Below are 71,653 nucleotides of genomic sequence, written 5' to 3' on the forward strand. Positions count from 1 at the left end.
AGCACCCCATGTAATCCTCCTGAGCCCTGTCAGGAGTGATTCCTGCTCACAGCTCAGGAGTAAACCCTGAGCGTGGCCAACTGTGGCCCAAAAACAAAACTGAAAAAACAAAAACACAAACCAAGTGCAGCTTGAGGCTCTGCAGGTGGCACTGTTTCTTTGTTGGCAAGGGCTTCCCTCTGACTCCAGCCCATCTGGGACGTCTCCTGTCCTGCTTCTGCGGAGTTTCAAGGGCTTTCAGGGGCTCAGGTCTGGCATGGAGTTTGCCTCTTAACAACTTGTAGGAGGGTGAAAACAGAGCTGTTCCCTGTTGGGTCCCCTGACTTCTCCCCTGACTCTTTTTCCTTGGGGGCTGGGGGGTTCAGTCAACTCCTAGTGTGGCATTCTGAAATAGGACTTCTCTTTCTGTATGAGTCAAGTGGTTATATAAGCTGTAACTATTTTCTGTTTATAAATAAAACTGGTTATACTCAAAATACCTTCACATATTGAGTGTGTTGGGGGAATGCTAGGAATGATTGCATTTAGAATATATCTGACTAAAGGGATTTGTCCTGTGCAAGCATATGTAGGAGCTGTTGGGAGGTGAGGAATATGTTGGTCAAGATCAAAGCTCCTCCATGACAGGCAAAGCTTTTCTGCTTTCTCCAAAATGAGGGAAGTGTATGGGGAAGACACCATATGTGGCTGCCTCCAAGGATGGTGGTCTTTTGTTTTTGCTCTCCCCCACCCAACACACCCGTTTTTCAGGAACTGCTTCTGCCCAAGAGTGACCCCTGACCATGCTTGGGACCATAGGTAGTATCAGGCATTCAAACTGGGGTCTGTAGGATGCAAGGCAAGTACTTAACCCCTGTACTATTACTTTGGCCCAAAGATGCCCACCTTTAAATAGAGAAATCAGTTTCTATGACTTAGGAGAAAATAGCTTGTATCACTTGTCATCTTGTTGCTCATAGATTTGCTTGAATGGGCACCAGTAACGTCTCCATTTGTCTTTCTTGCGTACTAGTGTCACCTAATGCTGTCTGCTCACTCAAGGAAAACAAAGAGCATCAAACTGTTTGTTCTGGGTCATGACGAAGAAGTCTGACCATCTTGTAGGTGGGCGGCCAGGTGTTCTTTTGATGTCCGGTGGAATCCAGTCATCTCCAAATCGCATTATGTGTCCGGCCCATCTGATTTTTGATACCTTGGCAAATGAGGCAGCGTCCTTGATTCTCAATCCTCGATGAAGGTCAGAACTCTGGATTCGTTTCTCTCACTTGAGTGAAACGTGATACTCCAAGCATAGCTCTTTCGATTCCTCTTTGGTAGACCCGAATTGCATTCTCATCCTATTTTCGTAGGGCCCAGGTTTCTGCGGCGTATGTTAGTGCAGGAAGAACAGTGCAGTAGAAAAGATGTGCCTGGAGCTGGAGGTTCTTCTTCCTCTTAACAACTTCTTTGAGGCCCTTGAAGGCGTTCCACTCTTCCTCCTGCCCAGCTCTGGTGCCAAGTCATTCGTCAATGTTGAGTTCTCGACCCAGGTACACATAACTGCTGCATTCGGAGATGTTTGTTCCATTGAAAACAAATGGAACATCAGAAACTAGTCCCTTTCTCATGAACATTATGTTTGTGAGATTCAGCCACAGTCTGACCTTTCCACACTCACAGTCGAAGTCAGCCAGTATTCGTACCACTTGGCTAATGTTTGGTGTTATTAGAACGATGTCATCAGTGAAGCGGAGGTGATGTAGTTGCCGACCGTCTATCTTCACTCCCATTCCTTCCCATTCCAGTTGTCACATGACATTCTCAAGGGTGGCAATGAAGAGTTTCAGTGAAATGGTATTGTCCTGCTGAACCCCTATCTTTATGTCGATGATCACTTCTTTGTAAAATGGTAAGATCCTGGTGTTGAATCCGTAATACAGCTCATGGAGGATCCTGATGTACTGAGTTTGAATGCCCTGTTTTGCTAGGGCTCCAATGACCACTTCAGTCTCAATAGAATCAAAGGCCTTCTTTAAATCGATGAATGTTAGACAGAGTGGCATCTTGAACTCTTGCAAAACCTCAGTGAGCTTGGTTACCGTGTAGATATGGTTGATTGTGCTGAATCCTTTTCAGAACCTGGCTTGCTTGCATGGTTGTTCTTCGTCTAGTGTTCTACCAATCCTATTCAGGATAAGTCGAGTGAACAACTTGTAGACGACAGACAACAGGCAGATCAGGTGATAGTTGCCAATGTCATGGATGTTTCCCTTTTTGTACAACAGAACGGTCTGCTGGTTTTCCATTGGGATGGAACCTTGCATTCAGACAGGGAGCGTGTGAAGAGCTGAGCCAGTGCATTAATGAGTACTGGTGGCAGATTCTTCAGGTGTTCAGGTCTGACCTTGTCTGGACTGGGTGCTGTACATTTCTTTACCGATTAAATGGCATGTCGGATTTTAGAAGGGAGAATGCTGGGAATGACATATCCATTCTGCAGAATTTGGTATGTGGGCAGGTGGACATGGCTATTGAAGAGACCTGAGTAGAAGTTGTTGATAACCTTATCCATTGCCCCTCTGGAAGATGTAATAGACCCATCAGGATGTTGGAGGCCAGTCATCTTGGTCTTGTAGTTGGCAAAGGACAGGTGATTGTTGCGAATACTTTTCCCGGCTTCTGCCACATCAGCTAACACTGCTGCTGTTCTCTCTCTCTCTCCTTTTAAAAAAATTTATTTGTTGAATCACCGTGAGAGCAGTTACAAAGCTTTCGGGTTTAAGACTTGGTCATACAATGATGAAACACCCGTCCCTTCACCTGTGCACATTTCCCACCACCAAAAACCCAGTATACCCCCCATCCTACACCCTCCCCTTACCTGTGTGGCAGATGATGTCCACATTACTCTCTCTCTACTTTGATTACATTCAATATTTTTACACCGGCCCACCAATGTTATTTGAGATTTCCCCCCAACACTTAGATTTGAAAAAGGCAACATTAGACACTTTGTTTTCTTTTGCTGATTATGAATAGCATATGATGTTGCGTGGGTATGGTAGCGGCTGCACGATTTTTGAATTCTGGAATTTTAATAATTAAATCTGGAGAGATTTCTGCCAAAAGCCGCTTGGTTCTGAGATTTGTTTCTGAGTGTCTGGGATCATAGCCGTTCAGCAACTCAATCAGGAGCTAGAGAGGCCGTTTTTGGGTGGCAACTTAGGGTCTCACTTGGGCGGGAATTCCGGCTGCTCTTCTCTCCTCTCTTTGAGGTCTTCCTTTATTGCTTCTCAGCTTTGTGAGCTCCGATGTTAGCTTGTGATTGCCTGAGGCTCACACCAAATCACGTTGGCAAATGAGCTCGAGATTTTCCAAAGACAGGCATCTTTTTGTGGCTTTCTCACTCTTGGCATTCCTTGCATAATCATGGAGGTGCTGAACCAGTCAATCGTATTCCTCATTGATGTCAACTATGGCATCTTCCCATATTGCCACAATAGTGCCAAAGAGTTCCCAATTGGTGGTTATTCTGGGAGTTCTTTTTTTAAACTTTGCAGCCCTTTCTCTCCGCTCTGTGAAGTAGAATTTCGCACAAAGGAGACGGTGGTCTGATCCCGTTTGGAATTTTGGCACAACAGCGACATCGGTCAGGCAAAACCGTCGATCGAATATGATGTGATCAATATCATTGTGGAACTGTCTACCGGGAGACTCCCATGTCCAACATTTAGATTCGATCTTCTGGAACTGCTAGTTACCATCGATAGTCTTGGTTGATATGATTAACTCAGACAGTCTCTCACCCTGTTCATTCCATTCTAGGCCATGGGTCTCGATGTGGAGTTCTTCAGGCGACCTTCTCGATCCTGTCCTGACATTAAAATCACTGACAATCACCTTGTAGAAGGTGTGGTCTTCTTCATAGAACTTCTCCAGCTCCATGTAGAACTTCTCAATTTCTTCTTAGTTGTAGTTGGTTGTTGGTGTGTAGACGACAAAGAGAAACTGCTTGCAATGTGCCACATCTATTCAAAAGTAAACATCCGATTTGGATTGTTAGGCATTCGAACGAATCAATGCTCATGGCCAAGTTCATATTGACGAGGACACCAACACTACCAACGCCTCTACTGTTGCATGTTCCGAGGAACAGTTCTTCTCCAGTGTTGAAAACGATGTGATGTGATTGATGCCTTCTCGTCTCCGTCAGTCCAATGACATCGTACTTGATCTTCTGCGCTTGCGCCACCAAGTCCTCAATGGATGCTTCTGATGCCAGTATACATGCATTGAAAATACAGACAGTCATTTTAGTCCTTCGTTTTGGCAACCTAGTTTGGCCCTGAGATTTCATCAGACTCTCCTTGCTCATCCTTCCCAATGCTGCCATATTGGGGGCTCTTTCAGGGTCAGGGGAATGAGGCCCATTATTGTTACTGTTTTTGGCATATTGAATATGCCATGGATAGCTTTCCAGGCTCTGCCATGTGGGCAGGATACCCTTGGTAGCTTGCCAGGCTCTCAGAGAGGGACAGAGGCTTTTATGGCGGCCTCTAATAACTCTTACAGGTGCTCCCAGTCTACCAAATGCAAGCTTTTGGTCGACTGGCATGTTGTAACGCTCTGCATGCTGACAAACACGTTCCTGTCTGCATCTCTAGGCAGTATCTGTTGGTTCACTCTTTGCCGGTTGGCACCATTACCACCCCCTGCCATGATGAGGCAGTGATCCCCTCCATGGTTCACTGCCTCATCATGGTGGGGAGTGGCAATAGTGCCAACCAGCAAAGAGGAGAAAATAATAGAAAAAGAAAATAATGTGATGTGCCAGATAATTTGAAATCTTCCCCCCTCCCCACCTTCTTTGTATTGCCCTGCCATGGCATTTCTTCCATGAGGAGAAAAACAAAATGGTCGAGACACTCATTATCTGGGTTTCCCGGTGTGTGTGGTCTTTCCTAGAGAGTGAATTAAGTGATCCACTTACCAGGTGGATCTGAGGTTTGGGTTCACTTCCGAGGGCACTGGCCATAGTTACTGTCCTTTTACTATTTAAGGAGGTGCTCACAGACCTTCAGAGATTGTGGGCCAAGCAGAAAGGAAAGGAGTGGCTATATGCCGCCAGACCCACATTTTTTTATAAGCAGGTGTGCAAACATGCAGCCACCTCATGCCCACTGTGGGACAGCTGTCGGCCTGTGGCCTGGAGAGAGCTCTTCTGACCCACAGGGACTTGAGTGCTCGTGGACAGCTGCCAGGAAGCTCAGCAGCTGGAAGGATGGTTCCAGGCCCCTTGATAATTATCAGCAGTTCTGTTCAGTCCCTGTAGGTGAGCACGTAGGCCCTTTTTAGTTTCAGGCTTCACTGTGCACAGAAATAGCTGCCGGAGGAAATCATGAAAGTCAGACTCTTCCCTAATTCCCTTCTAGAAGCCCCCCGGGACACAGCTTTTCCTTTTGACCCTTTTCCCTTATGCCTTGAAAAGAATCATTTTCTCTCCAGGACTGGAGATGCAGGGAGAGCACAGGGATCCCTCCTGTCTCCTTGCAACTGTGAGCTCCCATGGCTGGAGACCTCCAAGGGCTCCAGGGGTCTGAGAGATAGTACACTGGGTAGGGTGCTTGCCTTGAGTGTGATGACATGGCTCATTCCCAGAATCCCATATGGTCCCTTGGGCACCGCCAGTAGTGATTCCTGAGTGCAGAGCCAGGAGTAACTCCTGAGCATTGCAAAGTATGATCCAAAATCAAACAAAGAAAATCTCCTGGTTGTTCCCTCCAAGCACCTGTTTACTTAGCGTCTTAGTAATTCTTATCCAATAGGAAGTCATCTTTCCCCCAGTCCAGCCTAAGTCACAATTGCCTGGGTATGCCAAGGTATAATGTGGCCAAATGTGAGTTCACTGATACTATTTGATTTCACAAAAATCCCATCCTTTGTATGTTTGTCGGCCTTGTTGGAATACTCATCTGCCTAGATCCTCAAGCAAAGTCCGTGTTTCCTTTGCAAGTTGACTTTAGATGACATCTTTTGCTTTTGGAAAACAATATTTCAGACATGAATAAGAAACTATGAGTCATATAATAAATATAATTCAAGGCTTGTGCCATGGCTGCTTTTAGTACATTGTATTTTAGGGCTCGCTTAATTATCTGTTTGCTATAAAAGTTGGCAGTCTTGACTTTTCCTCTCCAGTGTAAACAAAAATAAGATTATTTAATTCCCTCCCTACTATTGCTGTGATAGTAGAAGCTTGTTATTATTATTTTGCTACCTAGTTTTAACTTCTATGTAGTTTGAAAATAAGAACTTTGCTAGGACACTTATGGTTTGGAGGGGAAGATAGGGAGAAGGAACCACCAAGCCGTGGTTAGGGGGCACAGGGGTCACTCCCACCAGTGTGCTGGGGGTCAGGTAGTACTGGTTCTTTGAACTTGGATGGGTGCATGTTTTGTCTGTACCCCTGATTGCTGAGCTGTTTTCTTAGGCCCCATTATGGAAAACATCTTAATTTAACAAGCATTTTTTTCCTTGAAATACATCTAAGAAAGGTTAAATATGATTTTCATTAGTACATAAGCTCCTGTCAGCCAAGACACAAATGGGGTGGGAGGGGCACCAATGTTGGATCTAGACCTCAGTTTCCGCTCTCTAGGAATTTGCTGTTTTCAGCTCACGGATTGTTGAGCAGGTGCAGGGATATTGATTGCTGGTAAATGGTCAGTATGTTCTGTCTTCTTCATCAAAGACTACACAGGGAGCCAGTTGGCAGCCAAGTGTGTGCTTTGTAAGTGTGGAGTCAGTGCTGAAGGGGGCAGGAAGGTTGGAGTAGCTTAGGTCAGCCAACCCCGGGTCTGGCTGTGGGCCGGCAGTTTGGTGTGCAGAGCCCATTGTCCCGCATCCTGGCTGACAAGGCTGTCTTTCCTGCTTGCACAGAGCTTTGAAGGGAATGTCAATAGTCTCCTTGTGAAAAAGAGAACACGGAGCCCTGCAAGGTCAGAGTGGAAGAGCATTCTGGGAGCCTGTTGTCATTTCCAGGTTATTCTGTTTTCCTTCTCCGTCCATATCTCTCCCTTTGGTCCTGGGTATTTATCATAATCTTCCCTCTCCGGTCTTACTGAAGCCATTGTCAACTGGCTTCCTGTGTGTTTTACTCTCTAAAACACTGGCCCACGCTGAATATCAGAGCTATTTCTATTATCATTCCCATCACAGGTGAGATCACCTAGAACATTCAGTGGGCTTCTTAGTAAGAAAAAGCTAAAGGAGAACAAATATGTACTGAAACTATAAAAGTGTCAGGCCATCACGGGGCTAGGTTCTGTACCTGAGCATGTAAAATGTTGGGAAATCAAAACCAAGCAATTAATCACAACCAGGTTAAACAATGACTTCATCTTTTAAAGCCATGAACTGAGAACTGCCCCTTTCTGGGGCTGGGAGTTGGTGGCGGTGGAAGTCTCCAAGAGGTGTTTCGTGGGTCCAGGAGCTTAAAGTGCAAGGCTTCTGCATTCATGGGACCACCAGGCCCTGCTGGCTTTGTGCAGGGAGACCTTGTGGCTCCTGGGATCAACCAGGTTGGCCATGTGCAAGGTAAATGCCCTCACCCCTATCTCTGCCCTAGAATGGTATTTGTTTATTTTTGGATTTTGGGCCATACCCAGTGTTCATAAGGCAACTGAAAAGCTTATATATACTTGATGAGCCCTGATTTACTTTTTAAAATGACTGATCTCAAGAAATATATTCTTACGTGAGAAATATATATTCCATGGCTGTAGTACCAATCCTAGCACTGCCTTCTCTTTCTGGAGCATTTCACAAAGCCCAGAACGTACGGATTGAAAAATACATGTGTCAGATCAGAAGCATGACTTTTTGGGGGGTTCTTTTCAATCAAAGTTCTTCAGCTCTTTCACACCCATGGACTGACACTCTGTACATTGGTTCAGAGACAGGCAATGTGACTAAGGCAGTAAACCAGTGGCTTTCAACTGTTTTTCTTTGATCACGATTTTAGGATACCATTAAGGTTGCATTTTAAAGGGACAGAATGACAGTACAATGGCAGGATGCTTGCCTTGCCTGTGGCCAGCCTGTTTTCAACCCCCCCCCCCCGCACCCCCACCCCCACTACATATGGTCCTCTGAGCTCCCTTAGGCAGAGCCAGGAGTAAGCCCTGAGATCTGATGGGTGTGGCCCAAAGACCAAAAGAAAAAAGAATGCATTTAAGAAGAGAATAGTTTTCGATCAATTGCAGCCATTACAGATCTCCATATTGTTCCATCTTGCATCAGGAGTAGCTTATGTAAGTATTTCTCATGTCCTTTTGACATAACCTTTTTATCTTGGGGCACATCTGTCCTTTCTGAGTTTGTCAAGGTGTTTCAAGCTTGTATATTTTTCAGGGTGGGGTGGGGTGCAGATTTCGAATCACTCACGCCTTCAAGGAGGAGAGTGGGGAGTGGGTCTGAGAGACCACAACCTGTTTGCCAGGGTGCTCGTTGTTGCTAGATTGTGTGTGTGTGTGTGTGTATATATATATATATATATATATATCTTTAAAAGAAAAAAAGACGAATTTATACTAATTTCTCATTTAATCATGCTACTACAGGATTGGCAAAACCTAATTTCCTTGGTTTCACACTGGTGATTTCTGTTAAATACATCTTGGTTGCTTGACATTGACTAATTATTGGTTTTATCCTTAGTTGTCATTCAAAATTATAATGTATAAATTTTTAAAATAGTATCAATATAAGCAGCAATAATACTACTGAATGATATATGAGTTATTTTTAGTTTATTTTTACTTTTTGGTTTGGGGGGTCACACTTGGCAGTGCTCAGGGGTTATTCCTGACTCTACACCTCTGGCAGTACTCCGGGGACCATATGGGATGCCAGGGATTGATTGATCTCGAATGGGCTGCGTGGAAGGCAAACACCCTACTGCTGTACTATGACTCTGGCCTCTAGATGTTGTAGTTTAAAAATGATTTCTTAAAAAAATGGTGATGATAGTTTATTGTTCTGAGTGCTTGAAGTGTCTGGTTGGAGAGATGAGCCAGGTTATATTATAAATGTTTTATTCTAAAATAAAACTGCTGGGGTTGGAGCAATAGCAGAAAGGGTAGGGCGTTTGCCTTGCACATGGCTGACCCGGGTTCGATTCGCAGTATCCCATATGGTCCCCTGAGCACCGCCAGGGATAATTCCTGAGTGTAGAGCCAGGAGTAACCCCTGTGCAGAGCCAGGTGTGACCCAAAAAGAAAAACAACAACAACAAAAACAAACTGCTCTTAAGAGGCAGCACTTTTCTTTTGTCTTCAAGTCTGTTCTTCCAAGAGAAACAACCAGGATTCATGCTTCCCAAGCCTCTCCAAGCTGCCAGCAAAGTGTTCTCCCAGATAAGGCGGCGCGGGCGAGGGGCTCCAGCTGCCTGTCGCGGTGGGCTGCGGGTACCTTTCCACCCCAGCTGCTCACCTGGCACGGGAGACCTGCCCCCTTAGGTGCCCTCCTCCAGCATCCCCTGCACCCGCCCCCCGCCCCCCGCCCCCCAGATCCTAGATTTTAGAAGCGAGGAAAGCTTCTTGCTGCTAGGGACCGTGGTGGTGGTTCTCGCAGGGGCTGGGGAGCTCCTGGCCCCCCGGGGGCGCAGGTGCGTGGAGCCGGCGCGGGTGCCTTAGGGCCGCCCGCCCTCGCACGGTGATGCCGGGATTGGGGGCGGGAGCACAGCCGCTTCCCAGCTCGCTAGCTCCCGCCCTTCTCCCCTCCCCGCCGCTCCCCTCCCCAAGCCCTGAGCGGCTCCGCTGCGGCTCCGCACTGCAGATGCCCGCCGGCCTCTGTGCTCGCGGCTCCCCGGGCTCCGCGTCCTCTCCCTGGCGCCGGCTGCGCTCGCGGGCCCGAGGGACTCTCGCCAGGACCCGCTGGCCGAACGCCGCGCCCGAAGCCGCGACTCGGGCTGGGCTGCTGGGCTCCGGAGCGCGCCGCGATGAGGCAGGACAAGCTGACCGGCTCCCTGAGACGTGGGGGCAGATGCCTGAAGCGCCAGGGCGCCGGGGGAGGCGGCGGCAGCGGCGGTGGCGGCGGCGGCGTGGGCACGATCCTGAGCAATGTGCTCAAGAAGCGCAGCTGCATCTCCAGGACCGCGCCCCGGCTGCTCTGCACCCTGGAGCCGGGTGAGGATCTGGGGTTGCAGCGGGGGGACTGGAAAGGATGCTCGGCGTCTCGTCTCTGTCTGTCTGGGCCAGGGAGCGCCCACTGGTAATGGGGGGTGTGTGGGGGGAGTCGGGGGAAAACACCACGGGGCTCAGAGAAGCGGAGAGGGCAAAAAAAAAAAAATAGCCACAGGCAAAGACCTGGGTGGGGGCAGCGGCCTCCCAAGGTTGGGACCATCCACTGCCGCTCCTGCCTGCCCACCCTTCCAGCTGGCTCACACAGGGCGACCGGCCTGAACTGGCTGCAATTGTGCTCCAGGCTCGCAGAAAGCCAGACCTTAAAAGAGGTGTGTGAGGCAGAGAATGGCACACGCTTGATACTCAGGGTTGTCGGGGAGGCAGTGGCCGCAAAGCAAAACTCTAGTGCATTGCCGAGGGTCCCTGTGGTGTGAGTGGCCGGTCAGCCGGACCGGAGCGCAGCAGTGCATAGGTGCGCGTCGGCAGCAAGCAGGATGGCTCCTGGCGTGTAGAGATCTTCTCTTAGCTGCCGAGTGCAGGAACGTGCCCGGCCGTGCAAAGCTACCCGTCCCCCTCCCGTGTTTACACTTCTCTGCTTCTCTCGGAGCTGCGTAACTCCATGTCTGCTCCACCACAGGCCTCTCCCTGGCCTGTGCAAGGGGTGGCCACCGAGGGGACTGGCTGTACTCGCGCCTCGCGCTCACGGGTCCCTGGAGTGGCTCCGGCTAAGTGCCCTCTCCCGCATCTCCCTCCCTCCCCGTGTCCCAGTGCCTTGGGGGACCTGCAGGGTGGAGGGGGAGGACACTCTGCCCAGGCATTGAGTCCCAAAGGATAGAAGGCGTCACTGCTTTTCCAACCTCGTGGTTTCTTTGTTTTTCTCCCCAAGGAAGTGTCTAGTTGCAAATCGGTAGTATTTATTCACTGCCTTCCTTTACTCCTTAAAACACAAACACAAACAAAAACCTTCCCCCTTTGAGAGTGTTTTGTATTTCTGGATCCAGAGCCCTGGTGATTATCAGATGAAATGTAAACCTCCCTTCCCTTATTCAGGAAGAAGAGGTGAAAATGACCTGATTTCAGCTTTAGCATGCAGGCGGCGGCAAATGATCAATCCCAGTTAAATGCAACCCCAGTTAATCCGGTGACTCATTTTTTTGATCATGAGAAAAATAGTTTGTGGGTTTGAACTAACAGCAGCTAGGTTTCAGCGAGGAGAACAATATGACGCCCAGCAGGTGCTCTGCAAAAGTCAAGGGAGTATATTCGGTTTGATATGCAGGGAATCTGGGGGTTTTTAGGTGGGTTGAAATAAGTCAGCGCAGGGCTGAATTTCCTGGTCTTTGTTATAAAAGCAAGCCAACGTCATACCGCTACGCTCCTCCATTCAGCACCCTGGATGTGGACAGCAACCTCGCCAGGCGTCAGTCTCATTATGCTTTCAGCCCTGCACTCCAATGGGAAGCTCGCTCCTTGCCATTGTCCTGAGGCAGAACTTTCCCTGAAAGCTTCTCTGTGGTGAGAAGTTCCGGGGCTGTTTAACATACCCTTGGGAAAGAAAAGCATTTTTTTCTAGGCAGACTACCTTAAGCTGCTTTTTGTTTTGAATCCTAACCATTCCCTGCTCACCCCCCCACCCCCCCCACCCCCCATTCCTGCCAGTGCTGTAAGGGCCCCACCGCATCTTGACATTATCAACCTGTGTTCTGCCTGGAGATTTGGTATCATTAGGCCCTTGGCTAGGCCTGAGGGCTACCAAGGCACACCCTGAGTCTGGAGGTGGGAGGCGGAGGAGAAGGTGGCCTCCAGCTTTGAAAGGAAATATCAAGACCTTGATTGGATAGATGCCGGCCGAGGAGTCTATACCACAGCATTATTTGAAAATCAGCTCAGGTAGTCACAGTTATTTCCAGGGTTCCAAGAGGGACTTCTGAGTACTGTGCTGGCCTTAGGCAAGCCAGACACATCACATCTCTTTCCAGCTTCTTGACTCTAATTTTAAAAAGACAAATCTGCTTTGTTATTATAATCTTACCTATTCTGAAGGGTTTCCACTTATAGATCAGTTCTGATCAGTGGAAGTTGTAGAGGGGCTTTCATCATGCCTATCACATTTCACTGCATAATTAGCGCAGATTTTATGAGCAATTTCTTTTGCAAAAAGGTGGAGTGTGCCCATGATGTAATACTTTTAAACAAATTGTGCCTGTGTTACTTAAAAACAGGGCAGGATGATCGTGCAGTAAGATACAGTAGTCTGCAATCAACATCTTATAAGAAAGAGAGCATTAATGAGAAGGTAGAATTAGAAAACTGAATTTTATTGATAATATTTGGTATATCTTGGTCCATGAGCTTTTAAGTAGTAAAACCTTTAAAAGGGTTACTTCAAATTTTATTTCACTAATTTGAAATTATAGAAAGAAAATTTATCGCATCTTCAGATTTAATTATATTATTTTAAAAATAGACTAACTGGAAACAAACATTGCCTAATATTTTCACTTGAGAAACATCACATACTTCTAATATGAGATTCTAAATAAAGCTCAATATGACCAGTAAGCTTATAGCCTTGTATTTCTATTTATTTACTTTATAGGTTTGGGATTTGAGTTAAAAAAAGTTTATCTAAAGCAATATACTAGAATTAGAACTTTGTAACCTATAAATACACTTTTATCTTTAATGAATATTTATGCAAAAAGGAATTTAAAGGTATATGAAAATCTACAAGTAGAATTGCTTAAGTGGATTAATCTATGAGTGGGATATTATTTTCATAAGGTACTAGTGTATATTGGCCTAGAAAACAAATTTCTTACCTAGAGAGTAAGTTTTACAAATTAAAAAATTGGGGGGGCACACCTGGTGATGCTTAGGGATTTCTCCTGACTCTATGCTCAGAGTACACTCCTGGTGGGCTTGGTGGACCAAATAGGATGCCAGGGATTGAACCCAGGTTGACTACATGCAAGACGAGCATCTTATCTGCTGTTGTATCTCTCCAACCCAGTTTTACAAATATTTTAAAGACTATGCTAGGTGAGTTATAATTAATCACCATAATAATTGAAATGAAGATAATTTTTTAGTTTATTATTTTGGAAACCATATACCTACCTGGTAGTGCCCAGGGCTCCTATTCCTGACTCCATTCTCAGGGGTCATTTCTGGTCATGCCGTGGGAACCCTGTAGATTCTGGGGACCAAACTGTGGTTGCAGGCAAGGCACGAGTCTTAATCTCTGGCCCTTACTGTCATTGTTTAAAGATAAAGATGAGGGCTGGAGAGACAGCATAAGGGTGAAGGCACTTGACCTGCTCACAGCTGGCCCCAGTGTTAATATTCAGCACCACATGATCCCCCAGTACTACCAGGAGCGAACACTGAGCACAGAGCCAAGAGTAACCACAGAGCACTGCCAGGTGTGGGCGCCTAAATCAAAACAAAAGAACTGAAACCACCTCGCAGGAGCACTGAGACTGAGGTTACCTTACTTGACTCTGAGTCCAGGGTGAATAGAGCCTGTGTGACTTCACACCCCCGGTGTGGCTTCTCTGTTTTGCATTAACACAGGTGCATGCGGAAGGTATTCTGTGTGATCAGCTCCATTCTGTGGCCATCTGGGAGTTTTCTGTTTCAGCAATCGATATTTCTCACTTAACAAATCTGGCTGCAATTGAGTCACTGAAAGTTTTAAAACTTTATGACAGAAGTATTAGGTTCCTGTTGTTATTTTATTTTCCCCACAGCTTATGTTCTTCCTAAAGTAACATTTTAGTAACATTTATGTATTTTTCTTTTAGGAGTAGACACGAAGTTGAAGTTCACTCTTGAACCATCTTTAGGTCAAAATGGCTTTCAGCAGGTAATGTTTTTCTTTTTTTCTTTCTTATATTTTAAAATATTCTTATTTGGGGTTATCTACAGGGTGTCCTGAGATGATGTAGTCTCAATGTAGAAAAATTAACATCTACTTCTCTCTCTCTCTATATATATATATGAGAGAGAGAGAAGTAGATGTTAATTTTTAATATATATAAAGGTAATCTGAAATAATTTACAAAGCTGAAGTCTCCTGGGCTTATACTTGCACTGGACAGTTATCTTTTTCTTTGTTTTTTTTTTTGGTTTTGTTGTTTTTGGAGAGCCACGCTCTGCAGTGCATCGGGCTTACTCCTGAGTCTGTGCTCAGGGAACACTCCTGGCAGGGATTGGGGGACCATATATGGTTCCAGGGATCGATCCCATGCCAACTGTGTACAAGGCAGGCACGTTTCCCTCTGTTCCATCTCTCTAGCCCAGAAATTTGTCCTCTATAATAATGCTGATTTTATGTAAAAAATGTAAAACATCAAATGTTTATTATTCTGAATCTGTAATACTTGTTTCAGTTTCAGAACTGGGCTTGCTAACCATTTGTATGTGCTCAAACGAGTCATGGAGATGTTAGGGGTACTTAAGAAATGGGGCTGGGGCACTCAGTCATTCAAACTGGACACACCTGGCTGAAGGAAGCTTTGACCCTTTCCCCTGGTATGCTGTACACGCTTGTTCATACCCTGCAGTGTCACGATGGAAGAAAGGTCGGAGCGGGAGGGATAATACAGGAGGGAAGGTGCTTGCCTTGTGTGCCGCCAGCCCTGGTACCATTCCCGGTGCTTACTGTGGTCTTCCAAGCACAGAGCCAGGAAGAGCTCCAGAGCCTCCCCCGCCCCACCCCTTCTCCCGTGGTCCAGAAAAAGGCCGAAAAGGTCTTATCCACATTAATTTGATCACTTTGCCTCTATTTCTTTTGTTTCTAGTGGTACGACGCTCTCAAGGCAGTTGCCAGACTGTCAACAGGAATACCAAAAGAATGGAGGAGAAAGGTAGGAAGAGCCAGGGCTAAAATAGTGTCTGAAATGTCACAAAGGACAGTCTAGGTTGGGCCATTGGTTACCTTTTTCTTTCATAAGTATTTATGGAATGAAGTAACGGTGGAGGATTTATTGTCTATACGGTGTGCCACAAACTGTTCTAGATATTGGGGATATTAACACACAGTGAAACACATGGCCCCCAGCTTTTGTCTTTGTGGAGCTTATTTACAGTGGATACAATATAAAGTATGTCAGATGGTGGTATGTGCAGTGGCTAAAAATAAAGCAGAGAAAGGAATAAGGCGAGTGTGGGGAACAGGAGTGAGGAGGTGGAATTTTAAATGGAGAGGTGACATTTGAGTAGGGCTTAAGGCGGTGAGCCGTGGGACTTGCCGGGGCCTTGGGGAGGAGTCCTCTACCGGGTGGAGGCCCTCAGAGGGAGCCGCTCAGGCACCCTACACCAAGCGAGAGAGCCGTGTGGGAGGCAGCCACACAGTGAGCAAAGGGGAAGCAGTTGCAGAGAGGTCTCTTAGGTAATGTGATGCGGGTACGGGAGTGTCAGTCATGGAGGACCCAGTAAGCCAGAGTTGAACTTTGGCCCAGTGCGACACGGGAAGGATAGGGAATTTTTTTGGACCAGAAAAGTCACATGATACAATTTATATTTTAATTGAAATTATATTTCACTTAAGTTTTATTTATTTTATTTTGTTCTTTACATTAAAAATATTTAAAAAGATTGAATCACAGTGAAAAACACATTTACAAGTTTCTCATAATTGGATTTCACTCATATAATGTTCTGACACCCATCCCTTCATTCACTTAGGTTTTAAATGTGCCTACAAACTTGAAAAATGTGAGAGACAAGGATGACAGTAGACTTGTAGTAATTCAGGCAAGGCGCAGATCTGGATTGAGGTCATGGAGAGTAGTGGATGGGGTGTGTGTGTTAGCTTTATTTAAGATGCACTTGGAAAAACTGAGTTGGCACAAATGCTTATTGGATTGAATATAAGGTGGATGAAAGATGTCTTTAGTGGTGTTGAGATTTTGATCTGTGCTATTGGAAACATAGCATTACTGGTTTTTACTCAGATGGGGGAGTAGGTATGTGTATGCATACGTGAATGTGTGTATTGTGATGGTGATAGATTAGGTGATTGATTTTGGATCTGTTTGAGATGCCAATGCATATTTAAGTTGAGGTGTTTTGTGGATATTTGGACAGAATCCTAATGCCTAAGAGAGAGGTCTAGTTGGAGATTTAATTAATCAGTGTTATTTTTTTATTTTTTATTTTTTTGTTTTTTGGGTCACACCCAGCAATGCACAGGGGTTACTCCTGGCTCATGCACTCAGGAATTACTCCTGGTGGTGCTCAGGGGACCATATGGGATGCTAGGATTTGAACCTGGGTCGGCCGCATGCAAGGCAAACGCCCTACCCGCTGTGCTATCTCGCTCCAGCCCCTCAGTGTTATTTCTTGTTAATTAAATTAAAATACTCAAACTGGAAATGTTCTCAGTAATCTATAAGCATAGTTTTAGTACTCCTAAAGTGTGAAATTGGGAGTTCCTTAGAATATACATTAGAAATGACATGAAGGCTGGAGAGGTTAAGGGTCTTCCCTGATGCAGCTGACCGAGTTGAATCATCGGCACTGCATATGGTCCCCTGACCACTGCCACGAGTGGATCTGGGCACAGAGCCAAACTAAGTCCTGGGCACATCTAGAGGTGGCAAAAAGTAAAAAAAAAGATATTATGAAATAGTTTTCAGAAACAGCTTTTCAAAGTAAGGTACCCAGAGAAATAAAAAGAATTGGGACCAGAGAGTTAGTACAGCTGATGAGCGACTTGCCTTGCATTTGGTGATCTGGGTTCAATTCCTTGTAGCACATTTGTTCCCCACACAACCCCCACACCTACACTGCCCTGAGCACTGCCAGACATAATCCCTGAGAAAGGAGCTCTGAGCACTGCCATGTGTGGCCTGGAAACAAAGATTTATAAAGGGGAGTGAAAAGTATTTAGTAACTACTCTCCCCCCCTCTCTCCACACACACACATATGTACATATATACATATATATATGAGAGAGACACAGACATAGAGACAGAGTGAAAGAGATGACTCTTGTCAATAACAATTTAAATTTATTTTTAAAATTATTATTTAATTTTTTAAATTGAATCACAGTGAGATACACAGTTTCAAGGTTGTTCATGATTGGATTTCAGTTATATAATGTCCCAACACCCATCCCTTCACAAGTGTACATTTTCCACTACCAATGTTCCCAATCTCCTGAGCCCCCTCTGCCCTCTCACTTTTCTTCTCTCTCTCTCTCTCTGTCTATTTCTTTCTTTTCTCTCTCTCTCTCGAGCCATTTTTAACAAGCTCATCAGATAGTAGATCAATAAAATGTAAAATATAATTGGAATTTTTAATAGTGTTTCTAATGGCCAGATCACTGCATGACACTAATGTGGAAACTTAACAGATACTAATTTTAGAACAAGAGAAAGGCCCTAATTGGTACCAAACAGGGACAGTAAACATTTCAGTTAGGTTCTGGTAGATTTCTGCATGTGAGCTATATATGGTCTAGTTTCACTTCTTAAATGTAATAACTGTTTCCTTAAAAAGTTTATTATGTATTTTACTTTGCCTTTTTTTTTGTCTGTTGATATTTTAGGTTTGGTTGACCTTGGCTGATCATTATCTGCATAGTATAGCCATTGACTGGGACAAAACCATGCGCTTCACCTTCAATGAGAGGAGTAACCCTGACGATGACTCTATGGGAATTCAGATAGTCAAGGTAAAGGACCTACGCCTCGCCCTGCTCCCTTAGTGAGCACCTGTGTCTCCGGGACATGGGGTCTGTGGTCTAGTGTCCATATGTCTTCTCTTTCTTTGTTAATAACTTTTTAGTGTGGTCTTGTTTTCATATATTTGAATGTTGCCAGTTGAAAGGACTGTTCATTCAGGGGCTGGAGAGATAGCACAGCGGGTAGGGCGTTTGCCTTGCATGTGGCCGACCCGGGTTCAAATCCCAGCATCCCATATGGTCACCTGAGCATGGCCAGGGGTAATTCCTGAGTGCAAAACCAGGAGTAACCCCTGTGCATCGCCAGGTGTGACCCAAAAAGCAAAAAAAAAAAAAAGAACTGTTCATTCATATTTGTTTTCAATTTTTTTTCTCACATAGCAAGAGATTAACATTCTTTCCTTCTCCTTTAGCACAGGTCAGTGCTGCCAGCTGGAATTTGGGGGGCATGGGCTTTGCATGATGCTTAGGGGGCTCCAGCAATCTCAGCAGCTGGGCAGGTGATTCTGCCTGAGGATTCTGCCAAGGATGTGGGGCCGCAGTGCTGAGGGGTCACCTGGGTGCCTCAGTGGTGCTCAGGAGCTTCCAGGGCTGCTCCCATTAGTTTTTGGGGACCATCTAATGCCAGGGATCAAACTAGGGTCGACTACATGCAAAGAATGATCTTTTATTTTATTTCTTTTGATTTTTGGACCACCCCCAGTAATGCTCAGGAATGACTCCTGGCTCAGCACTCAGGGACTCTCCTGGCAGTGCTCAGAGGAAAATATGGAATGCTGGGAAGTAAACCTGGGTCAACTGTGTGCAAGGCAAGGGCCCTCCCCACTGTACTATCTCTCCAGCCCCAATATCTTCTTAATTTAATTTTGATTTTTGGGCTCTGCCTGGTGGTGCTAGGGCTTACTCCTGGCTTTGTGCTCAGGTTGTGCTTATTTTTGTTAGTTCTTGGGCGACCATACATGGTACTAGGGATCTAGCCAGTGTTGGCTGTGCACAAGGCAAATGCCATAACCCCTGCCTGTACTATCTTTCTGGTCTGAAATGGAAATTTTAAAAGGTAAGTGGTTTCTTCCAAATCTTGCGCACCAAGGACTAGAGAAAACAATAGGGTGTTAAGGCACTTGCCTTGCCTATGGCTGACCCTGGTTTGATTCTGATACCACATATAGTTCCCTGAGCACTGCCTGAGCATAGACCCTGGAAGAGCCTCTGAACACCTCCAGGTGTGGCCCAGCCACTCTTGAAAAAAAAAAAGTTTAGAGGCTGGAGTGATAGTAGAGCAGGTAGGGCATTTGCTTGCATGTGGCTGACCTGGGTTTCATCCCTGACATTCCATATGGTCCCCTGAGCCCACTGGGAGTGATCCCCACTGGGAGCACAGAGCCAGGAGCAAGCCCTGAGCACTGCCAGGTGTGGCCCCCAAACCAAAAAGTTGAAAACAACAGCAAAAAAATTAATTTTGAACACAAGAAAATGAGTTGAAGATCCTGTTTTCAGGGACCAGAATGAAATAAATTTAAATTAGTCTCTTGTAGTCAAATTCTGGAGAAAAAGAGGGGATTTTATATTTCAAGCATGAAAAGCCTTTGACTTATACACATTTCAGCCATTTAGAATTTCAGAATGTGTCTTTCAAAGATGAACTATTTTATGTTTGAAATGTTTTCCTTTTTCTTTAAATTGTGGATTATTAGGGCATTGCACATTTTATAATAATCACATTTCTAAGAAAATTTTTGTTATTGAAGTGAATGTTATGTCAGCAAAATGTGACTTCATCTCCTGAAAGCCATAGTCTCTGCTTGTAATTAAATTATAGATATTGTCCTCATTAAGTATTTAAGTGTAGCAAATGTTCTGTACTTTGTGTATAGATTTATAAGACAATTTGGATGGAATAATTTTTTTGGTTTTGCACAGAATAATTTTTCTGTTTCTGTATATGATATGTTTTGCTATTTAGATTTATCTCTTTAATATTTGGAGTTTTGTAATAGTGAAATATTATCATTTTTTGGTGGAAGAATAAAGTTAGTATCTAAAGTTTTTGTTAATGGTCTGAAAAAATACATTTCAGCAGTTAAAAAAAGCATATGAAAAAAGCATTAAGAAAATGAAAATGAAGAAAAAAGTATTTTGCTCATCTGTATAATGTTATTATAAATTTGTTTGTAATAACAAATTTAAACTAAAAACTAAAGTTTGGGGCTGGAGCGGTAGCACAGCAGGTAGGGCATTTGCCTTACACGTGGCCGACCCGGGTTTGATTCCCAGCATCCCATATGGTGCTCTGAGCACTGCCAGGAGTAATTCCTGAGTGCATGAGCCAGGAGTAACCCCTGTGCAACACTGGGTGTGGCCAAAAAAGCAAAAAAAAAAAAACAACTAGAATTCGTGTCAATAATCTAATGCCAGAGGCACAGGAATAAGGGTGTTTATTTTGGAGAGGCTCTCAGGAGTCATGTTGAAAGACCGTCCTTCCCATTTTAGGATCTTCACCGCACAGGCTGCAGTTCCTACTGTGGCCAGGAGGCTGAGCAGGACAGGGTGGTGCTGAAGCGCGTGCTGTTGGCCTATGCCCGATGGAACAAGAACGTTGGCTACTGCCAAGGCTTTAACATCCTCGCTGCGCTGATCCTGGAAGTGGTGGAAGGCAATGAAGGGGATGCCCTGAAAGTGAGTATTGGTTTCTGTAGAAGGCAAGTGAAGGATACAGTGATGCTTGGCCCTCTGCAATACAGTGATGCTTGAGTACTTCGTCCACGCCAGGTGTGCAGCAGGTGGGGGACAGACTCCAGATCTGCACTCATGTCCTAAGGGCACCATATGTGCCAGGGAATGAGTGGGGTTAGCCGAGTGCCAGGCTTGCCTCCTAACCTCTGTCCTGTCTCTCTGGCCCTGAAACTCTTCTGAGAGTGAAGTTTTGGAACTGTGATCTTTTTTTCTTGAGCCCCACGCTGCCCTACCATAGTGTTGCCTCTAGTTCAGTAATTTCCAGTAACACTGCTTGCCCAAGGTACTGCCTGGGGAGTGACAGACAGGCAGTCGCCAAATGTGAGAATTCCTATCACATTTTGAAAGCGAATTAAGTATAATAATAATTATATTAATTATCTGTTGCTTCTTAACAAATTGCTGTGGCACTTTGACAGCAGAACGGGAGTTGCCTCTTCCTTCTCTGACTCAGGGGCCCTGTCAGGGCTTAGCCACCTCACAGTCCTTTCTCAGTAGCAGTCCCACTTTCTTTTTCCCTTTTGGTTTTTGAGCATACCTGACAATGTTCAGGGCTTACTCTAGCTCTGTGCTCAGGGATCACTTTTGGAGGAGCTTGGCAGACCATATGGCGGTGCTGGGGCTGAACCTGGGCCAGCCACATGCAAGGCAAGCACCTACCCACTGTTCTATCTCTCCCGTATTTCCACTTACTGACAAGGGAAGCGAACTCCTTAAAGATGCACTGTGGAAGCTTTCACATTCATTTTTGTTTCTCATGGTTGTTGGTAAGATTTAATTCCTCATATGTTGTTGACCTGATGGCCTCAATTTCTTGGCAGCTGTTGGCCAGACGCTTCTTCCATTTGCTTGTCATGTAGGCACCTTGGTCTCAGAATGTGGGGGTTGGCATCCCTAAGGGTGAGCAGGAGAGTAAACGAGAAAGACAGAAAAAATTAAGCTACAGACATGTAGCCTAATATCAGAAGTGACAGTTCATCATCCTACCATATTTTATTCAAGAATTTATTCAAGAAATGGGCCTAGCTGAGACTTAAGGGCAAGGTCTTGTTAAAGTATAGTCACACTACCAGAAATCAGGGACCATTGACTGGGTGATGTTAGAAACCACTTACTCTTATTCTGTCAGTTTGGCATAATTTTGGTTGACTCTTACTGGACTGCTTGGTTTTTATATTTGGGGTAAGGTTTGTAGGAGGGAGTCTTAAGGAGAATGTCCTTGGTGGCAGGTGTTTGCATAGAAAAATGTCATGGAAGTGAATTATTTCATCAATATTATATTTTTTTAAATATTTGATGTCTAGGACATATGTTAGTAAAAAAGTTTTCTGGAAGTCCTTGAGATGGGACATTAGAAACATAGAATCTAGGTTTGAATGTTACCCAAGTTACCAGAAATGAGTGGTCAGGAAAAATCAAGCATTTTAAATGGGAGAGTGGGTTACTGCCTATTTGCACAGAGCAAGTGGAGTTGTTGGTTCATTTTGATTTTGATTTTTGGGCCACACTTAACTGTGCTCAGGACTTACTCCTGGCTCTGTGCTCAAGGACCACTCCTGTGGGCTTTGGGTGGTCATAAAGGAAGCTGGGGATTGAGACCGGATTGGTTGCAACTGAACTATCCCTCTAGCCTGCTGGCTCATTTCTGAGCCCTTGAACTGCAGCTGGTTTCAGTGCTTTGTGATAGGGGAATGAATCTCGCCTTTGTATACAAAAGTATCCCCCCAGCCCTGGTTGCTGGGATGAGCTTAGTGATATCCTCGACCAGTGATTAAAGCAATGTGGAAAAATAAACACATTCCTCCTTCCTTTATTCACATCATGATGGAAGTAATAATAAATCCCACTCCACAGGATCTAAATATGTACTTAGCCTCTCTCTTTTTTCCATTCACGGTTTTTTAGGGAAACAATTTTGAGCTGCCTGTTCCCTGGATAGGTGGGAGTGGGAAGAAGAGAGTGACAAGAAAACATGCAAATTTAGACCATTTGCTATGAAGAAGCACATTTAAAATAAAAACTGTCAACTTTTGGTCTTTTTAATATAAGCTATAACTTGGATGACTGTCAGAGGGAAAGTGTTCGGTTGAAAGGTTTGAATAATCAGTTCAGCATGGTGAGGGCGCTTGAGAAAGAGGATGCACTAGCAATCAAATTGTAAGATCGAAATAATAATACTTGGAACACTGAACCGTCACATTGAAAAGTGTTTTAGAGCAGCATTTCCTGACCTGTGGGCCCCAGGATCGTCTAAGGGGGCCAAAGGTGAAAATCACACAAATGGGGCAGAGCGTTTAAGGTTGGGGAAGAGGAGACACAGCATGACACGAGCGGGCAGCCAATAGGATGGGGGTCAAGGGGAGTCCAGGCAGAAGCCTGGTTGGAGGGTGGGGCCACAGTAGGAAAAGGTTGGGGCAGAAACACAGCTTAGTGACAGAGCACTTGTCTTGCATTTGGGAGGCCCTGGGTTTCAGCCCCCACACTGCAAAAACAAAAGAGAAAAAAGGATTGGAGGGTGTTGAGCAATTGAGTGTTTCTATTTCTGTCTCTAAGGAAATGAAAACTGGCATGAAATGACATTATCATCAGTTGTGACTCTTCCAGTTACACATTCAGCATGCAGGGGAAGTAGGGCTCATCAAGAAACAGTTCTGATGCAAAAGAAAATATTGACTCTGGGTGATTTCACAGCAGCTGTTTTGGCCTCTGCATTTATACTTACTAGAGAAATAATTTATTAGAAATAGGTAAACCACTTTCATGGCTTTTCAGTACTTTCTTGTTTTAATTGTTTTTCTTAGTTAGTTTTTAACTATTTGTGGAAAATTTAAAGCTCCCCCAAGATTTTATGAAAGATATGGGACTGGAAAGATAGTACAGTGGGTAGCGCTCTCAGCGGACCTGGGTTCGATCTGTGGTCCCCCATATGGTTCTCCGAGCCTGCCAAGAGCAATTGATCCCTTAGTGTTGAGCCAAGAGTAAGCCCTGAGAATAGCTGAGTCTGGACCAAAAGCACAAACAAACAAACAGACAGACAAAAAAGGGAAAGGAGGAAAGAAAGAAAACTTAATTTGCAGTGGGGAGGACAATTGGCCAAACCTGGTGGTGCTCTGGTCACTTATGTCTCTGTGCTCAAGGATCTCCGTGTGGTCTGGCGGTTCAAACTGGGGCCAGCCACATGCAAGGCAAATACCTTACCCTCTGTGCAATCTCTCTGGCTCTGGTGCACACATTTTTTTTTTTTTTTGCTTTTTGGGTCACACCCAGCAATGCACAGGGGTCACTCCTGGCTCATGCACTCAGGAATCACCCCTGGCGGTGCTCAGGGGACCATATGGGATGCTGGGATTTGAACCCGGGTCGGCCGTGTGCAAGGCAAACGCCCTACCCGCTGTGCTATCACTCCAGCCCCAGGTGCACACATTTTGATAAGTGTTGTGGCATCTCATTGTGCCCCTGGCTTGAGTTTTCCTGATGGTTGGGATGTGGACCATTTTTCCATGAGCGTCCTTGCCTGTGGTACCTCCTCTTAGTTCAGATGTCTGCTCCAGTGACTGCTAAGGTGAGAACTGAATGTCTCCTCTTCCGTTCCCTGTTGCAGTTGGAATGACCAAAAGTCACACACTTGAGTGAGGAATAAATTCCCTGGGGGTCGCACATGTGCAAACTGTGGGACTCACACAGTTGATGGTGATGCTCTTTCTTGGGATGTGGTGTGCCAGAGATGGCATGCTGCCCCCTGCAGTACCGCTAGGCTTGGGCGTGGCATCCAGGGTGATGTCCAGGAATGGGCTGTAGGTACTTGACCACTGAGTTGCTCCTGGGCTCCTTTGCTCTGTTTTTAAGTAATAGTTTCTTCTTGTTGGGTTTGCTAAGTTCTCGTTATATTCTAGATGACAGTTTCTTTTCAGGTGGGTTTTGGATTCTCATCTCCAGGTCTGTATTTTACCTTCTGTTTCATTCTTGGACCACACCTGGCTGTGCTTAGGACTTAACTCCTGGTTCTGTGCTCAGGAATAACTTATGGGTAGATCTTATGGGGGACCATATGGGGTGCTGGGAATCAAGCCCAGGTCAACCACATGCAAGGCAAGTGCCTTTCCTGCTGTACTCTCTCTCTGGCCCCCGTCTCTTGTTGTTGTTTTGTGGACACACCTTGCATTGCTCAGGATTACTTCTGGGTCTGCACTCAGGGATCATTCCTGGTGGGGCTCAGGGAACCAAATGGGATACTAGAGAATAGACCCTGGTTGGTCACAGTCAAGGCAAGTGCCCTACCCACTGTACTTTCTTTCCAGCCCTGGCTCCTGTTTCCTGTCTTAATTCTCTTGACATTGTCTACAAAGGGAAGAATTAGAAGAAATTTTTAATGGACCAGCTTCTTAAATATTCCTTTTTTGGTTAGATTTTTTTATGCTACTCCTGGGGGCTGTTCTGGCTCTGTGCTGGGATCACTCCTGCTAGTGCGTGGAGGGGACCACGTGCAGTGCCAGGAATTGAACCCCAGTTGACTGCTTGCAAAGCAAGTTCCTTAACCCTGGCACTATCTCTCTGGACTCTTGGCTCTTAGGTTTTATGTCAGACTTAGAGATGTTTTTAAATTAAAAATAATTTTTTGTGTGTATGTATGTGTATGTGTGTGGATACATCTATGTGCCTAGTTAGATGTGTGAGATCACTGAGCCACATCCCTGGCCTTGAGATGCCTTTGGAGAGTGCTTGCGTCACAAAAATTGCTCGAATTGGAATTTCCCCCCATGTTTCTGCATAATTTTGAGGGAATATAATTTCTCAAATGTTTTTGGGTTGTTTTGGGGCCACACCTGGTGGTACTCAGGGCTTACTCCTGGCTCTGGATGTGGGGTAAGTCCTGGCAGTGCTTGACCCTCTGCAGTAGCAGAGGGATTGAACCAGAAGTGGCCATGTGCAAGGCCTTATAATATCTGTACTTATATCTGTACTCTCCAGCTCAAGGTTCCTTTTGATTGAAGGTTCACTGCAAGGCAGATGGTCACTTTATATTTTTGCCTTTATGATCCTATTAATCTCTTTCCCCCTCTTTAGGGAAGTGTGAGCTCTCCACTGGGGACTCCCAGAGTCTCCCATTCGGTGGCCTCCGTGTCTCCAGGCCTGCCTCCCTCATACAGGTGGAATAGGCTGATTGCTCAGCTCCCTTTCCAAGGCGAGAACACATTTGTCTGTTCAAGTCCATTATAAGAAGATTAAGGAGGCCCCTGATGCCTGTCCATCCCTTCCCCTTAATAATTGCCTCTGAGAGGCATTTTTAAGAGTGTGCTTTTATTCTTAGTTCAAACCATCACCATCACCCTTAGTAGAAATTATAAGAGGGGGAGATGGATCTTGGTGGGTTTGGAAGTGATATATATATATGTATATATATGTATATATATATATATATATTTTGGAAGTAGGGTTTTACAGTATGTTGGAAACCTGCAGGTGAGACAGCTGCTTCAACAGCATATAAGAGCAGCTATGATTTTGTTATTTTTTGGCAAAGGGTATTTCAAGCCATGCTCAGGAGCCCCTCCTGGCAGTTCTTGGCCAACCTGGGCCTGTGATTTGAGGGTCAGTCCAAGTGTGCATTGCTGCTAGGGCCCTGTGGTACCTGGGGTCACCTGGGCCACCCACATGGTCTTGAGTGGCCCCCAGGGCTGTACCTGGTGCTGGTCAGGAGACCGGGTGGTGCTGGCATGGCCACAGGCAAGGCAAGTGCCATCACCTCTGTACTGTCTCTCTGGCTCCTGTGATTATTTTTGGGTATTTAAAAATTATTTTTATATTATTACTTATTTTTTTCCCTATGGGATGATCACACCTAGCAATTCTCAGAGCTTACTCCTGGCTCTGCACTCAGGGATCTCTCCTGTTGGGGCTTGGGGGAACTTACGGTACAAATAGAAGTGTCAGAAGTAAATGAAGGCTTTGAAGCATGTCTGAGATAATTGTATGAAAGAAATTCAGACTTTTAAAAGTGCCATTGGTTTGAAAGAAATCTCCTTGCTCAAAGTGGACATGAAGCCATGCGCAGTCATTCTGATCCTTAGCCCGGGGGATGGTGAGTGGGTGCCAAGAGTGCATGGGGGTGAGGCTGGGCCTGGTGTTTCCGGAGGCTGCTCAACTCAGGGTTTCCACACCAAGGTGTAGAACTGCTGCATCAAGGAGCCAGTACTGAGGCTCCCGCTGGTGGAGCCTGTCTCTGCAGCTACTCCTCTGCCGGGGGCTGTATTATCACAGGCACTGTAGTCAGTGAACTCTGGGTTAGTGACCATCAAATCTAGAAAATTCTGCCAACGGCGAACTTTTTGCAAGGCTTAGATAATTAAGCTGGTTGCTCCCTTCCCAATGTGGACATGAGGCTTGGAAATCCAGAACATTTGGTGCTGATACATTTCAGTGCTTGGCTAACTGCATTTTAAGTCTATTTCAAGATGTTCTGGAATATATTCTATTCAGGGTATGTTTGGATACTGGCTTTTATGAAGCAATCTTGTATCTTGTTCTTTGTCACCTCCTCTCCCCAGATTATGATTTACCTTATTGATAAAGTTCTTCCTGAAAGTTACTTTGTCAATAATCTCCGGGCATTGTCTGTGGATATGGCCGTCTTCAGAGACCTCTTAAGGCTGAAACTCCCCGAATTATCTCAGCACCTGGACACTCTTCAGAGAACTGCAAACAAGGAAAGTGGAGGTAGGGATGACTCAATGCTCTTGAGAATATTTTTACTTCTTTTCTTCTTTGATTCCACTGTATGTGTAGGCTGACATCTTGAATGAAAATGCATAGTTTTAGGGTATTTCTATTTTGTGAGAGTTTGGTCCAAAAAGAACAAAAACAAACCTGAAAAAATAAACAGAAGGCTACATATTGTAGCTCTAGCTGGTCACTGGTAAGAAGTCAGCAAAGACTGGACAGAGACACAACAGGGGTTGAGACATTTGCCTTGCACATGACCAATCCCAGTTCAAATCCCTGGCACTCTCATGGTCCCCCAAGCACTGCCACGGGTCACTCTTGAGCACAGAGTTGGGACTAGCTCCTGAGCACTGCTGGGTGTGGCCCAGCGCTTTCTCCTCCCCCCCAAAAACAGTAAAGAATCTAATAATTAAATACTAGATCAGCAACTCAAATGTGATATATTGTACAGCCGATCAAGAGTGACATACTCACCGCTCTAAGCGGATAGTTAGAGTTATTTAAAACTGAGCCTCCCATGTGATTAAAAATGGGAGCCCCGGAGGTCACCGGAAAGGGGAATCTGTGTCTTCCGAGTTGCAGAGTTGCGGGAGAGAAAGGCACTCCTCCCTTGCATTAAAGTGTTTAATGCTCCCTTTATTTATTCATGCCGAGGGCATTTGAGCCTTGCTTGCGGGAGGGCAGGGCCCTAGAGAAGCCTCTTCTGGATCTCCACACTAGGAGGCCTGGGGGGTGGGGTGCTGAGCTGATTGCGTGATTCTTGTGATTCTTCCAGGGGTCTCAGAGGCTTGGGCGGGGGTGGGGGAGGTCATCAGACAGCTTTGGGCAGCTGTGGCGAGACTCACTATGCACACTTCTCAGGCTGTGCTTGGGAGACCAGAAAGAATTGTCAAAAGTCTGTTGTGTTTTCTGTCAGTGGCCTCCAAATCCTGACCTGTGTGTTTAAATTGGGCGAAAGAGGTTTTGAGGGCTTAATCCGTGCTCTGAGTGCCTGGAAAATTTCATGATACCTCGATTCTCTAAGAACTTCCTTCTAAGTAATTTGCATAATCCCCGTTTAATTGGACTCTGCATATATCTGTGCACTCTGCATCTCATAAAGCTTCCAGAGAAACCTGCTATGCCTGCCTCAGGCTTAGACATACATTACTGGCTCCATGTGGCCCCCAACATTCTGCACTTGTCACAAAGGGTGACCCGAGATTAAATCTCTGAACAAAGATACTCCATTGTTCACAGAGAAGAAAAAAGATAGTGAATGTAGGAAAGCAGACATGCTTCTGCTTATACTTAGAGAAATACATATTCTGGCTATGAGTGGGGGGAGGGAGGGTGGATAATGAGTCCAAATATCTAATTATTGTTGGAGTGATAGCACAGCGGATTGGGCTTTTGCTTTGCACGCAGCCTACCCAGGTTCAATCCGTGGCATCCCAAATGGTCCCCCGAGCACTGCCAGGAGTAATTCCGGAGTGCAGAGCCAGGAGTAACCCCTGAGCATCAATGGGTGTGACCCCCCAAACAAAATTATGTTCTCTAAATATCTAATTATTTTTGTTTCTTAAAGTACATAGTTCTGTCATGAAGGAAGTGGGACTGAGTGTAGTGATTCTGCTGAATTCAGAAACTTTAGTGAGCCATATCCCAGATCTTAAAAATTGCATGTAGTTGGTTCATAGAGATGAAACTGGGACCAAGGCGCTTGCCTTGCAGTCTTTCATCCTGGGTTAGCCCTCAGAGGCAGTGAGGGGAGCCGAGGGTTATGGACTTGCACGGGTTACTGGTGTCTGCAGTGTGCCTTTGGAGGAGGAGCATTGTCACCTGGCCACACACTCGGACATTGGGGGGGAAGTCGGGGCTCTGTTCAGTGTCCTTCAGGCTTCTTGGCAGCGTTGTGGATGGTGCTGCAAAGCTGCAAGCAGGTGCCGACACCCAGGACTTTCCGGGGTGGAGACTGGCTTTAGGTTGGGACTCTGGCTGCCATCGCCAGACAGCTGGTTGCTGGGGCACTCCCCTGGGTGACTGGCCGTGCTGCCACCCCCCTCGCCCCATTACTGTACTGTGTATAGTCCCCCAGGCACTGCCAGAGGTCCTGTGTGAGCACAGAGTCCAGAGCAGCCCCTGAGCACTGCCCAGGGTGGCTCAACCTGCTGGACTGGAGGTACTCAGTGGACTGAGTGTGCTCTTTGTATGTTGGAGGCCCGGGTTTCATCCTGGGCACCCCACAGTCTCCCGAGCACTGCCACAAGCACTGAGCTTGGAGCAGTCCCTGAGTTTTGTGGGTGTCACCCCCAAGTGCAAAACCAAAATCGATTTGCTTGAGCAGGCACCAGTAACGTCTCCATTGTGAGACTTGTTGTTACTGTTTTTGGCACATAGGATATGCCACGGGTAGCTTGCCAGGCTCTGCCGTACAGGCGGGATACTCTGGGTAGCTTGCCGGGCTCTCCGAGAGGGATGGAGAAATCAAACCTGGGTCAGCCGCGTGCAAGGCAAATACCCTACCTGCTGTGCTATCGCTCCAGTCCAAATAATAAAAAAATTTCATGTTGTTCAATCTCTCTCTCTTGTGTTTTTCTTATTTTGTTTTTGGGCTGCATATGGCAGTGCTCAGGGCTTATTTTTGTGCCCAGGGATCACTCCTGGTGGGACTGCCCACAAAGGTGCTGGGAATTGAACCCATGTCAGCTGTGTCCAAAGCAAGTGCCCTATCCACTGTACTGCATCTCCAGCCCTCCAGTGTCTTGAACATAAGTATTTTTTTATTTTGTTTTGTGACCATACCCAGCCTTGCTCAGGCCTATTCCTAGTTCTACCCTTAGGGGGTCAATACTGGTGGGACTCAGGTGCCTTTTGGAGTACTAAGTGCCAAATCCTGGTTGGCTGTATGCATCTCTCTGGCCTCTACTCTTAAGTATTTTGAGATTTTTTTTCAGTTAATTTTCTGTTATTGATTTATAACTTATTACAACTATGGTCTGAGAACTGCTTATAATTTAAGTAGACAAGGAATTTGTAACATGTAATTTTACCAGGAGTATTTGAATAAAAATGGGCTTTATGAGATTTTTAAAATCATCATTAGCTTTTGAGAGCTAACATTGTTTTGAGGTCCTGTTTTTTGGTGAGGAAAAGAACATTTTTGGCTTTCAGCACCCTCCTATCAGTAGAGGCAAATTGTTTTAGGTTAAATTTTCTGAAGTATTTAAAGAATTTGTGAAGTTCATATTTTTTTTTTTTTTTTGCTTTTTGGGTCACACCTAGCAATGATCAGGGGTTACTCCTGGCTCTGCACTCAGGAATTACACCTGGTGGTGCTCGGGGGACCATAAGGGATGCTGGGAATCAAACCCAGGTTGGCCGAGTGCAAGGCAAATCTGCTGTGCTATCTCTCCAGCCCCGAAGTCCATATTCTTGAGTTAAAAAAAAAAAGAATGAAACACACTTATGTTCTTCTAGCAAGTAGGAAAGAACAAAGGAAGAGAGAACCAGAATTTAGAGATACACAGAAGACCAGGAATGGAACGTTCGGACAGATTTGGAAATTGAAAAAGTGTGCTTTATGCCTTGCAGACCCTTGCAAACCGTCAGTTCTGAAGAAACGTGGTATCTGCTTTCTTTCAGGTGGCTACGAGCCCCCGCTGACCAACGTCTTCACGATGCAGTGGTTCCTCACACTCTTCGCCACATGCCTGCCCAACCACACTGTCCTCAAAATTTGGGATTCTGTCTTCTTTGAAGGTTCAGAAATCATCCTAAGGGTGTCGCTGGCAATCTGGGCAAAACTGGGAGAGTAAGTGACTGTTCTCCTTTGCTGCTTTCCTGTGGCTCCGAGCCCAGGCTTTACGCTGTTTTTGTACTCTGACACATAACGCCTTGAGGTTTCAGCATCAGGAAAAGAGAAGTGGTAGATGTTCAATCCTAGTAGCTGTCAGAAATCTTTAGGCCTCGTTCTGAATTCTTGTGTTGGGGCGGATGGAATCTACTTCTGTTTAGCTTTGTTCTGTTGCTGGGTCATACCACAGATGCTTAAGACCTACTCCCAATTCTGTGCTCAGGGGTCACTCCCAGTTGTAAACAGATGCCACTGGGAGACCACAGGTAGTGCTGGGGATCAAATCTGGGTCTCCTGAATGCGAAAGTAGGCATTTCTATTGAGCTCTCTTCTAGCCCATGAACCCTATTTCTTTTCTTTGTGAGAGGAGGTTTGGACATACCTTGTGACCAGGGGATACTCCTAGCTTGTGCTGGGGGATCATGTGGTGCTAGGGGTCCAGCAGGGGTTGATCACGTGCCAGACAAGCTTCTTTCCTTCTGCACTTTCTCTCTGGCCCAGAAAATCTATTTGTAAGAGAAGCTGAACCAGGGTCCGCCCTCTGTCCTCTGTGTGAGCATCTGGGCTTGGTGACTTTTAGTCAGCCCCTCACTGGATGCAGCGAGGACTTGGCTTACTGGCTCAGCTCACGATTTAACTTATTTAAGTATCTCTCTATCTTGTTCTTCCTTTAGGTCTGTGATAAAAGTCAGTGTGATCACGGTGTAAGGCGTGGTACTTGGCACATAAGCAGTAGCAGAGATGATGCTTCTTCCCTTTCTTCAAGAATTAATCCTTCAGGCAGGAGCGATATTACAGGGGTTAAGCTGCTTGCCTTGAACACGGCCAACCCTGGTTTGACCTCTGGCACTGCATGGTCTCTGCCAAGCATTATTCCTGAGCACAGAACTACAAATAAACCTTGAGCACTCCCCTGTGTAGTCTCAAATTTAAAAAATTCTTTGCAGAGATCTATTCCTATCAAAGATTATTTGTATTTTTTCCTAGTAGTAGGATTGAAAAAAATCTAGAATTTCCCCCTTTAATATTATGACTATTGCATTAAAATTCTACCTTTTAGGGTAATAGGAGAAACATTAGGATGCAATTGTTATGGGTAACTTGAGATGCAGAGAAGATTTTAGTGTTTCTTTCCTGGAGCTATAAATCACTTGTGTGGGCACTCAGAGACAGCATGTCAGAAAACTAATAAATCACTGACAGTATTTAGTTTCAAAACCCTTTTAACTAGTCTTTTTATTTATGACAAGTTGTTCCCGGGAGACTTGTAGCAGTTTTCATGTCTTACAAGTTGGATTCAGCAACACAGAACACCTGTGGGAACCCCAGCTGTGACCCCAGCACGGTCTTGTCCCCAAGTTCTGCTGCACAGCCCTGGAGCACAGAGCCAGTAGTACTCCTGAGCACTGCTGGGTGTCACCCCAAACAGATAAACAGATTCTTCCTTCCTTCCTTCCTTCCTTCCTTCCTTCCTTCCTTCCTTCCTTCCTTCCTTCCTTCCTTCCTTCCTTCCTTCCTTCTTTCCTCCTTCTCTCCCTCCTTCACTCTCTTTCTCTCCTTCCTTTCTTTCTTTCTTTCTTTCTTTCTTTCTTTCTTTCTTTCTTTCTTTCTTTCTTTCTTTCTTTCTTTCTTTCTTTCTTTCTCTCTCTTTCTTTCTCTCTTTCTTTCTCTCTTTCTTTCTCTCTTTCTCTCTTTCTTTCTCTCTTTCTTTCTTTCTTTCTTTCTTTCTTTCTTTCTTTCTTTCTTTCTTTCTTTCTTTCTTTCTTTCTTTCTTTCTTTCTTTCTCTTTCTTTTTTCTCTTTCTTAATTTTTTATTAGTGAATCACTGTGAGGTACAGTTGCAAACTTATGAACTTTCATGTTTGCATTTCAGTCATACAGTGATTGTTTACCCATCCCTCCACCAGTGCCCATTCTCCTCCACCAATGTTCCCAGTATCCCTCCCACCAGCCCCACCCCATCTCTCACCACCCCACCCTGCCTCTGCAGCAGGGCATTCCATTTTGTTCTCTCTCCTTTTGGGTGTCGTAGTTTGCAATAAAGGTATTGAGTGGCCTGCTTTCTTTCTCTCTCTCTTTCTTTCTTTCTTTCTTTCTTTCTTTCTTTCTTTCTTTCTTTCTTTCTTTCTTTCTTTCTTTCTTTCTTTCTTTCTTTCTTTCTTTCTTTCCTTCCTCCTTCCTTCCTTCCTTCCTTCCTTCCTTCCTTCCTTCCTTCCTTCCTTCCTTCCTTCCTTCCTTCCTTCCTTCCTTCCTTCCTTCCTTTCTTTCTTTCTCTTTTTGAGTCACATCTGGTGATGCTCAGGGGTTACTCCTGGCTCAGCACTAAGGAATTACTCCTGGAAATGCTTCTTGGGGAACCATATGGGATGCTAGGGATTGGCCATGGGCAAGGCAAATGCCCTACCTGCTGTACTATTGCTCCGCCCCCTGTGTTTTCTTTTAAAAGTATGATTCGAGACAGTGAATTACGATTCTATTAAAGAAGGGGTTTAATGCATACAAGCATTCCAATAGCACATCCTCCAGCAGCATGTGCTGTCTTCCACCTTTGTTTCAGTGTTGTAGATGTTTTTGTTTTCTTATTTTCTTTTCTTTGCTACATCCTCTGTGCTCAGGGCTTCCTCCTGGCTATTTGCTATTTGCTTATCTTTTCATATCCTCCCAAAGTCTGCCTGTTGCTACAGTCATATATTTCTAGCCTTGTCTGCACCCTGTAAAAGGTGAAGTCACTCCAGCTATTTGTGCATTGAGTTTTGGTGCTATGATAGGCCAGTTACCAATTAGTTTCTAGAATATGCAGAGTCAAGCAGTTTCCTATCTGTTACATTCAATTGCAGTCTTTCTTGTGTTAGTTTTCAGTTGTGGGACAGGAAGGAAAGGGGCATTTCCCATTTTATATCCTATGGCCTGTGGGGTTAGAAGTTAACTCTGATCATCCCAAGATGTTCCATTCCTGCAATAGTAATTGCTGTGCTTGCAACCCAATATTTGCGGAGTGTTTGCAGTGGATCAGGCACTGTTTTAAACATTCTAGATGTAAAATCAACTCCTTTAGTCCTCAACCCTTGTTCTATGAGGTATAGGAACTGTTGACAGTCCTCATTTCACAGGTGTGGGAACTGAGGTACAGAAGAGAAAGTTGCTCAGTTAACAGGTGGAAGTGTCTGTTTTTGTTCTCTCTCTCTCTCTCTGGAGGAGTGGTTCTAATTGGAGGACCCTAGAGGCCACTTTCTAGCTCCTTTTGGCCAATCAAGCTGGATAATTCAGTGGTCAGGCTGGAGGATGTGGTGCTGCTGGTTTCTGAGGGGCCGGGGATCACCTAGGATCACCAGGGTCTCCTGTGCTGAACTGGGGGTAGAGGCGGATCAGATTTGGAACCCAGCTTTAGAAATTTCTTTGGAAGTACTTTAGAATCTGTGCGTCTGATTGTGTGAATTGACTGATAGACAGTTTTTATTTAGGAAATATACGGGAAACCTGAATCAGACCAATAGACATTTTAAGTGTTCGACATCATTGCTCATTATAATTTGGCAGTTTTTTGAGCTCAGCAGTTGCCAGGGGCAAGTGAAGGCAGGCAAGCAATATTATCAAGTACTTACATGTTGAGTTTGGGGGCAGCTTAAACACATGATCTCACTAGAGTCTCTCCCCAACGCTGAGAAGTGTGGGGGATCGTTCCTCTGTCCTTTCATGCACAGTATTCACCTCGGGAGGTTAATTAGCCAGTGCAAGATTAGACAGGTCATGAGGAGCAGCGCTGGGGCTTCACCCTGGGTTTTTCTGTAGTCGTCCATACCAAGTTATCATTTGGGAAAAATGAGACAGAACAAAACAGCTCAGCACGTAGGCATAAGTTCCATTCGTGTTGACCTGACATGTGCCTTCTATCTGTTTCTCTGTGGGATCACTTCTTTCATCTTGCCTCTGTGACTTGGACTTTCTTCCTCTCACTCACCCCCGGGCTGCTGTGAAGTGTGTGACCATGTTCATCCTCTCGTCTTCATGGGCGTCTGTTATGTGTCTCTCCTCTGCCCCTGATGCTTTGGCTGCTCCCTCCATGCCTGACCCATAGCGTATGTCCTATGTCCTTCCACTGTGCCCTTTACTTGCCGTGTCACCTTGGATCTAAGCACATCTGCCCCCCCCCTCCTGCCTCTTCACCCCAAAGGGGCTTACCTGGAAGATGAGGCCTTTGATATCAGCTGCCAAACACTGTCACTACTACCCCCTCTTCCTCTGCCATGTACACACTCTGGTCTTGTAGATAACTAACAGTTCCCCAGGTGGGTCTGTGGTCTCTTGCCTGCCCAGATTTCGAATGTTTTTTCTTTCTTGTCAATTTGGAGAGTATTTTTTAACACACCTCTGGTATTTATCCTTCCATCACCCCCCAGGGTAAATTTCCCCATTTTAAAAAAAAATCATCTTTCCATGCGACTCTACTTTTGTAATAAATACTCTGTACTTCAGCAGTATATTTCCATGATTGTGGCAATAGGATTTGGCCAGTACTCATCCAGTTTTTCTTTTTTGAACAATATTAGCCAATCTCAAAGCACATGTCTTATGAGTAGAATTATCTTTCTATTTAATGAACACTGAAATGGTAAAATGGGGTACATAGTGGTCATTGCTTCCCCTCTGCTTTGTGCACTCCTGGAAGAAGAATTCATGTGTAACCTGCCAAGCAGGTTGCAGGGTGACAGAATTTTATGTAGAACCAGAGCCAACAATGAGTGTTATCATAGTGCTACCTACTAGCAGTGCCCCTAGAAGAACTGGAAATGTCTGCCTGTGAAGACATACTGTGGACTGATAGGAGCTGCAGATAAAGTTCAAATATCTTCTGTCTCTCACTTGGCTGGCTTCCTTTCAGTCTGTTAATGATCTCGCAGTTTGCAGATTGAGAACAACAGCTCATACAGAGGGTAGCCGTGCTTGTGGCTGACCTGGGTTCGGTACCCAGGACCCCAAATTCCCATATGGTCCCTGGAACCCACTAGGGCTGATCTCTGCATGCAGAGCCAGGAGCAAGCTCTGAGCATAGCCAGGTATGGTCCCCAAACAAAATAAGAACAGAACAGCATCTCCTCCAGAGGGATCATTGTTCTTCAGTACCCAATTCTGGGATTTCTAATTTATGGTCACTGGTGAGCATTTTAGTGCATGGACTATACTATATAGAAACAATAAAGATGCCACAGTTGGGGTGAGTCTGTGGACTGCTAGGGAAGACAAGGAATTCATCCTGTAATAAGTGATGCTAACTTGCCTTTGATGTCTTTTTATCTTCTCTCCACATATAGAAGGCAATGTTGGGAGTGTAGACCTGGAATTCGATATTTTACTTTTTCCTTTTGTTTTTTGGGCCATACCTGACTGTGCTTGGGGCTCACTCCTGGCAACCAGATGTGGTGCTAGGGTTGGCTACCTGTAAGGCAGGTGCTCTACTTAATGTACTTTTGCTCTGGCCCCAGGAATTTGATTTTTATTGCTTACTCTCTTGATTGATTTGATGGCAAACAGCAGCACAGCCCGTCAGCGGCACCTACAGCACACACCTGACGGATGGTCTGGGATTGTCTATGCAGTTCACTTCTCTGTTCTCTCTCTAGGCAGATAGAATGCTGTGAAACAGCAGATGAATTTTACAGCACAATGGGGCGCCTTTCTCAGGAGATGCTAGAGAATGACCTCCTGGAAAGCCATGAACTCATGCAGGTGAGTGGGCAGCAGAGCCCCACCCCGCCTGGGGAGCGTGGGAACAGCACGGCTGGAATAGCAGCTGTCCTGGGAAAGGAATCTGGCCAGCCTTCTGCCGTAGTGTTTCATTGACCAAGTCCACATATATTGTGATAAGAATCTAACTGTTCACAAGGGGGGGGGAGGAGGAGGAGGAGGAGGAGGGTTTGCTGTGAATTTTATTTCAGTTCTTGCTTAAGAGTCACAAGGTGTGTGGCAGAGGGATAGTTCAGCAGGTAGGGTATTTGCCTTACATGCAACCAACCCAGGTTTGATCCTCAGCATCCCATATGGTTCCCTGAGCCCATAAGAAGTGATCCCTGAGTGAAGAGCTAGAAGTAAGCCCTGAGAAATGCCAGGTGAGGTCCATCCCCCCTTCCCAAGAAAAGTCATAAGATGCAATCCAGACAGACCAAGTTTCCTGAGTTACCAAGTGCTTAGCCTGAATCTGATTCTTGGCCTTCTTAAACGGATGCCTGAAGAACGAAGGAATTATCTGGGGAAGGAGTTACTGAAGCTACAAAGGAGCATATCCTAATTGGCATTCAATTTGTTTGTCTTGCCTATATTATCAAGTCATGTTTATCATCCATTTCAATATGAAACGTTTTAAGAGTGGAGGTGTTTCCTGGCATGTATCATATTTGTAAGGTATTAAAATCAACAGTGGCTATAAAGCAGGCAGTAGTCTTTTTAACACTTTACCTTTTTGGTTCTCAACATGAGATTATAATCCTCCCTGTCTCTGCCCCATGCTTCCATCGGCTTATTCTTTCTCTTTCTCTTACCAAAGGTGGAGTTTATGCAGAGTTGTTCTTCTTCAGTGTCTTCTTTCTCTCTAATTCATCTCTCCTTTCTCTGGGTTTCAATCTCATGTTTGATTTCATCCCTCCAGTCATTTTGTTGCTAGTTCTTGGTCTAATAGGTTAGAAAAAGAAAATACTCAACATCCTGATTTGGGACTTAGAAAAGAAAAACTCACTTTTTTTTTGCTTCTTTTCTAACAGGTCCCTTCTCAGAATCTCCCGTTGTTAGCCAGCAGCTACTGACTCATCATTGAGATTTATTGACTAACCAATCAAATGTCTCAGAATGTTGGTTTTAAAATCTGCGCTTTGGTTTGCACTGTCCTCTCCTGCCTGACCCTGACATCTGCGTTCCAAACCCAACTCTTCTCCTGGGCTCTCGTCTTTTTACTCATTTCACTTTCTGGGTGGGATATGCGATTCATTTAGCTTCACTCTGAGAGCCAGATTCATGAGTGATATTTTTCAAAGATTAAGTCCTTTTACATGCTAAAGAATAGTTTGATTCAAATGCCCAAAGCATCGTGAAATTTCACTTAAAATTTCAGTGGTTACTCATTGCCTATAAGACAAAGCTGTCTTTCTCAGCTGATCTTTCTGAGCTCATCTGCCATTAACCTCTCTCCCCACATTGTTTCTATTCTTCATTTTCATATTCTTGACCTCTTCTGATCAAGTCAGATATCTCCCATGCTCCCAGAAAGGATGGAACATGTCTCTGCTCTCTTGGTATATGTTGGTATACTTTGCTCTCTTTGATCAGTTTTTTCCTTCCATATCTTTAGGTTTTGTTACCATAGCCACGTGCAAGGCTAGCACCTTACCCTCTGTATTATCTCTCCAGCCCCATTTTTTAAAAATGTATTTTTTTTCTAGATAATGTTGGCTTATAAGAATGTGAATGTTTTAGGGGCACTGTGTTACCGAAGAAGCCTACCACTGAAATGCTAATATTCTTCTACTATAGTCTGCAGGACCCCTCCACACTTTCATATTATTCTTTCCTACTCTCCATACTAACCTTAGTTCTGTGGGCAGAATCTAAGAGTGTGTTTCCATTGCATGTTGACCTCCCTCCCTCCCTCCCTCCCTCCCTCCAACCCTCCCTCCCTCCCTTCCTTCCTTCCTTCCTTCCTTCCTTCCTTCCTTCCTTCCTTCCTTCCTTCCTTCCTTCCTTCCTTCCTTCCTTCCTTCCTTCCTTCCTTCCTTTTCTTGTCAGTTAATTTTACTCTTTTCCACTTATTAATTTGACTTAAAACATTTTTATAATTGTACGATATGATTGTTTTATACTTGTAATGATGCTACTCCCCCAAATTGCCAGGATTTCTTCATCATTATCCCAACATCCCCCTTCACTCCCCACCACACCCCAGAACACCCAAATCACTGTTTTTCATTCAATTGACTGCATCTGGGGGTTGTTTTCATTGAGGATTTTCTAATCCCTTGCTTTGTTTCTTTACTCTCTGCAAAATGAGTGAGATCATCTGGTGTTTGTCTTTTTTCTTTCTGACTCACTTCACTTAGCATGCCTTCTTTCAGTTCCATCCAAGTTGCAGCAAACAGCAGGATTTCCACCTTTCTCACAGCTAAGTCATATTACATTACGTATATATGCCACAGTTTCTCTATTCATTCATTTGTTGTGGGTATTTGGAATGTTTCCAGATCTAGTCTATTATAAACTATGATGCAGTGTACTTAGATGTACATATGTTTTTTCAGATTAATGTTTTTTGTTTCTAGAAGAATTTTTAATGGAGCCTATAGGGTTTTCTATGTAGAGTATCATGTAATCTTCAAATAGTGATAGTTTGACTTCTTCTCTACCAACTTAAGTTCCTTTGATTTCTCTTTCTTGCCTAATTGCTGTGGTAAGGACTTCCAGTATGGTGTTGAATGGTAGCAGTGAAGCATGGACATCCTTGTCTTATGCCTGGAGTTATGTAAAGGAAAGACTTTACAGTTTTTCCCTATTAAAAATGATGTCACCTATGTGTTTACTGTACAGGGTCTTTGTAATATTGAGCTAAGTTCCTTCAGTCCCATTTTGCTAAGGGTTTTCACTAATAATGGGTGTTGGATTTGTCTAATACTTCCCTGCATCTAAGGACATGAGTTGAATCATCTCCTCTGGTATTTATTTTCTCCTGACGACTCCCTCCAGTTCTGTATATGTTGTAGCAAAAGACAGGAGTTGGTCTTTTCTAAGAGTTTTCTAAGAGTTTGTTTTCATTACATGTTCCCTCCCTGCCTCCCTCCCTTTCTTCCTTCCTCCCCTCACTTTCCCCATCTCTTCCCCTCACTGGCCCTCCCTTCCCTCTGCTGAGTGCTGTTCTATTATATGCATGTGCCACATCTTCTCTGTGCACTCATCTCTTGCTGGGCACTTGGACTATTTCCAGGGAATATCAGTGTGTGCACATCTTTCAAATCAGTTTTTGTGTTCCAGAAGAGAGACTGTTGGATCATAGAGTAGGTTAATTTTGAATCTATTGAGAAACTTCCACATTTTTTTATAGAGGTTGAAGCAGTTTACATTCCCACCCACAGCAGATGAAGATTCTTTCTTTACTGCTTCCCTGGTTGTTTCTGCCCTTCTTAATTTGTCACTGTCACTATCACTGTCACCCCATTGCTCATCGATTTGCTCGAGTGGGCACCAGTAACATCTCCATTGTAAGACTCGTTGTTACTGTTTTTGACATATCAAATACGCCAGGGGTAGCTTGCCAGGCTCTGCCGTGTAGGCGAGATACTCTTGGTAGCTTGCCGGGATCTCCAAGGGGGGCAGAGGAATCGAACCCAGGTTGGCTGTGTGCAAGGCAAACGCCCTACCACTGTGCTATAACTCCAGCCCTTCTTAATACAGGCCTTTTTCACAAGTGTGAGGTTCTTTCCACCTCTTTTGCACATCTGTTGCATTCTCAGTGCAAGACTGTGTCTTATTTCCTCAGTGATCTTTAAGTTTTCTTAAGGTCAGGGACTACAGTTTGCTTTAAATGTTAGCATTTTTCTTTTTTACTAGTCAGTACACATATTAATTCATTAAGCAAATATCTCCTGATATTTGCAAATAGTTTTTGAGTGAGGGAAAAGTGGGGGAGGGGAACAAAGGCAGCTCACAATCTTCTGCCTTATGAAGAGCAGAAGAGGGCCAGAGAGATGGTAGAGAGGCAAAGCACTTACCTAGCACATGGCCAGCTCTGGTTTGGCCCTGGCACTGTATGTGGTCACCAAAGCACGACTGGGGATGATCCTGGAGTCAGTCCCAAGCACCACCAGGTCCAAAACTTTAAAAATGAAGTGGGATGGAGGAAGAGGGAGGAGAGAAGGGACTGGGAAGCTGGGTTAGAGGCTGGAGTTCCCACCTTGCATGCTTTGAAGTTCAGTTCCCAGCATTGCATTCTTCCCCCGCCTGACCCCCACTTCCCTGCATCAGCATCACGGACTCTAGCCCTGGGCGCCCCTGCACTGTTTAACCTGGGCAGTGCCCCCGTGGCTGCAACAAGCATGTCAGGCCACTCCGACCAGGCTGAGTATTGCTGGGAGGGGGTGATGCTGTGTAGGAGCCTCCCACCCCCCCAAATGCAGAAAAGCTTAGGGTTCAGGAAGATAAGTTTGCTGTCAGGGGGCTTCACTGGAGGTGCACTTGGTTCTAGTCCTCATCTTTCCAAAGGCGTGTCCCACCAGTGCGCTACTGGGATCTACCGCACAGTCACAACCCTGCCCCCACCCAGCCCCAGGCATTGGGCTTGTGCTGCTCTGGCCCTAGTCTCCAGGATCGCATGCCCACCCTCCTGGGCTCCGCTTAGTCTCCTCGCCCTCGTTCCCACCAGCCTGTTATCTCAGCCCTTTGTGGCGCTGCCGCCTCCACATGCCTTCATGACTTAGATTTCCAGCATTGATTCAATGTGCATTGCGGATTCTGTTCTGCTGCTTGGCATTTTTTTGACTACTTCCTCATATTTCTCTAATGAAGACCAATGAAGACTAATGCTCTACCCTTTCCTTCCAATCCCCTCCCCGCTCTGTATCTCCATGATGCTGAAAGTAAGTTCTCAATGAATGCACAGAATTATAGACTTGAAACAATGATTTCCAAACTATATTCCAAAGTGCAGTATTTGGAAACAGGTAGTTCTGAGGGAAATAGCCTTTAAACGTTCCTTAGAAAAAGACTGACTTAAAGGACTTTAAAGATCAGTTAACCTGTTCTGCCATTTGCAAGATGAAACTGAGAGCGAGCATCTGGCTGGTTTCTTAGGTGACCTTTTTTCTTTTTCTTTTTTGTAATCTATTCACCATGAGATACAGTTTCAAAGCTTTCATGATTGAGTTTCAGTCATACAATGATTGAACAACCATCCCTCCATGAATGTGCATTTTCTACCACCTACATCCCCAGTATGTCTCCCACCACACCCACTGGACCCCACCCCCTGCCTCTGTGGCAGGCACTTTCTTTCTTACTCTCTACTTTTGGGCATTATGGTTTGCAGTACAGATACTGAGAGGCCATCCTGTTTGGTCCTTTGTCTACTTTCAGCACACATCTCCCATCCCAAGCGATCCTTCCAACCATCATTAACTTAGTGGTCTCTTCTCCATCCCAACTGCCTTCTTCCCCAACACATGAGGCAGGCTTCTAAACCATGGAGAAATGCTCTTAGCCCTTTGTCTCTACTGTCCTTGGGTGTTAGTCTCTTATTATATTATTTTATATTCCACAAATGAGTGCAGTCATTTTATGTACCTCTCTTTCTGACTCATTTCATTTAGCATGAAACAATCCATGTCCATCCACTTATAGCAAATTTCATGACTTCATCTTTCCTAACAGCTGCTTAGTATTCCATTACATGGATATACCAAGGTTTCATTAACCAATTGCCTGTTCTCAGGAACTTGGGTTGGTTCCAAGTTTTGGCTATTGTGAACAATGCTGCAATGAACATACAGGTGCAGATGTCATTTCTGTTTTTTTTTTTTTTTTTTGCACCTCGGATATATTCCCAGAAGTGGTATTGCTGGGTCATATGGAAGCTCAATTTCTAGTTTTTTGAAGAATGTCCATTTGTTTTCCAAAAGAGCCCGGACCAGTCAGTATTCTAGCCAATGGGTGAGAGTCCTTTTCTACTCTATCCATGCCAGCACTGGTTGTTCTTGTTCTTGTTCTTTTTTATATGTACCGGTCTCTTTGGTGTAAGTTGATATCTTATTGTTGTTTTGATTTGCATCTCCCTGATGATTAGTGATGTAGAGCATTTTTCTACCCAGCTAGACTCTTATTCATACTTGAAGGAACAATATACAGCTTCACAGACAAACAACAACTCAGGAACTTCATAGACTCTTAGGTGATCTTGATACAAAACTAAGACCCAGACCCAAGCCTTCAACTGCTAGCATAGTGCTTTTTCGAGATGCACTACTTTACCTTATAGGGCCTGGCATCCTCTTTAGAAGAATAATGTGAACAATAAGGGATTCTGTTTTATGTCAAGTTTAAGCAGTGTCAGAAGAGTAAGGATAGTTAGGGTTGGAGATGCAGCTCAAGTGGTCGAGAGCTTGCCTTGTATGCACGATGCCCTGACTCCATCCAGTGCCTTGTGTACCACTGGATGTTACCTAGATGCTCCCTAGCACTTTGGAGAGTGGCTTCAGGCTCCCCTAAACCATCAGGTGTGTCACCCTCCCCTTCACCCCTACCCAGAAGAAGTATGTTGATTATAGACCATCTTTGTCTTAATGGAATTTCACTTGGAGTTAGGAGGAAAGAGAACCGCCCCCCACCCCAGCATACCCCTATTAAGAAAATCAAAGTGCAGGCTGAGGATTGATGGATTAAATTCCAGTTTAGTAGCATTTCTCCCACAGAGAAGAACATCTGGGTGAAGATGTTCTAATTTTTGCCCAACTGATGTTTCCATGTTTCTTGTAAAGAAAATGGAGAAAAAAGTTTTCAGCAGGGCTTTGACATAAGTGTTTAGTTAAGCGTGTCTTGGTCATTTGTATAGAAAATTGGCTTGTTGGATTTCCTTGTTATTATAGAGTGTTAAGGGAGAGAAATGGGTGAATGCTATGTTAGGCCCCATCTCTACTGTATTTAGTCCTAAAAATATTAATTTGATGGCCGCAATCCAATGATCGAACTGTAAACCTGTCAGCAGTGGCAAGTGGCTGCAGATGATAAATGCGGACTGCACTTGTCTTTATGAGCCAAAGAGATGAAAGGAATCTCCCAGTGTGGACTCCTCTGATTTTTTTTTTCAGTTCTGTGTGACAGACAAAATTATCTACTGGGATTTTCCCCCCATAAATCACATCACTCTTTATTAGTAATGGCTGTTTAAAAAATGATAGTACTAGAAAAGGGGATTGGGGAATGCCAGTGGAAGAATGTGTGTGGATTTCAGTCAGAGTCGACAGCCGCCATGTGTTCTTTGAGGCAGTAGAGAATGTTGGAGAAACCCATTTCCAAATTGTTGGCAGTGGTTCATCATCACTGTGGTTGGGGCTCACAGAGTGCCCGACATTTCCCTTGGGTTGTTTACCCTTTTCTATTCATGATAGGGTGGTGATTGTGAGGGTGTGGCTGCTTGTTCAGTAGGAGAGCAATGAGTATTAAACATGGAGGCTGTGGGGCCAGAGAGATAGTACAGTGTGTACTATCTTGCATGTGGCTCACCCAGGTTTGATCCCCAGTAGCACACATCCCCTAAGCCCAGCAGAAGTAAACCCTGAGCACTGAGCCAGGAGTAAACCCTGAACATAGTTGACTGTGTCCCCCCCCCCGCCCCCCTGCAGACAGACCCAAAAACAGAAGCTGTCAGCTCTGTGGAGCACTGGATGCCATTACTGGGATGTCTCAACTGTGTCTATTCCACCCTTGTTGGACATGCCATAGTACCGTGGTCTTCAGTCATGGGCCATGGCCACTGTTGGTCCACTGACATAGAAAGGTTAAAAACTGCTGGTCCGTGCCTTAGCTATAACTCCTGACCCACTGGAGTGTAGGACAGGTGCTGGCCCACAGGTGCAGGAGAGCTAAAGAGCACTGATCTAGAATAGATTTTCCCCATAATGGTGATTACCCCAGCCCAGAGCACTGGGCCATTCAGCGGGGGCAGTAATAGCCTCCTGCCCAATTGGGGATTGCTTCTAGTTTGTTTGCTTAAAGAAGGTAGAGTTGGGGGAGAAGGTGCTTTTTCTGAAAGGCTCTAGAAACGGAATGCCGGGCATGTTGGCCCGTGCTCTGATGCCTTATTTAGCGTGTCATGGTCTGGTGATGCTCCAAGAGCTGGTGGTGCTCTTCTGAGCTCCTGCTGGGGGCGCTGCACTCTAGGTGCTAAGCACAGGGTTCCGCACCTCTCTGTTCCCCTCAGTAGGGCATAGGGGGGCAGAATTCTGAAATGGCAGTAAGGGCAGCTTCTTGGGTCATGGGCTGTTGTTACCTCTGGAGCATGAAAGAACCTGGGCGTTCACGCAGAGCATGTTAGTAATATGTTCTGTGGAATTTTGTGAAGCATTTAGAGCATGCAGAACATACTGAAAATAATATATCAAACTAGATCCACATTCCCACCATCCAGTTTAAGAAATAAGGCAGTAACAACACAGTAAGCACCCTCGTTATCACTCCCTGGGCTCTGAACACCCCCGTCTTCTCCTCCCCTCCTAGAGGCAATCCACTTTTCAGATGTGATAAAAGAGGCCCAGAGATGTTGGGAACCAGCCAAATTTCACACTCCTCAGTTGCTCTTTCCTTCTGCAGGGAACTTCAGGGAACAGTTCTCCTTTTAGTCGATTGCATCTATCACCTCCCAGCCTTTCCTGCATAATCAGGCATCATCAGCTTTGAACACTGCACGGTTCGGGGCACCAGCCCCTGTGCTGCCATACAGTTCATGAAGATCCACCCAGAACTCTTTTTCTGATGTGGTGGTGGGGCTCCCAGGCCATCCCAAGGGACTCTAGGGCCACTCTCGGCCAGACTTAGATAACTGACCAGATAGTTCAGCGTTCACACCAGTGGTGAGACACTGCTCCAGGTCAGTGGTGTGTGTGCTATCAGGAATTGAACTCGGGGCTTCACGCATGCCAGGTATACATTCCTGCCCTTTGAACTGTCTCCCCATTTCCACACAGAACTTTTGGATTCTCAAAAACATGACAGTTTCCCCTTGGCATCTGGGATATGCGTTTCAGTCCCCCTCTTGGACATAAAAATCTGTGGCTGTTTTTTGTGCTCTTTGTGATCTGCCATTCCTATCTGTGGGTTTCAGCCCTGAGTATCCTGACATCTCTGGTTGGTTGAGTTTGTGATTGTGGGATTTGAGGGTATGTAAGTGGATTCATGCAGTTCAAATGGGGGTTGCTGAAGGGTCCACTGACTTGGACTATGAGATGTCAGACCATCCCTGTTAGTTGTGGACCTTCATTTCATAAGCAATGGCAGTTGAAGAGAAGGCATTTGAGCCAACTCTTGCTTGTTTGGAGTCTTGGCAATTTGTGGTGAGAAATAAGGGGAACCCATGAAGTTTAGGGTCAGCTGTATCCAGAGGCTGTTCAGAAAAAGAAATCACAGTGGGCACAGAGCACCAGGAAGTGAAATTGCCATGCAGTAAGGCCCTTTCCCACCAAGCTATAAGTCCTCCATGTGCCCTGCAAGCATTAGCCACTCCGGAGTCGGAAGAGAAGAGGCCTGGAACGAACAAATCCTGCTTCTGGAGAGATGTCATCAGGATATTTGGACAGCTTTCATCTCTCAGACCTGGGGAGATGGAAGTTGGTGGCGTTAATCTCTCTCTTCAGGTGAATAAGGACCCTGAAGGACTAAAGAAATATACTTGAGCAGTTTGACTTTAATAAACAAAGACCAAACAATCAAAAAAGAGATGACTCTCGTCGTGCTGATATAATGAATTGTAATTTTTGAAATTCTGGAGGAAGCACATATGCTTTATCTTTATTTATAGAATTTTAGCAGCCTATGCTTTACACTCTGCCACTTCATTTCTTTCCCCTTTTTCCTTTAAATATCACAGATAATAATTTTCACCTAGAACACGTTGCATTCACAGTCATTTGAAAAGGTGGTATCTCTGGGAAAAACTTGCAGTCACTCACAAGATCATTCACTGGACTTAATTTTATCTGGAACACTGACATAAATGTCTATAAAAATCATTAAAGCTTTGGAAAACAAGCATTACCATCCAAGGTTGATGGGTTCTTTGCTGTCAAAGTAAGAGGGAACTGTAGACTTGGGAATTGGTCTCAGCAAGAAACCAGGCAGAGCACTGGGTTCACCCTGGTTACCTGTAGGGAGGGGGGGGGGGGTCTAAGGAACAGGAAGCAATCACAATTGTGTCATTGTGTTTGTCTTTCTCTGAAGTAGATGTTAAAATTGAAACTCCCCATTGGCTGTGTAAGGAGCAATCACTCTCTCTCTCTCTTCACACCCACCTTTGTCTAACCTGGATGTTTTTCCAGGATGGACAAGAGTTGTTCCAGGCCCCCACTTCAGACTTGGTTTCTTTTCCCTTTTCTTTTGCAGACAGTTTATTCTATGGCACCATTCCCTTTCCCACAATTGGCAGAACTGAGGGAAAAATACACCTACAACATCACACCCTTCCCGGCCGCGGTAAAACCTTCCTCGGTTCCTGGGTACGTCTTTGTTTCCTTCTGGCTTTCATGATGAAAGACTTGATCATATTTTAGTGTAGGTTAGTATTAATACCAGTTAAACCCTAGAAATATATTTAGAGTAGTTGGATACTAATAATCTATGCCTTTTTATCAAAGATTTTGTTGTTGTTGTTAAGTATAATAGTTTTATTTTATTTTTAATTTGTTAAACAAAGCAGACACTTTTCCTTTCCGGCACTGGCTTGCAATACTGTCGCTGAAAGGGTATTATGCATATCACTTGGCGGGATATAGTAAAAAGCTAAATGAAATTAATGCCTTGCCAAGAATACTTGACTCAGCCAGAGTCTCCTTCAGATTTGAAGGTATGATACAGAGCATCATAGATAAACAACAGCTCAGGAACTTCATAGACTCAGAACCAGCTTTATAAGAACAGAAGGGGCTACCTTAAGACACGGCAAATCTCACAAACATCAAATTTCTACAGAAATATGGCACAAAACCCCATGACAGTAATCTCTCTCCGTGTCAGTGTCACCCACAAATATCTTTATACACCTGTAAAGCACAATATAGGTAATGTTATTTTTTGCAGAATTGCTTACTATTTAAACTTTTTTTTTTTTTGCTTTTTGGGTCACACCTGGCGATGCACAGGGCTCACTCCTGGCTCATGCACTCAGGAATCACCCCTGGCGGTGCTCAGGGGACCATATGGGATGCTGGGATTAGAACCCGGGTCGGCTGCGTGCAAGGCAAACGCCCTACCCACTGTGCTATCACTCCAGCCCCATTATTTAAACTTTTATTTAGGCACTATGACAATACTGTTAGTAATAGTTTCAGGCACGGCCCCCCATCCCAGAATATCTGAGTCCCACCACCAATATTTGAGTGTCCCCTTCAATCACCTGGGCAAACTCAGTTTTGTAGTTTTATCCTCAGGGATAAAACCAGTTGTTAAGAGAATGTTAACATTCTCTTACTGTTGCTTTTATTACACATAAGAGTAAGATTATTCTGTTATTGTCCCTCTCCTTCTGACTGATTTCAGTAAACATAATACCCTCTAATTTAATCCACACATCTGCCTTTCGTCTTGACTTATACCTGGGCAGTATTATTTCATTGCCACATTAGTTTTTATAACATTGACCACCTACATACAATATATTGCAGCTGTTAAAAATATGCACAAGGAAGCCCTGTATGTAAATATGGAGGTTAAGGAAAAGTAGAGCCAGAGAGATAGTCCAGGAAGTAAGGTGTTGGCTTTGCAAATGGTTGCTTCTGGACAATCTTGGTTTGGAACCCTGGTACCACTTAATTATTCCCTGAGTAGCACTCAGGGGTCACTCGAGCTCAGAGATAAGAATAGCTCCTGAACACTGCTTGGGCTCAGGGGCCCAAACCTCCTTCCAAAAAAGAAATAAAAAGTAAAAGGTGTAGATAAGAGTATGTAGTATGTTAATATAGTGTGTAAAAAGAGGCAAAAGGTGACAGTTTATAGTCATAAAGTTGAATACCTAAGAAGGTAGTTAATTTTGTTTTTGGGAATTAGGCTGATTTCTTGTCAAGTTATATTAGTTTTTACATTATTTTTTACAAACTGGGCAAGATTGGAAGAGAGATATTTGTAGATAGATGTGTGTATGTGTGCATACATATGTGTAATACATATCTTTCCCTACATGTGCATTATTTCTACATAATTAATTTTATAAATATGTATAATTTTGTGTATTTCAGTTAAGCCATGGTATTATTGCCCAAAATATTGGTATTTCCTTCAAATTTCCCTTTTTCTTTCCCAAGGCGTCGTGGTAAGATCAGAGACAGTGATGAGGAGAATGACCTAGACGATGAAGATGCTATTGCTAATGCAGTAGGTTGTCTTGGACCTTTCAGTGGGCTCCTGGCACCTGAACTGCAGAAGTACCAAAAGCAGATTAAAGGTAATGCGGTAGCTGCCTACTTTGATGCCCTCGGTGTGGTGGGTCTCTCCAGCAAGTATATTATCATCATCCTATTGATGCCTATTTCTTGAAGGTCCCCACTACTAAAGGTCACCATTAAGATCCCTTTTCTGTTACTTTATCCTGCAGGAGGATCTCTCTGTGGCATCGAACTCAGGTCGGCTACATGCAAGGCAAACGCTTTACCTGCTGTGCTATTGCTCTGGCCCTCTCCAACTCCTTAACCTTTTTTTGCCTTGCATGCAGCCGACCCGGGTTTGATTCCTCCACCCCTCTCAGAGAGCCCGGCAAGCTACTGAGAGTATCCTGCCCGCACAGCAGAGCCTGACAAGCTACCTGTGGCGCTTTCAAAATGCCAAAAGCAGTAACAACAAGTCTCACAATGGAGACGTTACTGGTGCCTGCTAAAGCAAATCAATGGACAATGGGAGGACAGTGCCACAGTGCTACATTTATAGAGGATATGACGTGTGGAACTTTTAATATTCTAGAAATTTACCTTTGAATGTTCTTCAATTTGGTAATGCCCCTCTTAAAATGTGGTGCTCTTGAATGCTGTGCTGTATTTGCCTATTTCTTGAGGCAAATAGACTTCCTGTATTCTGGACATTATTGTAATGAGCTTTTGGGAAACAGTCTGTGTTCTCCTACTATGTTCTTTCTTATCCTGGAAGATAGCACTTTAGGATTTTATTTTTACTCTTCAAGTTTGAAGAGAATTCTCTGCTGAAAGAAGATAGAAACAGAATAGAAGTTAGGCAATCCTGCATTCACCCTGACATCTGCCAGTGTTATACTACTTTCTCAAAACCCAGGGCTAATTCTCTTAGTTTTGTTCTTCATGCTTAGGATTTTTTGAATTCTTCATTAAATTTTTTGTTTTGGATTATAAAGTCTTCAGTATTTCCCTCAAGTCTTATTTTTTTTTAATTTTAACACTGATTAATGTTTGGGTTCATTCTATTTGTTTCTGTTTGTATGTGTCCTTTGTACTCATTCATCCTTTTAAATGGCTTTTGAAAATTGAAACCCAGAAGAAGAGTTCTATTGATTTCATTATGTCCTTTACAACACATAGTCTCTCTCTCCCTCCCTCCCTTTCTCTCTCTCTCTCTATCCCCATATTGAAGCAGTGATTTTTAAAATAAAGAAAGCAGAACTAGGGGCTGGAGTGATAGCACAGCGGGTAGGGCATTTGCCTTGCACGCGGTCGATCCAGGTCCGATTCCCAGCATCCCATATGGTCCCCAGAGCACCACCAGGAGAAATTTCTGAATAACCCCTGTGCCAGGAATAACCCCTGTGCATCACCAGGTGTGACCCAAAAAAAGCAAAAAAAAAAAAAAAAGGAAAAAAATAGAAAGCAGAACTAGAACATTGTAAAATTTTAATCCTTTCTTTACAGGTTACCTTGAATCACTTTTGATTAAGAAAACTGTAGAAAATTCATAAGTGCTACAAACAAACCCAGGCAGTGGCTTTACACCTTCTCTTGTTGCTAGCATTCAGACTTTTGGTTTCTGGCCATGGGATCAATATGTATTTTAATTCTAAAATTTTTGAACCTTCATTTATGCAGTCTGGGTTGGTCTTTCTTTCCCTCCCTCCCTCCCTTCCTCCCTCCCTCCCTCCCTCCCTCCCTCCCTCCCTTCCTTCCTTCCTTCCTTCCTTCCTTCCTTCCTTCCTTCCTTCCTTCCTTCCTTCCTTCCTTCCTTCCTTCCTTCCTTCCTTCTTTCCTTCCTTCCTTCCTTCCTCACCACACCCATTGATTATGGAAATGGAGGGAGGGGATGCAGGGCCAATCCAAGTGCTGCTCAGCCTTGTGGTGGGTGCTTGGACAGTTTGGTCTTGGATCCAGGGTGCTCAGGGGCTACTGGGACTCTTCTGAGATGTGTGGGTGGGGAGAGGCCAGCAGGGATCAAATTCAGGGCCTCACATGTGAAATTACTATTCACATGTGAGTGGTAAAACACATACTAAGCATGTATTTTACTACTTGAGTCATATTCTAGGCCCCTATTGTTTTTTCTGTTTGTTTTTATGGGGTGACACATTCAGCAATGCTCAGGGATTACTCTTGGCTCTACATTCAGGAATTATTTCTGGCAGTTTTCAGGAGACCGTATGGGATGCCAGAGACAAAACCTGGGTTGGTCATGTGCAAGGCAAACTGCCCAGCTGCTGTACCATCTCTCTGACCCTCCCTCTTGATTTCTTTAAACCATGCAGCTCTGTGCTACAGAATGACATGATTGCTTTATCATCAATAGCACCATTTGTCTTTCTAGTCTTTCTAGTTAGTTTTAATCAAGTTGATATTAACAGACCTTATTATTCTAAAATTTTTATATCTTTACAGTATATTTAGTTAAAAGGAAACATATTGATACTCTGAATTTTCTCTGAGTAACGCTTTTTTAAGTATATGCCAGATACGTGAAACCTTCTTAATGTGTAATTTTCAGTTGGTCCTCTGGGAAATTTTATAACTGTGCTACAGAAATCTCTGTATCCCCTTTAGCGTGGGTTATCTGTGACTATACTCTCCCTTAGTACTTGATTCTATTAGATGAAATTTTAAGCTTTGCTTAGGGACAAATCTGCTAGTTATATGTGTTATAGAAGCAAAGACCACATCAGATTAAACACATTAGATATAATAGAAATGTATTGTTACATAGTTAAAAACACTCTTCTAGCTATACCATGATCCAGAGTCTTATAATTTTATATAATGATTTAAATGACTTTAGGCTTCTGGATACACACACACACACACACATATATGTCTGTGTGTATGTATTTGGGGTAGGACACATCTGACAGTGCTCAGGGCGTATTCCTGGCTCTGTGCTCTGGGATCACTCCTGACCTGGCTGTTTTCTCTGTGCCTCCCTCCCCGCCGGAGATACATTTTTAAGGAATTGTAGCGATATCAGTGATTTTGATCTAGTACCAAATCATATTAATAGAATGAACAAAGTGGCAATAAAGTCAAGCCATGCACCCTTACAGCCTATTTTAAACCACAATAAGACTATGAAAATGCAGAAATATTTTCAGTATCTAATGAAAAGAACTACCCTGTGATAGGTGGTATCTGCTTTGTGGAGGTTAGAATTTCCTGGAGGTCAGGATAGTCTACCAGGTTGTAGTGTAATCTGTTCCCACTTAGACCAGTTCTCCTATGCGACATTGTCTCTTTGTCTCTCTTCCCTTGAGTGTAGAAACAAATGAAGAGCAGAGTCTGAGATCCAATAACATTGCCGAGCTGAGTCCTGGAGCCATCAATTCTTGCCGGAGCGAGTACCATGCAGCTTTTAACAGTATGATGATGGAGCGCATGACCACAGACATTAACGCACTCAAGCGGCAATATTCTCGGATCAAGAAGAAGCAGCAGCAGCAGGCTCATCAGGTGTACATCAGGGCAGGTAACGTGGCTCTTGGTCCTGACACAGGCAGCCATAGAGAGGCAGCTCTTTGTTAGCTTGGGAATGGGAGAACACATATTCCCAGGGTGAGCTCAGAGTTACTACTCACAGTGGCTTAGCAGCCACAAGCACAGCTGGTGTGAGATAATAGCGTATTTTGCATCTCATTTAAAATTTTATTTTTATCAGGCTCTAAAGAAGAAAAAGACCGTGGTTTCTTTTTAGGTTCCAAGGACCGTAAAATTGGTATTGAGTGCATCTTTGCTCCGTGTGCTAATGGGGAGGGTGAAGAATTATTAGAATGTTCCAGAGCCACACAATCCTTGGACTTGAGACATTTTGGAGCAGTTGCCTCCTAAAAATTTAAGCATTTGAAAATAAAACTTAATTATACTGGTAAATTTAGTTGTTCTCTAGTCATTTCATAGTCATAAAATAGATGCTGTTTTATGATTGGAGAAAAGGGAAAAAGCCAATCACTGGCCTTGCTGATGGGCTAGCAGTGTCTTGGGAATCTGCTGAGAACACAGTTTAATACAGTTGCAAATACTCTTTTCCAAGGATTGTCAAGCTTCATATTTTGAAATTCAAAAAAATCCCAGCAAACAATCTGTTTTATTTTTTAATTTGTGATGATTTGGGAATGGGTTTGTTGTATTTTAAATGAAATCCTGATAAAAATATGTCTATTCAGAATTAACCAAAGTACATATTGATATTTTTGATGCTTTTGAGCATGTGACTGATCTTGCACAGAAACTGAATTCACCTATTTAAAGGAAGGAATAGGGAGATTCTTGCAGATTATTTATCCAGAGTCATCAAGGAAGCAATCACAAAAGAAGTGGAAAATTGCAGCACTTCAGTTTTCAAGACATTTACACTTAGATGCTTTCATTTTGTCCTTAATAAATCTCTACAGGGGTTAAGGCATTTGCCTTAAATCTTGCTGATCCAGGTTTGCATCACCAGTGGCACCTATTGTCCCCTGAGCACTGCAGGCATCACCTGTGAGCACAAATTCAGACCCTAGTACCACTGGGTCATTCTGCCACCCCCAACAGCTCCAGCCTCCATGCACTGAATCTATGAGGATGGTAGGGACTAGGGTTTTTTTTTGAGGGGGACACACCCAGAGGCACTGAGGGGCTACTTCTAGTTCTGCACTCAGGAATCACTCCTGGAAGGGCTTGAGGACCCATATGGGATGCTGGGGATAGAACCCAGGAAGACCATGTGCAAGACATGCTCTACGTGCTGTGCTATCTCTTCCAGGTTTTTATATCCATTTAATATGGGGAATTATGGTTCAGGAAGTACTCACAATTGTCCAGGGTTATAGTGCTGTAGTGAGTGATCAGAAAACACTAGAACCCTTGTTTTCTAATTATTTGTATACTTCCTCCCTCCCTCCCTCCCTCCCTCCCTCCCTCCCTCCCTCCTTCCTTCCTTCCTTCCTTCCTTCCTTCCTTCCTTCCTTCCTTCCTTCCTTCCTTCCTTCCTTCCTTCCTTCCTCCCTCCCTCCCTTCCTCCCTCCCTTCCTTGCTTCCATCCTTCCTACCTTCTTTCCTTCCTTCCTTGGTAGCATACCCAAGTAGTGCATGAGGGCTCTTGGGCACCCTGGCAATGCTTGGCACTGACTCAGGGCCTTGCATATGATCGACATGTGCTTTGCTGCTTGAGTCAAGTGCTTGGCTCCTCATAGTTCTTTTCCAGTGGCACCATATATGTCTTTGGGTAGGATGGTAAACTGTTGCCTGGGGACTAACCAAATCAACCCAGCAGGAGGAACGGCCTTAGACTCATCTTGGGAGCAGGCTTGTCCATGAGCCAGGTCCTACTTGCTTCATGACTTTTGTAATCAGCTGTTTCAGCCTGATCTTTTGTTTACATGCTATCTATGCCTGCTTTGGTCCAAAATGGCTAAAATATTTATAGTCTGGTTCTTTGCTGGAGAAAAGTTCCCAGCTCCTCATCTTGATCATTGTTTTATTTTGTTCCTTTTAGGGAGAGATAGTTCCTTCAGAGAGCATTGGGTTTTTGAGAGCTTCTCAAACTTTATGTGTGCAGATGCAGCACTTGGTGATATTTTGAAACAAAGATTCTGCTTCAGTAGGTTTGGAACTGAGAGAATGCATTTTCACAGTCTTCTGTTGCTATAAATAACACTCTGAGAGCCAAGTGTAGGGGCAGTGGTATAGGACAGCATTAGCTGCACAGGAGGAGTGAACTACAACATCAGCTTGGTGGGCAGACCTGATCCCTTCTGTTTTCATGGGGAGATTGGAGCAAAGGTCAATTTCTTAGGAATAAATTGGAGATTGAGTGGAAATTTAAAGAAAGAAGGATCTGAATAGGTCACAGAAACGAATGGGAGAGGGAGGGAAGGAAAAAAGATTATTCAGTGACATTGGGGACGCTGCAAGTAAAAAGTTTAAAAGCTTGAAGAGGCATCTCTTTTTCTGTGGTGTTTTTCTTTTTCTTAGCAGCTCCAGTTTTAGAAAAGAGAGCACGGCCTGTGAGTCCAGGATGAGACTGGCCAGGCGTGTGTAACCAAGGGACCAGTGTGGGAGGGGCGTCAGCCTGCATTAGCCGTCCTGATATTGCAAGGGGCCCACACCAGAGGAGAGCGTCTTGAAAAGGCTGAGGGAGGGAGGAATGGCAGTCTCTGGTTCAGTACCAGGCATAACTAGACCCAAAGCCCGAGAGCTGCGAGAGTCAAAGAGAAGAACAGCAGATGTTTTCCATGTAAGAGCTCTGGGTGATGCCCTGAACTCGGGAGCTGGAGGGTCTAGCAGGATGCATCAACCACAGAGACATGAAAGTAACCAAGTAGGACAGGACAGAGACAGTGAGCACAGTGTTCAGGGAAGTTGGGGATGTGGCCAGAGCAGTTTAGCTGCAGGATGACCTGGAAGAGCATGCAGGAAAGATGGCCAGCCTCCCCTCTCCTGCATTGCCAACTGTACACCCCCCACCTCCTGGGGCCTGTGTGCTGGAGTTCATGGGATATGGGGGTCCAGTTACTGCCTGGAAGGGACCATGCTGCTGTCGCCAGCGGTCTACAGGAGAGAGCTGCAGTCCTCTTAGTGTTTCAGAGGACCCAGGTTCAGGACAGCTGTGATTTCACTGCATTTTCACACCCTCTTATCACTTTTCTCACTGTGCTGCATTTCCTCCTGCCTCTGAGAAGCTGATGGCTGGCCGTTTCTAGGGTCAGAGCATCTGACTTACTCTTTTCACAAGTCTTCAGAGGTTTCCTGCAAACAGGATTTCAGAGGTTGCTTCTTTGTATAGACAGAGATGACTCTAGACAGGGGGGGCGGGGTGGGGGTGTGTAGAATCAATTCCTTTTCTGGGCTGGTCCTCTTAGGAGAGCTGGGGGCAATAGACACCCCCAACCCTAAGGTTGAATTCAGTTTCTGTTGCCTCAGTCACCTGGTTCTGCAGACCTGGGTGCTCATGGGTGTCGCGGATTGGGGTTGGGGGGGAACTTTGCAGGGGTCCTGCTTGCAGGGAGATGAAGGAGCCTTTCACGCTTCCTTTCAATCTCTCTTTCAGACAAAGGGCCGGTCACCAGCATCCTCCCGTCTCAGGTCAACAACTACCCGGTCATCAACCACCTGCTCCTGGGGAAGAAGATGAAAATGTCCAACCGAGCTGCCAAGAATGCCGTCATCCACATTCCGGGTCACCCGGGCGGCAAAGCGTCCCCGGGCCCTTACGAGGACCTGAAGACGAAGCTCAACTCGCCGTGGCGAACTCACATCCGGGTGCACAAGAAGAGCATGACGCGGAGCAAGAGCCAGCTGGGCTGCGGGGACACGGTGGGGCTGATCGAGGAGCCGAGCGAGGGCTGCCGGCCTCGGAGCGGGGGCGCCGAGGACGCCTTCCCCGCGGGGCCCGGGGTGCCGGCAGAGGGCAGCGCGGGCCGGACCATTGAGGGGCGCTCCCCGGAGCCCGCGTTCCCCGAGGCCGAGGCCGATGTGTCCGAGGTGCAGGTGAAGCTGGAGGCCTTGGACCTGAGCCCGCAGGCCGAGGGGGCCGCTGCGGGAGCCAGGGCGCAGCCGCCCGGTCAGCGCTACTTCCCGGAGCTGCCGCTGGCCCCTGCCGAAAGCAAAGCCGCCACCAGCACCCCTCCCCCAGGCGGGCACCCCAAGACGCCCATCTTTAGCCCCTTTCCCAGCGTCAAGCCCCTGCGGAAGTCAGCCACCGCCCGGAACCTGGGACTGTACGGGCCGACGGAAAGAACCCCCAGCGTGCACTTCCCGCACCTGAGCCGCAGCTTCAGCAAACCCGGCGGCGGCACCAAGAAGCGGTGATGCGCTCCCAGCATCCCGGCCGCAGGCGGTGATGCGCTCCCAGCATCCCAGCAGGCGCCCTTCTCTCCGCGGCGGTGGGTCGGGCTCCAGGCGAAGGACTCCAGGCGCGTTCGGGTCACCCAGAGGGAACGAATAGGCAGGCAGGCTGGGCCCCCGGGCCGCCCTTGGGGCAGGGGGCAGCTCAGTTTGACAGTGGGGGCTACCACGGGGACGCTTTCAGCCCCCTCCCCCATGGATAGAGGATTCTTGTGGCAAAATAAATATTGTGGTTTTTAAGTGTGAAGTTTTCCCCCCAAGTTTTCATTGTGTGTTGTGTAGGAAAGATTGTATCTAAATTCGGACCTCCCCCCACCTCCTTCTTTTCTTCCTCCTGTTCTGGGAGCTAAAACATGTTCCTATCCCCACCACCCTGGGTTTAAGCTGCAAGCATGCATATGATAGTTTGCTAGAATAGGGGCTTAGAAAGAAAGTACCTCTCCCCACCCCGCCTTTCCATAAGTTTCCCAATTTTTGTCTTAGCGCCCATCCAGGGAAAATGTTTTTGTATATGTTTTCTTTATCTTTGCCAGTCTCAAGGTGGTTGTTTATCCTCACCAACAAACAGGAGGGAAACCAGCCTTGCCTTACCCACCCCCACCCCGCCTTGGCCCCCTTGATATTTCCTGCCGGTTAATGAGGAAGGCCCGTTCTCCGCTCACACTGAGGCTGAGCACAGTGTGCAGCTACAGGAAGTGCATGGGAGCTGAACGGGGCGCCTACTCCCAACAGCCTGCTCCTTCCCGAAGGTGTTCGCCAGTGTTCCTCTCTTTTCAGGAGTGTTGGGCCTCAGTGAGGGGATGACTTGGTGGGTTCCTCATGGAGCTCATCCTGCACCCTTGGCCACGTTGCGCGGTGCCTACCAGCTCCCTGTGGTGGGTGTCACCTGGCCTCTGCTCAGAGACATCTGGCGCCTTCAACTCTGTTACTTGAATGTTTTGTGTTTTTCCCCCACCAGGAGTTCTTTGTGACTTAAGTACTGCCTTGCTCTGGAGAAGGTCCCAGTGCTTTATAAGCTAAATTTCACCCACCCCTCCCTGGCTTCCAGCGGGTCAGAGACCTGTTCTCTCCACTATGGAGATGGGAACCCAGAACAACCCGCAACTGAAGTAGCACTTCTGACACTCCAAGCAAACTTTCTGCTGTGATTGAATGTGACAGCCACATTTCCTCCAGTGCAAAGGGCAGGGCGAATGCTCTGTGCACAGAGCCATTGGCTACCTAGGCTCTGAAAATCAAAATTGGTGAGCCATTTACCCCACCCCTTCTCATAAAGGGCCTCTCACCAGATGCCACCGAATCCTCAGATGGCAACACGATGCCGAGGCTGACCTTATTTGAGAAGCAGTTTCTGTTTAGATTGATTCCTGCAGCTGCCCCTGGGCTGCCTCCTCCATCTGCCACCGTGGAAGTTAGGCCCTGCCTCTCTTTCCCTGTCTGCAGGACTGGCCGTGCAGGCAGATACTGAGACAGTCAATAGCAGCCCCAGCTAATTCGATCGCTAATTCTGAAACCCGAGCTAATTGTTTGGGAGAGATTTTTTAGAGTGAGCAATACTTGTTTTGTTTTTTTATAATAAAATGGAGAATGTGGTCATGTGAGCCTGTTGGAACAGAAAACACAAGAATGACACAGACTGCGAGTAAAGCCCTTTGATCCCTCTGTTGGTATTTTTACCCCCAAAAGAACTGAAGATGGAAGAGATGAGTAATGAGTTGTTGCACTTTCAGGACTGAATTCTGTGCCATCTGAAGTTAGCATGCAGCTTCTTAAAAAGCAACCATGCCCACAGCCTGCTGGGGAAGTGAGTTGGTAGAGGCTTGGGCTTTGCACACCACCCCCAGGGACAAGGCCCACTGCATTTTCCAAAATTCAGCAAATGAGATGACTTTGTTCCATCTGCTAAACTTGACAGATGAAAATGATTCCGCATTATATTTTTCTCTCCTCTCCCACCCTATGTGAATCAGAATAGTTAGCACCTTTCAAGGGATGTCTGTCTTGATGGGGCATTGTTCTGAAGTCAGCTGCTGCCTCCCTGAGGCCCAGGTAAGGCAGTTTTTAGAATTGTACCCATTGCTACCCACTACCTAGGTGTTTGTATCACACCTCACACCTGCTTCCCAGTGTTGACCTCCAGAGAAAGGGATGGATGAGATGTCTCAAGGTTTGGGATAAATATTTACTAAATGATTGCATCATTGAGAGGATAATAGTGCTTTGAGGTAAAGATGACCTTGTCAGGCTTCAGTGAAACTGACGTTTCCGTTCAAGCCCTCCAATAACACGCATGCATTATACCAAGTAATCACAATGTGAAATGGTCAATTCATAAGCCTTGCCTACTTTAGAAAATAAAATCTGCAATAGCCTCTACCATGCAGCATGTACAAACACCAGTATGGACTTATCTACCCTAAGTATTGGACACTATGCAACACTGGAAGTACTTACCAAGTAGTTTTAGTTCTCTGTGTGTCTGTACCCTGTTGGCACTTATGTTGGAAATTCTTCCCTTCCAGTCCTCTGCCCCACCCTCAGTCCTCTTCCAAAGCCTCCAGATAATCTACAACTAGTTTGTAATGTCAACCTATGGGCTGTAAACTATTTGGAATATTGTATTTCTCTCCCCCTCCCCTTCCCGCCCTCCACCTTTTTTTTGTGTGTGTCTTTCTTGTTGTTCTGAACAAGTGTACTGATAACTGAGACATATGCATAAAGATTCTCATTGTTGTAACTGCTGTACTATTTCTATCTGGTTGCCTGTGGAGAATGTTGTCCTGACATTTCCTTCCCTGTTCTCTTTTTTTCTTTCCACATTTTCCGACTTTGATCCCCTCAATCTAATCACTGCACTGCGGGGCGGTATCTCCACCTGCTAAGAATGTGAAAAGATGACTGGTCCCCAGAATCTGAGTAAGAAGAATGTGTGGGTGTAAAATTATCTTTTATATCTGTCATTTTCCTTAATAAATATTAGGACAATAAAAATAGAATGTAGCCATTCGGTCTTATGGAGCCTGGAGGAAGAGAGGGCAGTGAGCTAATATACTGGGGGGCAGTATATTGTTTCTGAGCCACTTTCTTTGAGGCCTAGAGCAATAATGTGCAATAGCATTTAAAATATGTTACTTTTTCTAGTTAGGAAAGTAACAGTTTTAAGAAAATCTGAAAGACAAAGGGCATAAGATAATTAGTATTCTTGGATGTGTGATTATATACATACATTATTAACTACAAAATGTCGATCAAGCATATGAGATAATTAAGCTGTTTCTACAGTAAATGTTCTACAGAATCTTTTTAAAATTAAAATAATTTTTTAAAGTAAAAGCCATCATCATTAAAGGCAACAGTTCATGAGCATGGAATCATCAAGATGTGCTTACGGAACTGATTTTTATCAAGATTTTCTAGTCCTTTTTGCCTTATTGGGACTATGGTCACCTGGGTTCGAATTGAAGGTCATTAATTCTGCTTTCACACTGTAAATGACACATATTTGAGACTCTACATTTTCAGCAGTGGTCTTCAACCACTGGTCCACAGGTGTAGGAAGATTGAAACCCACTGATCTTTGGTTATAACTGACCAGTCTACAGATTTGAACATATCAAACCGCTAATTTTGGGCAACATACCATGGATTTATGTCAGAATCCAGATCACCACTCCCTTCTCAATAGGAGCATTTTGGTTGCAGCAGTTAGAGGACATCCTGAGAACTGCATCTTTGGCCTTAGCCTCTGTACTTTATTGAAGTAAATTCAAAGAGGTGGGTAGAAAGATTTGTGTTGCTGTGGGGGCCACTCCTGCTGATGCCGAGGGCCTACCAGGCCACACTGGTAGGGGTGGGAGGGTATGTGGTGGGAGGGAGCTAATCCTAGACCTAGCACAAGTGCTTGAGCCACATCACTGGCCTTGGACAGGCATGGAAAGACATGTAGATTTCCAAATTGCCAGTGGGTAAAGATTGCTGATGCTATATGAGCAGCGAATGGGAATACCTGCTTTTTCTCATGCTGGAAATAAACTGCAGTTTCTTTTCCTATCCTGAAATCTCCAGGATTGATAAAAGCAATGACAATGAGCACCATACTTCATTTCTGCCTTTTAAGGAAACAATAAGTGAGAATCTTGCTGAGACTTCTGGTAGGTGTCTTTTGATCAAATTAGGGAAATTACTTATTATTCTTAACTTGCTAGGAGGTTTTTCCCTCCCCGTCATCAGCAAAGACGGAATTCTATCAAATGAGCTCTAATTGTATCCTTTGAGAAGGAAGAAATACTTAAGACTGAATTTTTTAAACTTGAGAAAATAACTATCAAGTGGGTTTCATGAAAGAATATGAGCTATTTTACAGTTGGAAGTGATAACAGTGAAAGATTTTTATGTAGACCTTCATTGGGGCATGAAATTTATAATGCTGATCTGGAAACTGTCACCATCTCCCAGTAAGGGGAATGGAGGAATTATAGTTCACCCACAGAATGAACAGAGATTCGTCCCCGTGTTTGAGTCACTGAAACATGGCGAATCCATTATCCACAGGAGATTGTTCAGACTCAAGTCAGCAAAGTCGGGATCTAGTCGGGCTGGGGGTGCGGGGGTGTGCCCCTTTGGATGGCTGTTTCAGCAGAGCCAGGCAATGTTTACATAAAGGAAGTCTGGGTCTCACACACCGCCTCTGGCTGGCACCAGATAATCTCATCAGCAACCATGGTCCAGAGACTCATTGTCCTTCTCTCTCAGAAGAGAAAACGACACTGCCATAGCCATGCCACTGGACCCCGCATCAGGCTGTTTTATTCGGGGCACCCTGGAGGCTGGCGGTGAGGCCCCTCCCTGCACCAAGGGACCCAGCCCTGGCAGCTGAAAACCTCCAGATTCAACCTCCACCATCTTCACAGCTGTTCTCCACACACTCGGGCCGAGCCTCACGTACAAGTAAACCTATCCCTGGAGCTCACGGCCACAAACCCGACATCTCATACCTCACACCACTCATACTCCAAGAGTAGCACAGCACGTTTGATGGGATTTAAAGAAGAAGGCAACCAATCTTAGAGGCTTAACCCTTAACGACGTATTAGAAATCTCTTATAGAAGGGCTTAATGGCCCGTGGGTGAAATACAATAATCTTCACACACTCTCCTCTAAGGAAAGGTTTTTGGAGTATGTCCAACCATCTATTCATAACAAACAATACAAAATAAATTATTTTGGTTCTGCTTTGTGGTGGGAGTTGGGGTTTGGGATGGGAACATCCAAAATACGGTGGTGGGAAGATGTAATGGTGGTGGGATTAGTGTTCAAATATTAAATGGAATCAAACATTATGGACTACTTTATAAGACTAAAATAAAATTAAAATAAAAAAAAGCCTGGGTCTGAGCAGTTGGTGGCTGGTGGCTATAGGGCAGGATCCATGCCTGTGTGCTGGCCTGCTGGACAAGCTCAGTGTCTTGGTTCTGCTGCTCAGCTCTGTTCAGACCTTTCCACACAGTCATGCTCCTTCCCATTTTCTTCCTTCAGGCTCAGGAAACCCGTATTTGACAGCACTGCTCCCTAGAGTCTTCACAGATCCTTTAAACTAAAGAAAAATAAATAGGGGGTGTGGTGTCATGAGCAGGTAAACCTCTACCCGCATGGCGAGTGCATCAGCAGCCCGATGGTGCCTACAGGCTTTCTGATACCCCCAAATTGCCATGGGGCCTCTAGCCAAACCCCAATAACTTGGGACCAAGTTTCCTGAGAACCTAAACAGTCAAAAGTTAGGTATGTGGGAGCCACACCCACAAACCACCTCTGGCTCAGCTAGACAAGCTCATTTATTGGCCTTTGTTTCAGAGACCCACAAATAAACCTCAAAAGAGATCAAAATCTGCAGTTAAGCTTAGACTCATGCAAGGCTGAACAGGTCAGGGTAAATCAGAGAGGGTAGGTCAGGTTGGTTCCCATCCAAGCAAATCCCCTGGCAGCCACTTGCTTCCACAATCCAAAATCACCACCATGCCCCAGGCCTACTCCACCATCTCAGGACGGACCTCACCGAGATATTAACCTGTCGAAAATTCAGATATGTAGATTTTGTGACTGAAATCTCCAGGCTTTCTTGGAGTCGGGATGGAGAACTTCCCCAGCCCCCTTCCTTATACTCCTGGAAGCACTGGCAGTCACCGTCATGAACCAACACCAGCGTTACATGTAACCTTTACTACCCAGCTTGCACAGAGACCCATAAATAAATCTCAAAAGAGATCAAAAACCGCAGTTAAGTTTGGACCTGCATAAAGCTGAACATACTAGGGTAAACCAGAGGGGGCATTTTATCCTGGTGCCCATCCAAGTAGAGCCCCCAACAGCTGCTTCCTCCCACAATCCAAAATCACCACCATGCCCCTGGTTGGGCTCCATCTCAAGAAAGACCTCACTGAGATACAATCTGCTGAAAATTCGAGTATGTGGGTTTTGTGACTGAAATCTCCAGGCTTTCTCAGTGTCGATGGGCTACCCCCCCTCACTTCCCTGTACTTCCAGAAGTCCCAGCAGTTATGTCCACACCCCAAAGATGCCACCCAGTTAAAAAAGCTACTTTCAGCCTTACCTTCCCCATAAAAATACTGAATGCACTAAACAAACACAATGATCTCTTACTACTGTATTGCAAACCCTAACACATAAGGAGAGACAGACAGACAGAGACAGAGAGAGAGTGAGGGAGAAAGTGAGAGTGAGAGTGAGAGAGAGAGAGAGAGAGAGAGAGAGAGAGAGAGAGAGAGAGAGAGAGAGAGAGAGAGAGAGAAGAAAAGTGCCTTCCAGAGAGGCAGTCTGGGGGAGGGGGGATTGGTGTTGGGGGATGACAGGAGGGAAACTGGGGACATTGGTGGTGGGAAATGTACACTGGTAGAGGGATGGGTATTGGATCATTGTATGACTTAAACCCAATCATGAACAGCTTTGTAATGGTCTATATCATGGAATTTCAATTAAAAAATTTTTTAAATAGTGTCACTTGTATCACTTGTCATCTCATTGATCTTCGATTTGCTCAAGCTGGCACCAGTAATGTCTCCATCTGTCCCTGTTGTGTGCTAGTGTAGCCCAATGGTATCTGCTCGCTCCAGGAACACAAAGAGCCTCAAACCGTTCATTCAGGGTTTTTTCCTTCTTTTTCTTTTGGCTTTTTGGGTCACACCCAGCAATGCACAGGGGTTACTCCTGGCTCATGCACTCAGGAATGAACACCTGGAGGTGCTCAGGGGACCATATGGGATGTTGGAAATCAAAGCCGGGTTGGCTGCATGCAAGGCAAATGCCCTACCCTCTGTGCTCCAGCCCCCTCATTCAGGGTTTTGACGAAGAAGTCTGACCATCTCGTAGGTGGGCGACCACAAGATCTTTTGATGTCCCATGAAATCCAGTTGGTAACAGCTCTAGTCCAGCAGGAAAGGCCAAGCAGAAGCTAAACCAAATGCATCTGCTGTTTCCTGCATCAGGGTTTGAGGACAGGTGATTAAACCCATGGAGTCAGGACTCGCGTAATGGGCCCCCAAATGGCCAGTCACAGCAGGAGGAGGAATCCAACCAGCTACCCCAAGCCCACAGTTTGGATTTATGTCCCAACATGAGTTATAACTGATGTCACCTCTCCCTACAACCATCTCGGATGAAATCATACTCTTTCTCCCTCCCTGAAGCTCCTATCAGACCACTCTCACCCCCCAGGAACTGGCCCCACTGATTTCATGGTAATGGAATGGAATCTGTCCTCATCAGTAGCCAGTTACTTTGTTAGGTGGAGGTGACATCTTCATTCCTGTGGCCACATAAGCTAAAGAGAGTTTTGCTGCCATAGTTGGTGCATCAGCTATAACCCTGCAGAGGGGACTGCAAATTCAATCTTTGTGCACATACATTGATATACATGGGAAAAGAGATATTGGTGCATGAGAGACCTTTGTGAGTAAGTCATAGGACATCACAAATTGTGTTGTCTCTAAATCGTATTATGTGTCCGACCCATCTGATTTTCGACACCTTGGCAAAACCAGGGACGCTGTCTAGTAAAATAAAATAAAATGAAAAAAAAATAGCACAGTCAATTACTTCTGAATATTTTAATTTTTGCTATCATAACTGTTGGTTTTTAGGACACATGCCTCTGGGAGGTAATTAGATTAATTTTCTAAGGAGCTGCCCCTTCTTTGAAGGGAGATAGTGATGTCCAAAGTAGCTCATAGGTAGTGCATTCCTACAGAGTCCAGGAGTAATCTGTATTGAAACAAGGCAAAGAGGTGCACTCATGTGTTCGTGGGTACCCGCCTCCCAGACACCCAGACTTTTCTGCTAATTTTGGCCCTGGACTAAATTCAACAAGCACCTTTCCATTTTCTAGAGGACCGAAGCTAAGATTCCTGCTTAGCACGGACCCCACTTATGTTTCCTTTTCCAGCTGATTTTCCTGGTATCATCGCCTTTATCACCCTCTGGCTTTCTCATCAGTGCAATAACAACCTGTTTTGTACTTCTATGTTCTGGGAATCAGACTAATTTCTTTATCTGAGGTATTCCCCTCTCCTTCCAAGAGCCCCTGAAAACATATCCCTGTATTTAAGATCATGACAGGTGAATGGGGACATGTTTTGACCATGGTCATCTACTTGATAAATGGCAGGGTCCTGCTCCATCTAACAGCAGAGCTGAGTTTTGTTCTTTAAATTTTTTTTTTGTCCTGGGGCTGCACCTGGCAGTGCTGGGGAGCTACTCTCAGGTCAGTGCTTGCAGGGGTCACTCCCAACTCAGTGTTTGGGGCCATGAGGTGCTGGAGATTTAACATGGGCCTCCTGCATGTAGAGAAATACTATACAGTCCAGCGAGCTTTCTCCCTAACCTGCTTTGCTCTTTTTAACAGTTTGAAAATGTTGCTCATAACTTGAAGTTTGCTGAAAACACTTGATTTCCCTAGCCAGGTATTCATAAGCCTCTGCCCGGAGCACCTCTTTTGCTTTTGCCTGCCTGGGGAATGGCCACCATCCTTTTTGTTTTATTACAGACTTGACTATAATAAAATCAAGAAGTATGATTTTGTGCAAGTGACATCATTAGGAGCTTTCCTTTCTATATCTGAACAATGAGAATATTTCCAACTTCACAGGACAACAATGTCCCTAATTTGTTTGAGGGCCAACCTCCTGCACTTCTGTCTCTTGTCTACTGTTCCGGGTTGGATCTCTGGAACACAGACTTCAAGCAAAACCACTCAGATCTCTCCTCTTCTGACCAGGGTATTGGACCCATGGTCAACTACTAGACTAATAACATCTGTTTCTGGTTTTTGTTTTGAGCTCTGGGGTAGCTTATTTGCTCTCTTTTGACTTTGAGCTCTGAAAGAAAAACCCAGAGGCTGCTACGGGTGGCTCTCTGATCACCACAGGGAGAGACTTTACTGGAGAATAAGTTAATGCTCAGTAAGCAAGGCTAAGAAAGACAACCCTTCTTATACCAGGTGATCCTGGGTCAGGCCATACCTGAAATGGCTATCTTAAACAGGTATGAAAACTCTGTACTGGTTTTTCAATAGCATTGATTTGGAATCAGGCAGGTAGATTGGGGAGGGGGCACTCTTAACAATGAGTTATTGGGACACAGTAAAACCAAGATGGGATTTAAAGAAGTTTCTCTGTCACTAGCCTGTGGCGGCTAAAAGCATTATTTCCAACAGATATTGAGGTCCAGTAAGACTCTGGCGCCAGCACAGGCCCAGAGAAGACTCGACCCTCCTCCAGAAAGAAGCTCCCGAAGGAACAAAGAGTTGTGATAAGGATATGAAGATGGACACCAAAAGTTTTAAGCTCTTTTCCTTGACAACATCTTGCATATGAAACTATCATAAACAGTGTTGTGAACTATGACAACTCAAATTAAAAACAACAACAACAACAACTTTTAAAGAAAGGCATACACGGGGGCTGGAGAGATAGCTCAATAGGCTAAGCACATGTTTTATGCATGTGTCCGGGTTTGATTCCCAGCACCACATCTGAGTGACCTTAAGCATAGAAACAGAAATAGCCCTGAATTCTACCTGGTGTGCACTCCCCCCACCAACTACAAACACTGTAGCACTGTCGCACTGTTGCACTGTCGTTCCAATGTTCATCGATTTCCTCGAGAGGGCACCAGTAACGTTTCCATTGTGAGACTTGCTGTTACTGTTTTTGGCATATCCAATGTGCCATGTGTAGCTTGTAAGGCTCTGCTGTGTGGAGGGATACTCTCGATAGCTTGCCAGGCTCTCCGAGAGGGACGGAGAAATTGAACCCGCGTCCGCTGCATGCAAGGCAAACACCCTACCCGCTGTGCTATTGCTCCAGTCCAACTAACACACACACACACACACACACACACACACACACACACACACACACACAAAGGGCAAAGGGTTGGATTGAATCCAGAGTGGCTCCAGCTCTCCAGCCCTATACAACCTCCAAGTAGTTGCTTCTAGAAGCTTCTGCATCTCCACCTGCTTTTCTGTGGTCTCCTCCACCCAGGTAAACATTTGGTAAAACAAAAGAGGAAAAACGATGAGGAAACAGAGAGGGTGCTGCTTGCCTTGCACTGGTCAACCAATCCCAGTTCCATTCCAGGCATCACTTTTGGTCCCCTAAGACCCTCCAGGAGTGATCCCCTCAGCACAGAGCTGGGAATGATCCCCTCAGCACAGAGCTGGGAGTGATCCCCTCAGCACAGAACTGGGAGTGATCCCCTCAGCACAGAGCTGGGAGTGATCCCCTCAGCACAGAGCTGGGAGTGATCCCCTCAGCACAGAGCTGGGAGTGATCCCCTCAGCACAGAGCTGGGAGTGATCCCCTCAGCACAGAGCTGGGAGTGATCCCCTCAGCACAGAGCTGGGAGTGATCCCCTCAGCACAGAGCTGGGAGTGATCCCCTCAGCACAGAGCTGGGAGTGATCCCCTCAGCACAGAGCTGGGAGTGATCCCCTCAGCACAGAGCTGGGAGTGATCCCCTCAGCACAGAGCTGGGAGTGATCCCCTCAGCACAGAGCTGGGAGTGATCCCCTCAGCACAGAGCTGGGAGTGATCCCCTCAGCACAGAGCTGGGAGTGATCCCCTCAGCACAGAGCTGGGAATGATTTCCTCAGCACAGAGCTGGGAATGATCCCCTCAGCACAGAGCTGAGACCGATCCCTTCAGCACAGAGCTATGGTCCCCCAAACCAAACAAGAACCAGAGAAAGAAAAAATCCTAGTGTTTCTAATTTCAGGAAGTGACGGCATGTTAAAAGTGAATGTTTATGGTGGCCGGGGATGCCTCAGCGGCAGATGCCTTCACAGTGTGAGGCCCAGACTTCCACCCTTGGCCCACACCATATGCGCCAAGCTCCATCTGGGCAGCACTGGTAATGGGATTCCCAGAGTTTCAGTAAAGTATTCTGTCTCTGGAGCACCACAACTAGGAGTGTGAGCACCAGAACCAGGTGTGTGCGAGCCTGACCCTCAGAACAGCAACAGCAAAGATGGGGGGGGGGTAGCTGGGGAGGGGGAGAGCACTTCCTATTTCTCACATGAAGGACTAATACTCCTGCAGATACAAATATGACTAGGTGGGCAGAAAATTGTTCAAAGGTTGTTTTCGGTTCAAAATAAAGATCAAACATTTCCACCAGGGCAGGTTAGCCTTAAATGGTCATTCTCATGCATGAATTGATCTAATACCTTTCTATTTTTTTTGAGACCATACCTAACTGCATTTTAGTGGTTTTTTTAACTTAGAGTGGGTGGAGGCGGGGAAGGGGCACACCCGGCCATCCTCAGGGATTATTCTTGGCTCTGCACTCATGGAAAACTCCTGGCAGGGTCAGGGAATTACATGGGGTGCTGGGAATCAAACCCAAGTCAACTGCATGCAAGGCAAATGCTTACGTTGCTGAACTATGTCTCCAATTCCTCCGATGGTTCTTCTATTGGCAATTACAATTTGATATTATCCCCTCAAACCCCGTATTATAGCATCTCCACCACATGTGTTTTTGCTACATAAAGAATTAACTGTAAGGCAACTTGCCATGAAGGCGAGAAAGAACAAAGAATAGAAGAGAAGCTTTCAAAGGGACATAACAAAATAAGAAATGACAATAAATGACAAACTGCAAAGTGCAAAATATTTTATTATAAGTGTATTGAAATAAAAATATTCTAGTAGGGGCTGGAGTGTTAGCACAGCGGGTAGGTCATTTGCCTTGCATGCAGCTGACCCGGGTTCAATTCCCAGAATCCCATGTGGTCCTCCAGCACCGCCAGGAGTAATTCCTGAGTGCAGAGCCAGCAGTAACCCCTGTGCATCGCCGGGTGTGACCCAAAAAACAAAAAGACAAAACAAAACAAAATATTCTAGCATCTTTAAAATGTGTCTGTGAAACCAGATTCCATGCTATAACTTGAAAATGATGACATCAGTTTTCAGAGCATCAATTTCTTATTTCATCAGTGGAGAAGCGAAGTCCAACTGATGACTAGCCTAAACATATTTAAAATCTGCGAAGTTGCTAGATTAGGTCATGGAAGAGAAGAAATTTCCCGTCCAAGTTCTTCTCAGACTGGTGGAGACATTAAATCAACAGTTGATAGATTTGTAGGCAAAACCCAACAAATCTAATGATTATATGTCTGGGGTGTGCACACAGATACTTGGATTCCAAGGACTGAGAAAAGTGGGAGTGAAGCTAAGAGCTGGGTTGGGGTTCAGGGCTCTGGGACAGGTGGCGAGCTGGGATGACAGGAGAGGATGATAGGTCTGATGAAGTGCTCCATGAGGAGTCCTCTGCTCTTCCCTCGCCTCGGGGCGCCCCAATGGAAAAGTCCCCTGGTGTAATCCAATCTTTCTAAGTCATTCTCCTAGACAGTTAAGGAGGTCGTGAACATTTCCCTTGAGTCTGCAGGACCTCAACGGACTCCAGCCTGAGGTGCTGCCCATGGCAGTGTGCCAGGCAAGGGAGGCCCCTCCTCTGTGTGCAAGGAGGCCTGTCCTTCCACTGACGGGTCTGTCAACTGCAAGTCCTTTTCACCTCTACAGTGACACCACCTTAGAGACAATTAGTGATAAGGAAAAACTGCCTGAGGGGTCCCGGAGAGATAGTGCAGGGGTTAAGGCTCTGACCTAGCATATGGTGAACTCTTGTTGATCCCCACAGCACCCATATGGTCCCCCAAGCACCTCCAGGAGTGATCCCTGAGCACAGGGCCAGGAGTAAGCTTTGAGCACCACTGAGTGTGGCTCAAGCACCAAGAAAAACAAAAGAACAAGACAAAAAAACCTTGTTTTACAGGTTTGCTGCAGAACTGCTGGCACAGCTAGTCATATTTGGAAAGTCTCTCCTAATGATGAACAACATTCATTCATCTTTAAAGGTATTTGATGACTTTTGAGGACACTAGCCTGCCGGCCTCAAGGCTGGGAAGAGTGGTGGTGTTTGACAAAAGGGCCCTCCAGAGTCCTGCTCCTTCCCCTGTGCACTGCAGGGTGCCCTAGGGCAGGGAACAGAGCACCCTCTGATGTGGAAATGGAAATAATTTATTTTTGAAATTTTACACTCAGTGGCGCGCAGCACTTACTCCAGAAACCCTGCGTAGTGCTGGAGATTGAACCTGTGCCGGCGGTGTAGAGGGCAAGCACCTTCCCCACCTTCCCCACTTTTCCGGACCTGGAAACTGGAACATTTTATCTTATTTTTGGTTTTGGGGCCATGCCTGGCTCTGCTCAGGGCTTACTCTTGGCTCTGTGCTCTGGGACTACTCCTGGCGATGTCAGAGGGCCATATGGGATGGCGGGGATCAAATCTGGCTCCACTGAGTGCAAGGCAAACACTTTTACCCACTGCACTATCTCTCCTGCCTCCACATTTAGTTTTTTAAGTTTTATTTTGGGTATCATGTGGGTTATGAAACAGTCAATGGTAGGGCTTCATGTGTAAAACATCCCAACCCCACATGCTCCACCAGAGTGTCCTCAGCTTCCCTCCACCCTTGCACATCCCAGGGTCCCCCCTCCCGGCCAAGCTCCCGGCCTCAGGGAAATCAGACCATGTCAGAGCTGAGGCCACCAATGCCGAGTTGGAGATGTGGCAGCAGTGGTGGCTTCTCATGGCAGGTGGACAGCGTGGTCAGCAGGAACTCTCAAGGCGGGAGCAGCTGGTCTACCCGCACTTCACTGGGACTCGCGCTAGCCTCGGGGCTCCTCAGAACCATGCTCAGGACAGGGACGCTGGAGTCAAGCAAGTGAGCGGAGGCAGGTTCTAGAGATCCAAAGACTCATGCAGGGCAGCCACGGGGTGGGGGTGGGGTGGGGTGTCGTCCTGTCCTTACCTGCAGGTTAGAGGGAAGGAGGAAGGGGAGGACTGGTGGGGACAGTGAGGAGAGGCTCTGCATCGGCTGCATCGGCAGAGGGAGTGCGTCCACCCCACTTGAGCAGGAGACTAAAGTCTATGTAGGTGGGTGAGATG

At 45.4% G+C, this 71,653-nt stretch overlaps 1 protein-coding gene across 1 annotated transcript; it reads left to right on the top strand.

The window, feature by feature from the left end:
* Positions 1 to 9,736: 9,736 nt before the first annotated feature.
* Positions 9,737 to 60,537, top strand: TBC1D30 (TBC1 domain family member 30). Its single transcript, XM_055118222.1, has 12 exons — positions 9,737 to 10,166; positions 13,970 to 14,031; positions 14,969 to 15,034; positions 17,726 to 17,851; positions 20,351 to 20,536; positions 27,139 to 27,307; positions 30,938 to 31,106; positions 36,767 to 36,872; positions 47,265 to 47,377; positions 49,178 to 49,317; positions 52,566 to 52,772; positions 56,334 to 60,537. Exons 1-12 carry the CDS (start codon positions 9,980 to 9,982, stop codon positions 57,092 to 57,094), a joined length of 2,292 nt encoding a protein of 763 aa, XP_054974197.1. The 5' UTR covers positions 9,737 to 9,979; the 3' UTR covers positions 57,095 to 60,537.
* The last annotated feature ends 11,116 nt before the right edge of the window (positions 60,538 to 71,653 follow it).

Source organism: Sorex araneus, chromosome 10 (assembly GCF_027595985.1).
Source record: "Sorex araneus isolate mSorAra2 chromosome 10, mSorAra2.pri, whole genome shotgun sequence".
In the NCBI taxonomy this organism is placed as follows: domain Eukaryota; kingdom Metazoa; phylum Chordata; class Mammalia; order Eulipotyphla; family Soricidae; genus Sorex; species Sorex araneus.

Bases quoted from the DNA above. Each gene is read 5' to 3' on its own strand.
- TBC1D30 (XM_055118222.1), top strand. From the start codon at position 9,980: ATGAGGCAGGACAAGCTGACCGGCTCCCTGAGACGTGGGGGCAGATGC. The intron at 10,167-13,969 runs GTGAGGATCTGG...TTTTTCTTTTAG, and splicing joins GCTCTGCACCCTGGAGCCGG to GAGTAGACACGAAGTTGAAG. The intron at 14,032-14,968 runs GTAATGTTTTTC...TTTTGTTTCTAG, and splicing joins GTCAAAATGGCTTTCAGCAG to TGGTACGACGCTCTCAAGGC.